This window comes from Balaenoptera ricei, chromosome 7 (genome assembly GCF_028023285.1).
Source record: "Balaenoptera ricei isolate mBalRic1 chromosome 7, mBalRic1.hap2, whole genome shotgun sequence".
Taxonomy (NCBI): domain Eukaryota; kingdom Metazoa; phylum Chordata; class Mammalia; order Artiodactyla; family Balaenopteridae; genus Balaenoptera; species Balaenoptera ricei.
Window position 1 is genome coordinate 107374306 of NC_082645.1, and position 72089 is coordinate 107446394.

Here is a 72089-nt window from a genome sequence, read left to right on the forward strand (position 1 = left end):
TTTTACTTAATGATTTCTAACGATGCTAGGTAAACCACAATACTGTTGAACTACTCAAGGAAATAGAGATAGTTTAAAACCTTAGGAAAAAAAAAAATCTTGGGAAAAGTAGCCCTTCATTCTCTCTCTTTGATCTCCTGGTAAAGCTATTTGATTCCTAATGAGTGGTAGACCATCACTTGTGGATTGACATGGAACTCATACAGGCTTAGACTGGAGTCCTGTGGCCAATTTGTCTAATCTATTTATGTCTCATAATGGGATTTTAGAGCAAGGTTAAGCGCTAGGTTGAAGAGACCTGAGTTAACAAATCTCATTTCTCAAGCACCACCTCAATGAAATCAGCTCATTTGCAGACATTTTGGTAGCTTTACATACATGATAACATTTTTTTAAATCTTGACAAAGATAAGCCACTCTGAGTTTCACCTGATTTGCTTTCCAGTAGTTCTGTGTGGCCAGTTGAACTAACCAGTATCAACACAGCCTCAGAAAATTCCACAAGTTTACTCTTAGAGGGTAGAGTTGGTTCAGTAGAGGTCTCAACAACCCTCAAGGAAGTCACTCTTTTTTTTTTTTTTTTTTTAAAGATGAATAGGTTCTGGGATGTAATGCACAGCATAATGACCATAATTAACAATATTGTATATTTGAAAGTGGCTAAGAGAGCAGATTTTTTTTTGAATTTTTGAATTTTATTTTATATTTTTTTTATACAGCAGGTTCTTATTAGTCCTCCATTTTATACACATCAGTGTATACATGTCAATCCCAATCGCCCAGTTCATCACACCCCCACCACCCAGCTTTCTCCCCTTGGTGTCCATACGTTTGTTCTCTACACCTGTGTCTCAATTTCTGCCCTGCAAACCGGTTCATCTGCACCATTTTTCTAGGTTCCACATATATGCGTTAATATACGATATTTGTTTTCTCTTTCTGACATACTTCACTCTGTATCATGGCCTCTAGATCCATCCACGTCTCTACAAATGACCCAGTTTCATTCCTTTTTATGGCTGAGTAATATTCCATTGTATATATGTACCACATCTTCTTTATCCATTCGTCTCTCGATGTGCATTTAGGTTGCTTCCATGACCTGGCTATTGTAAATAGTGCTACAATGAACATTGGGTGCATGTGTCTTTTTGAATTATGGTTTTCTCTGGGTATATGCCAAGTAGTGGGATTGTTGGATCATATGGTAATTCTATTTTTAGCTTTTTAAGGAACCTCCATAGTGGCTGTATCAATTTACATTGCCACCAACAGTACAAGAAGGTTCCCTTTTCTCCACACCCTCTCCAACATTTGTTGTTTGTAGATTTTCTGATGATGCCCATTCTACCTGGTGTGAGGTGATACTTCATTGCAGTTTTGATTTGCATTTCTCTAATAATTAGTGATTTTGAGCAGCTTTTCATGTGCTTCTTGGTCATCTGTATGTCTTCTTTGGAGAAATGTCTATTTAGGTCTTCTGCCCATTTTTGGATTGGGTTTTTTTTTTTAATATTGAGCTGCATGAGCTGTTTATATATTTTGGAGATTAATCTTTTATCCATTGATTCATTGGCAAATATTTTCTCCCATTCTGGGGGTTGTCTTTTCGTCTTATTTATGATTTCCTTTGCTGTGCAAAAGCTTTTAAGTTTCATTAGGTCCCATTTGTTTATTTTTGTTCTTATTTCTATTACTCTAAGAGGTGGATCAAAAAAGATCTTGCTGTGATTTATATCAAAGAGTGTTCTTCCTATGTTTTCCTCTAAGAGTTTTATAGTGTCCGGTCTTACATTTAGGTCTCGAATACATTTTGCATTTATTTTTGTGTATGGTTTTAGGGAGTGTTCTAATTTCATTCTTTAACATGTAGCTGTCCAGTTTTCCCAGCACCACTTATTGAAGAGACTGTCTTTTCTCCATTGTATATCCTTGCCTCCTTTGTTGTAGATTAGTTGACCATAGGTGCATGGGTTTCTCTCTGGGCTTTCTATATTGTTCCATTGATCTATATTTCTGTTTTTGTGCCAGTACCATATTGTCTTGATTACTGTAGCTTTGTAGTATAGTCTGAAGACAGGGAGTCTGATTCCTCCAGCTCCACTTTTTTCCCTCAAGACTGCTTTGGCTATTCAGGGTCCTTTGTGTCTCCATACAAATTTTAAGATTTTTTGTTCTAGTTCTGTAAAAAATGCCATTAGTAATTTGATAAGGATTGCATTGAATCTGTAGATTGCTTTGGGTAGTATAGTCATTTTCACAATATTGATTCTTCCAATCCAAGAACATGATATATCTCTCCATCTGTTGGTATCATCTTTAAGTTCTTTCATCTGTGTCTTATAGTTTTCTGCATACAGGTCTTTTGTCTCCCTAGGTAGGTCTATTCCTAGGTATTTTATTCTTTTTGTTGCAATGGTAAATGGGAGTGTTTCCTTAATTTCTCTTTCAGATTATTCATCATTAGTATTTATGAATGCAAGAGATTTCTGTGCATTAATTTTGTATCCTGCAACTTTACCAGATTCATTGATTAGCTCTAGTAGTTTTCTGGTGGCATCTTTAGGATTATCTATGTAGAGTATCATGTCATCTGCCAGCAGTGACAGTTTTACTTCTTCTTTTCCAATTTGTATTCCTTTTATTTCTTTTTCTTCTCTGATTGCCGTGGCTAGGACTTCCAAAACTATGTTGAATAATAGTGGTGAGAGTGGACGTCCTTGTCTGGTTCCTGATCTTAGAGGAAATGCTTTCAGTTTTTCACCATTGAGAATGATGTTTGCTGTGGGTTTGTCATATATGGCCTTTATTATGCTGAGGTTGGTTCCCTCTATGCCCACTCTCTGGAGAGTTTTTATGATAAATGGGTGTGAATTTTGTCAAAAGCTTTTTCTGCATCTACTGAGATGATCACATGGTTTTCATTCTTCAATTCATTAATATGGTGTATCATATTGATTGATTTCAGTATATTGAAGAATCCTTGCATCCCTGGGATAAATCCCACTTGATCATGATGTATGATCCTTTCAATGTGTTGTTAGATTCTGTTTGCTAGTATTTTGTTGAGAATTTTTGCATCTATATTCATCAGTGATATTGGTCTGTAATATTCCTTTTATTGTAGTATCTTTGTCTCATTTTGGTATCAGGGTGATGGTGGCCTCATAGAATGAGTTTGGTTGTGTTCCTTACTCTGCAATTTTTTGGACAAGTTTGAGAAGGATGGGTGTTAGCTCTTCTCTAAATGTTTGATAGAATTCACCTGTGAAGCCATCTGGTCCTGGACTTTTGTTTGTGGGAAGATTTTTAATCACAGTTTCAATTTCATTACTTGTGATTGTTCTGTTCATATCTTCTATTTCTTCTTGGTTCAGTCTTGGAAGGTTATACCTTTCTAAGAATTTGTCCATTTCTTCCAGGTTGTCCATTTTATTTGCATAGAGTTGCTTGTAGTAGTCTCTTAGGATGCTTTGTATTTCTGAGGTGTCTGTGGTAACTTCTTCTTTTTCATTTCTAATTTTATTGATTTGAGTCCTCTCCCTCTTTTTCTTGATGAGTCTGGCTAATGGTTTATCAATTTTGTTTATCTTCTCAAAGTACCAGCTTTTAGTTTTATTGACCTTTGCTATTGTTTTCTTTGTTTCCATTTCATTTATTTCTGCTCTGATCTTTATGATTTCTTTCCTTCTGCTAACTTTGGGTTTTGTTTCTTCTTCTTTCTCTAGTTGCTTTAGATGTAAGGTTAGATGGTTTATTTGAGATTTTTCTTGTTTCTTGAGGTAAGCTTGTATAGCTATAAACTTCCCTCATAGAACTGCTTTTGCTGCATCGCATAGGTTTTGGATCATCATGTTTTCATTGTCATTTTTCTCTATGTATTTTTTGATTTCCTCTTTGATTTCTTCAGTGATCTCTTGGTTATTTAGCAACGTATTGTTTAACCTCCATGTGTTTGTGTTGTTTACGTTTTTTTCCGTGTAATTCATTTCTAATCACATAGCATTGTGGTCAGAAAAGATGCTTGATAGGATTTCAATTTTTTAAAATTTACTGAGGCTTGATTTGTGACCCAAGATATGACCTCTCCTGGAGAATGTTCCATGTTCACTTGAGAAGAAAGTGTAATATGCTGTTTTTGGTTGGAAAGTCCTATAAATATCCGTTAAATCTATCTGGTCTACTGTGTCATTTAAAGCTTCTCTTTCCTTATTTATTTTCATTTTGGATGATCTGTCCATTGGTGTAATTGAGGTGTTAAAGTCCCCCACTATTATTGTGTTACTGTCAATTTCCTCTTTTATAGCTGTTTGCAGTTGCCTTATGTATTGAGGTGCTCCTATGTTGGGTGCTTATATATTTATAATTGTTATATCTTCTTCTTGGATTGACCCCTTGATCATTATGTAGTGTCCTTCCTTGTCTCTTGTAACATTCTTTATTTTAAAGTCTATTTTATCTGATATGAGCATTGATACTCCAGCTTTCTTTTGATTTCCATTTGCATGGAATATCTTTTTCCATCCCCTCACTTTCAGTCTGTATGTATCCCTAGGTCTGAAGTGGGTCTCTTGTAGACAGCGTATATATGGGTCTTGTTTTTGTACCCATTCAGCAAGCCTGTGTCTTTTGGTTGGAGCATTTAATCCAGTCACGTTTAAGGTAATTATCGATATGTATGTTCCTATGACCATTTTCTGAATTGTTTTGGGTTTGTTTTTGTAGGTCCTTTTCTTGTCTTGTGTTTCCCACTTAGAGAAGTTCCTTTAGCATTTGTTGTAGAGCTGGTTTGGTGGTGCTGAATTCTCTTAGCTTTTGCTTGTCTGTAAAGCTTTTGATTTCTCCATCGAATCTGAATGAGATCCTTGCCAGGTAGAGTAATCTTGGTTGTAGTAATCTTGGTTCTTCCCTTTCATCACTTTAAGTATATCATGCCACCCTTTCTGGCTTGTAGAGTTTCTGCTGAGAAATCAGCTGTTAACCTTATGGGAGTTCCCTTGTATGTTATTTGTCGTTTTTCTCTTGCTGCTTTCAAAAATTTTTCTTTATCTTTAATTTTTGCCACTTTGATTATTATATGTCTCGGCGTGTTTCTCCTTAGGTTTTTCCTGTATGGGACTCTCTGCACTTCCTGGACTTGGGTGGCTATTTCCTTTCCCATGCTAGGGAAGTTTTCAACTATAATGTCTTCAAATATTTTCTCTGGTCCTTTCTCTCTCTCTTCTCCTTCTGGGACCCTTATAATGCGAATGTTGTTGCGTTTAATGTTGTCCCAGAGGTCTCTTAGGCTGTGTTCATTTCTTTTCATTCTTTTTTCTTTATTCTGAATTGAATAAAGCAGTGAATTCCACCATTCTGTCTACCAGGTCACTTTTCCGTTCTTCTGCCTCAGTTATTCTGCTATTGATTCCTTCTAGTGTAGTTTTCACTTCAGTTATTGTATTGTTCATCTCTGTTTGTTTGTTCTTAAATTCTTCTAGGTCTTTGTTAAACGTTTCTTGCATCCTCTCGATCTTTGCCTCCATTCTTTTTCTGAGGTCCTGGATCATCTTCACTATCATTATTCTGAATTCTTTTTCTGGAAGGATGCCTATCTCCACTTCATTTAGTTGTTTTTGTTGGGTTCTATCTTGTTCCTTCACCTGGTACATAGCTCTCTGCTTTTTCATCTTGTCTATCTTTCTGTGAATGTGGTTTTTGTTCCACAGGCTGCAGGATTGTAGTTTTTCTTGCTTCTGTTGTCTGCCCTCTGGTGGATGAGGCTATCTAAGAGGCTTGTGTAAGTTTCCTAATGGGAGGGACTGGTGGTGGGTAGAGTTGGCTCTAGTGGGCAGAGCTCAGTAAAACTTTAATCCACTTGACTGCTGATGGGTGGGGCTGGGTTCCCTCCCTGTTGGTTGTTTGGCCTGAGGCAACCCAACACTGGAGCCTACCTGGGCTCTTTGGTGGGGTTAATGGCAGACTCTGGGAGGGCTCATGTCAAGGAGTACTTCCCAGAACTTCTGCTGCCAGTGTCCTTGTCCTCATGGTGAGACACAGCTAATCCCTGCCTCTGCAGGAGACCCTCCAACACTAGCAGGCAGGTCTGGTTCAGTCTCCTAGGGGGTCACTGCTCCTTCCCCTGGGTCCCAATGTGCACACTACTTTGTGTGTGCCCTCCAAGAGTGGAGTCTATGTTTCCCCCAGTCCTTTCAGAGTCCTGCATTGAAATCCTGCTAGCCTTCAAAGTCTGATTCTCTAGGAATTGCTCCTCCCTTTGCCGGACCCCCAGGTTCGGAAGCCTGATGTGCAGCTCAGAACCTTCACTCCAATGGGTGGACTTCTGTGGTATAAGTGTTCTCCAGTCTGTGAGTCACCCACCCAGCAGTTATGGGATTTGATTTTATTGTGATTGTGCCCCTTTTACCATCTCATTGTGGCTTCTCCTTTGTCTTTGGATGTGGGGTATCTTTTTTGGTGAGTTCCAGTGTCTTCCTGTCGATGATTGTTCAGCAGTTAGTTGTGATTCTGGTGTTCTCGCAAGAGGGAGTGAGAGCACCTCCTCCTACTCTTCCATCTTTGTTCTGTAAGGATGTCACTCTTGATCAGGCTAGTGCATATATGTGGAACTAAGCTTTTTGGCAAGGACCAGAAGCTATAGTTCTTCCAAGGCCCCATAGTCAACCTCTTTCCTGAGAATGTCTTTAATCATCCAAAATCCATATAAAACCTCATTCAAAATCTCCAAGTAGAAGTGAGATATCAGGAGGCAGCCACTGGGATGGACTGGCTCCATCAGCTAAAGGAGTTGGAGAGCTATGAGCCATATGTGAGTAACTGAATTCTTGCCTACTATAGACTATGATAAACACCTATAATTTACTGAGTTCTGTTATGTTCCAGGCACTGTACTTGGAGCTTCAGCAACCTAATTTAACCCTCATGTCAACTCTAATAGATAGTTATTTTTGTCTCCATTCTGCAGTTGAAGAAACTGAAACTCAGAAATAACTAAATTGGCTACTGTTTCCTCACTCATAATTGATAGATGTAAGATTTGAACCTAGTTCTTTCCAAAGGTGTTTCCATAATAAAGACTATGATTTAGGCACTCTGCTAGGTGATAGGAATACAGAAATGACCATGGCATGGATCCAATAATTAAAGATCCAAGTCTAGAATATAGTCACTTTGACAAAATTCCTCAGGGGTTGTCCCAATTGTTTCTCCTGGTCACTGCTCAGACTCCTATCTGGGGCAGCAAAAATGGAAAACAAGAGTCTACATCAGATCACTTCCTTGATGCTATGGGGCATATTATAATGTGTTCCAAATAAGAAAGTATTTCTTGAATTTGGAAAATTCTATTCAGTGGCCTGTGTTTTACAGATTTTTCAGTGAATTATATTTAGTATATCTCTAGAAGTCATTAATTTTTTGCCAGTACTTATTTGTTCTAAAGGGAACTATTTTCTTTAATAGAAATCTATTTGGAGAAGAAGTTAAGGTGCAATATGCATAGAGAAAGCAAACTTCATGTTGATGTGAAATCTTTTAGAGCATGTATATTAAAGATAACATAAATCTTTTTATCACTAAGCTTGAGGTAAGACCTTTTTAAACGTTCTTCACAAAATTTTAATTTTCTGGTAGGTCTAAACTGGCAATTATCTTTGCCTCCAAGAAGCAAAGCTCTATATCTTGGACATTTTCAAAGTAATTATGTCCTGTGTTATGATAATGGTTTTTACTAAATTAGCTTGCATCCTCACCGTGGTGCTGTTGAGATCAAGCTAATCATTCACAACTTAAATCTAAATAATTAGAATGGACTAATTTCATTTTATGATCAGATTTTCTTAAATCTTAATCATTTTGTCCTTTGTTATTCAATTTCATATTTCATTTAGACCGGATTCTGATGTTCCTATCATTTGTACATGCAATCTTCTGCCTTAGTAATCCTTCAGTTTGAAAATATCTCTTTTCCACTCCATTACACTTCTCATTTTGTTTCAATTTATATGAAAGCAATTAAGATCCAGAAGGCCAATACATCTGCCTTCTCCTCTTTCTCTCCCCTCTTCTGACTCTAACTTCCTCCCTCAACCTTCTCTCCCTTGGAAGACAAGACTTTCATGGAGGATCCGGTCTGCAGCATATGTGACCTAAGGTCCTCCAGCACTTGCCAGGGGATGGGGGTGGTCTGCTCTGGGATACTTTTCATTGCTCATTCCTCACCTGTTTTCCTCTCTTCCCTTATTTTTATTTTTCTTCTTTATACTCCTTGTTGACTCTTTACCACCCTGATGCGTTGTTTCCAAAATTTACTTAAACTCGTTTCTTTTAGAGTACAATTTTTTTATTAATAGATATTCTTTCCTAACGTAGATGACTTTTTAAAAAACTCACTATCAAAGAAGAGTAAAATGTTTTTCCACTTCCCTTGCAAAAGCAGAGCCTGTCAGAGAACATATAAATCAGAAACTGGTATACTTAATACTGTAACTACCTAGTTTTCCAGACAAAATCATTAGTTTCTAAGAGGCCTTGGACAATGGCTGACCAAAAATATATTGTGTTGAATTGAGTTAACATTTTATTATTTCTACTGTCAAAGCTTCACACACTCCATTTTGGAATTTTTTAATCCTTTCAAAGTGTCCTTATGCGAATGAACTGCCTTTATTTGTTTGAGCTTCAAGCACTGCTAGCAAATTATGTTTAAAATTCTTTTAAGAAAAATTTTCTTTCATTATAGGGCCACTCTATGTTTTTCTGCTCTTTCCCTTATTTTGTAAAACATTTTCTAGTACTTGAATTAAAATTTTAAATTACACATAAAGAAAAGTAAGCTACTTATAATTCTAGTATTTGTTTATTCTTTGTAATTTTTTTGCTCTTCTTATCAAGATACTACATTACTGGTGGCCCTTTATGGACTAGATAACATTTAAGGCCCTTCTAACCCTTGGACCCTGTGCCTCTTTTCTTTGTGAAATGAGGATCAGCTGTGAAATTATTTTTGCATTTGTCTGCTAGGTACTAAAATATGATCTTTCTCATAAACCCTCAGTGAGAACCACTTAAACCAAATAAATTTAGGCTTTCTTCTCCATTGCCTTTGGATTCTGGAACCATCTGGTGCTTGGAGGAAGAAAAAGTAACATTCTCTTAATCTAATACCATGCATGTTTGAGCATCTGATCCTTCAGTGGGCTTTGGGAGAACGAAGTTTGTGCACTAGAAGTTAATTACTTTGCCTAAAACAACATTGAATGTCTCAATCTTTCAAGTTCTTCTGGCATAATTGTTTTATGAATAAACACTTTCAGGATTTACATGCAAATGTTTTAATAGGGATATTTTCTGTTTGGAAACAACCCAACTACATACTCTTACCCCTCCTTTTAATAAGAAGTCCAGTAAGATGTAGGAGAGTCTTTAAGATCAAAGTTTAGCATTATTACAGTCAAGTTTAGCATTTTGTGTCCGGGGCTCCCACTGCCTTACCAGATGACTTTCACAGTTCACTTAGCCTTTGCATAGATTTTAGAGTGTTGTTTTGATAAACTGAATATATCAGTTCTAGAGATAGGGCACTTGCATATATAATATAAGGTAGAGAGCTGAAAACAGTCTCCTAAAACCTAAAGCCTTCTCCCCCAAATCCAGCCATTGTGTCTGTATTCCACATCACAGTCAATTTTTTTCTTGGATTTTTTGGTCCAGAATTTAGTGCACAAGTCAAATCATCTAACTACTTTGACACTGAAGCTGTTTGAACTATAAGTGGAGTGATGTAAAGTACATGTTAGAGCAGAGATCCTCAAAGTGTGGTCCCAGATCAGAATATCAGCATCACCTGGGAACCTCTTAGCAAAATATTCTCTCATGGACCACATATCTCTCCTGGTTAGTACTTATTACAGTTGTAATGCAACATTCGTTTGGGAAATTCTTAGATTACTCTTTTCCCAGTTGACAATAATCTCTTTGAGGACATGAAGCCAAGGATCCTTTCTTCTCTTACCCTATACCCAAAAGCCATCCAAACCAACCTTAAAAATAATAACATCTACAAATAAACATATCAAGCCAACCAAATTCTCTCCGATCTCTTATCTCCTTCTCAATGGCATCACATGATTAATTATCATCTCTGCCCCTTGGTTTCAACCATGGAATCATTATCTCCTCAGCTCATTCCTGCACTTTCTCCCTCTCCACTCCTTTGCCCCTCTCCTTTCCCCAACCATTGATAAGTCTTCCCAGTTGCTCCTTTCTTATTCATCCATCCATTTTCACATCCTCTTATATCTGGTTTTTCTAAGAATCTCTCCCCAGCAGGAGATTAGGTTTATCACTAATCTCCTTCCACACATGTCCTTTTCCTCCAGGAAATTAGGTGTTTGCATCTTAAGGAAAATAAGTTCTATTTCTAATCTGAGCCAGCACTCAAGAAATACTGTTGACTGAATGACTGGAGTGTTTGATTTAAAACAAAATCAACCAGCCAATTTATATTAATTGCCTACTAAGTACAAACCATGGGGCTTAATCCTTAAAAACACAGTAGCAAATTATCTTTCAACATTTTTCTATTATGAGTCTCCCCTGCTTAACTGATACCAAATAAGTTAACTTTCCATAGTCCAAGGTTTTTCACTGATTTTTTTTCTTAATGCTCTCCCAAACCTCTCCAGTCTCACATCCTTAGGTTTTCTGTTTCAGTTGTGTAAACCTTTCTACCAGAAGATATATTTAATCTCTTCAGACCCATTTTCATTCACATCACTCTCCTTGCTCGGAAAACAGTCTATCCCTCTTCCCTACTATTTTGACTCTTTAAAAAAAAATGTTTGCAGTTACTTCATTTATTAGAGCATAGATTTTTAACTTGAGGTCCACTGAATCTCATGAAAGGGAATACAAATGTTTATATGTATATTATAGTATGTTTTTTAATCAGGCAGCTCCAGAGCCGTATACAGACGCTCAAGTGAATATGCGACATTAATTTTTTTTTTATTGTAGCTCTTAGTACTCTTCACAAAATATTTCTGATTCTTCCTTCTTCTGAGCATATGATAGAATTAAACTTCTTGAACTCTAATGATGGGGTGGCACCCTATGAAAGTTCTAGCCTGTGAGCCAGAACGGACATATTACAGAGTTCACTTTCCTTCACCACAGCAACAGGCAAAGTTTGAGATGGTGGTTGCTCACATAGCCTGGTCCCTGAGTGACAGCCAGCAATGTTCAGAGTTGCCTTCCAGACCTTTCATGGCCATGCAGTGTGAGCAAGAAATAAAGTTGTTTTATTGGTTTGGGGAGTGTTGTTTGTTACCATCTATAACTTAGCCTGTCCTGACTGATACAAATATTGAAATCAACTGGTTTGGGACATTATTGTAACTTGAATGTCTATAACCTTGCAGTCATAGACTTACTCAGAGAAGAATGATGAGATGAATTTGCAATGAGGATCTTGTCCTGCTTTTTCCTGGACTCCTGTGCTCAAAGGAGCCAATCAGATGCATCTATGTTTCCCAACGTATGGAAAGCATATCCACAGCACTATTGGAAGTGATTTTATGCCAGGTGTAGGCATAGCATCAAGTAATACTGAATGTCATAGTCTGAAATGTATTCCTTGCACAAATTTCTTGGTTATATAAAGAAGAAAATGTCAGTTGAGGGCTAGTCTGTTTTTATCACTTTTCTAATACTTGGAAATCTTCCCTTTTTGGTCTTAGGCTCAGAGTTCTCTGTAGGTTGTAGGGTCTAACAAGACATTTATTAACTTTATATTTTTATTGACTTTATGGTTTGGGTTGCCTCCTATTTATGTAGGTGATAAATTTTTCAAATTGAAGCAGTGATACCTCCTTATATTTAAGCTTAACAAAAGAAGAAATTATAGAACAAAATTTTCTATATTTTTTCTTAAATATAGAAAATATATATTAAGAAAATAATAGTACTGATAATGCTTAGAGATAAAAATAATTCTTTGACTGACAATTTTTTTGGAAATTTTGTGTTACACTATAGTTTAACCTTCAGTGAGGTTTAGTCCTCATTTTTGGGTCCAGAACTTTTGGTGATATCATCACATTGCCCTCCTCCTCTTCCCATCTCTGAGAATGCTATACTCAGTGACCAAAAAATTTGTTTTTAATTTAAAAAATATTTCAGTTCCACAGTAAAACTTGACTCAGAACAGATTCAACAGGCAGCAGTTACATATGGCAGAAGATAGACTGCTGGGCTTCTGTCTGACTGTGTGGCTTCAGGCAAATCACTCAACCTCTCTGGGCCCCGGCTTCTTCATTTGTCAAATGAGGGTACTATGACCTAGGCTGAGGACCTCAGACAGTTGTTGCAAGAATCCAGTTACATAATAGTTGTAGAAATGCTCTGGAAAGTTTGAGGCATTCTGCAGTCAGGCTACCTAATTAGTATTCACCTCCCAATCCCTGGGAATTCACTGAAACCGAGCTTCCGATCCCTGAATTTTAAGGCGGTAACCAAGCAAAGAAATCATTTCCTTTATACCAATGTGATTAGAATTGATTTTTGGACGCTGCTTCAAGGCAAGTCATTTGCTACCTCGCCTCAATTAGAACGAAGAGAAGAAACGCAAGCGTTTTCGTAAATGCTGGCGGCAAGTTCCGCTCTCCAGCCGGCGGAGGTGGAGTTTCTTCTGGGAGGCTACTGCTGGCACAGGCAGCCTTGACTTCAGCCCGGCGTGGCGTCAGACGGATGAATCGAAAGTCAAAACACACACGGCTATAGGGAGTAAGACGTGAGTCATGCTTTGCTGGGGTTGAGAGGCAGATCTGAATGAAAGCGAACACTTCTTTTCAGGCCCCGGCCGCCGCCGCCTCAGCCCAAGGTCAAGTTCACGGTTTAATCATCAGCATCTCCGCACAGCCCAGCAGGAAAGGGCACAGTGGAAGCAATTTTCACATTATGCCTTCATAGAGGCGCGGCCGTTCATTACATTCATCCCCGGGCTCTGTCCTAATGAGACTCAGGAACGAGGCTGAAAGGTCATGACACTTTGGTGCCTTTTCCTGATGGGAGAACTACAGGATGCTGATGAGGCAGACAACGCAGCAGCTGCGTTTCAGAGGAACCAGGGACGGCGCTCCACCCGCAAACCCCGAAATGACTGCCGTCCCGAAGGCTCCCGGCCATCTTGGTGGCCGAGGCAATTAGAGTGTTCTGAGTGAACGAGAGGCTTCAGAGTCCCTTTTGGGCTTTTATTTCCTGACCTCAACTCTGAAATCTCTAAATTGCCTGTGTTTGTCTCGCTAGTATCCATCAACCGAAGTAGGACTGGGGGGGTCTTTTGACAGCAGCAATCAAAAGGCAAGTAGATAAAATCCTGCTTTTCTCCCACCACGGTGAATTCCTTCCTTCTGAACTATGCTTCATTACTCTTCATCTTAGCCAAAAGTCAAGAATCATTCATCTGTTAAAAGGAAGGAGAGGCAGTTAATGGGCAAGTTCTGGCGCCAGACTGCCTCGGTTTGAAGCCTGCCTCTGCCGCTTACCGGCTGTAGAGGCCTGATCAGGCTATTCTCTTGTGCCTCTGCTTCCTCCTTCATAAAACAGAAATCATGATATTAGGCACCTCAGAGGGTTTTATGCAAATTCAACCAGAACAATAAGCATTTAGTAAACATAGTACTATTAGTAGTAGTAGTTACTAGTATTATTAGCAAACATTTACTGTATATTTTCTTGCTGCCAAGCATTGCATTAGGTATCGAGTATAGAACATGAATAAGATTCAGGGGCTGCCCACATGGAGTCTAGTGGGGAAAATGGCTTTTGGGGAAACATCTATACATAGCTAAATGTAATGGGCTGGGGAAAATGTACACACAAGGAGCAGTGGGTGGAGAGAGACCACAGTTATTTCTGCATAGGAGGGCTGGAGAAGATTTCGGATAGCAGGGAAATATGAACTTGTCTAAGATGGTTTGAAGCTGCCAGGAGAATAGAAGCATTTGCTTCGCCTCAGCCTCCCAAGCAGTCTGGATCTTTACACAGAGCTTTCTTCAATTGTCTAAAGAGCAGGCTGGTCCCATACTCTGCACGTGACCCACAGGGTATGTGGCCATTCTGGAGCCTCGTCTCTGGGTCCAGGGTCTCTTTCCCCACACCTGTGCTTCTCCAGAAGACAATGCATGTTCCAGGGATTACCTGTGTCTCCCAAACCCAAAGACAATAAACCCAGTACAAGAATGAGTCTATTTTAAGAATAAGAAAGGCATTGCCAGAAGCCAAGATTTCCTCTATTTATCAGAATATCCTCCTCTTTGGGCCTTGGAATTGTGATCTCATAGTTTTTATCAAGTAGCCACAATAGAACACTGAGATAACCACTTTTCAGGTATTCTCGGATGAGAAAAGGTAAAGTACATACCACACACCAATATGGATGGCTCAGAATTTGATGGATACAGTTATTGGTTGCAAATGACATCTACTCTGGAATTCATAGAATACAGCACAAGTCTTGTTTTGTTTTTCTTCACAAATCCGATCAAATCCAATCCAATAAGTATTTATTGAATTCCTACTATATGCCAAATACTAGGGATACTGCTATAACTGTGATAAAGGGGGCAGAAAGCCATAGAAACATACACAAAAAGATAAAGCAGGAAAATGAAGGGTATGGTGTAGTGAGAATAGCTAATGTTTATTAAGTTTACTATGTGGCACACACTTGGCAATTACTGTATCTTTACAACTAACCTATAAGGTAGGGAATATTATATGTTGAACTCTCTGAAATTGTCATTTTTTCAATAAAAAATTGTTGAATATAGACAATACTATGCGATTCAAACTGATGTCGTCACTATTTTCTTGATGACGACAATGAGGCTCAGAGAGTGTCATGAAGAGACACAAGTGACCTGTGTTCAGCCTACCTGGGTTATATATCTGACTTTACCACTTAATCTTTCCTATCCTTACAAGGACGCTGGGAGGATTAAGTGGAAAACTGTAATAAATGCAAAGTGTCTGGCATATTGTGAGATCTTAATGCTTTTTTCTTCTATTACAACCAGCCCCTGCTTAAGGGAGAAAAAGATAAGAAATAGACTGACCCCATTTCCTAGGCAATCAGGGGACTGGGGTTGGAGACTGGGCTTCCTGGTACCATGGGCTGAACACCAGGTCTGACCCTGCTTGCGCCAGGTCCCAGAATCTGGAAATATAGAAGCACGTGAAGGTAGCATTTCAGCACAAGGCTAGATTGGAGCCAAGAAAAATCATCCTACATCAACCATGAACACCAGGGAACTGGACGAGAGGAAGGGTTTGAGTTAGAAGTTAAAGGAGCAGACTCTGAAAGAGGGGATTCAGTGGTGAGTAGAACCTGGAGAAATCAGTGAGTTCAAGGTCAGGAAACTGGAGAGGGAGGCCTTTTGTTGAGTTTCTGGAGACTTGGGATGAGCCTGCCAGGTCTGATTAAAGTGAATGCTGAGAAGTTGACAAAAACTACTGGAATGGAGCATGAAAAGAACATAGAGAGTAAAAGAGTTAACGTGTCAAGAGCAACCCATTGGTGGTGTCACTGATGGTGATTTCCCAGAAGCCATGGAAATGGAAAAGCTCTCTAAGGATTCTCAGAAAACTTCCTCTACGACTATCTTCTGTTTGCTGCCCTGGGGCTAGCTGTAGATGAGAGCTGGCACCTGGCAATTATGCCAGACCGTGATGAGAATTCTCAACCCCCTATCAGAACTGAGATTACAGTTTTCACCCTCACAGTCTCACTATTTTATCCCACCCCAAAATGTGATTATTTAAGCGAAATAAATTTGCTTGAGAATTTGGTGACCATCTTTTAAATTAAAGCGGAATTCCCACTGAACAAATTTAAATCTAATTGGGGATTGCTGGAACCCAGTTTTGTATAACTGGATCTTACATAGCCTACATAGCGAATGTGTTCTCCCTCATCCTCCCACTTCACCCCGTGAATCTCTGATAGAAGCAATTCCCTCCTTCAAGAGCCACCATTACTCAGGGGTGCCAAATCCAGCAAGATGGATCAGATTTTCATCATGCTGTGCTTGTCCTCATTTCTCTTGTGATTACTTGTCACCATCAACACAAACCAAGGCCACAGAGCATATTTTTTTTAAGTTAAAAAGAAATGAAGTAGTACTTGTTTGGGCGCCCTATACCTTCCTTGGCCTGACACAGGCCTGTCCCTCCATGGCTACATTGCAAACCTCAGACCCTAGCTTCCCATGAGCACCAATCACTTTGAAACTTGAGTTTCTTGAACCCCTGCTCCCTGATTAAACTAATCTGTGATAATGACAGAAAGTGTCATTTGAGTAACCTTCCACTCATGCATTCATTCAGTCATTTGCTCATTCATCAAATGTTTATTGAACTGATTGAATTATTCAGGAAGGAATGAGCTGTGTTCCCTGCCCTCTTATAGCTCACAGCCTAGTGGGTGGGAGAGAGGGTGGGTGCATGAAGGTGGATGACAAAGGCACATGCATAAATCATGGTTAGAAAAAACAGAATAAAAATACATTCTCAAGAGAGTCACAAGGAAAGGGCCAAGAAGGAGTAGGAGTTATTAATTCTCCCAAAATTCAAGAAAGCCTTCACGTATATGTTGGCATTTGAACAGGGCTTTGAAGAAAGAAAGAAATATGAGCAAGATCCAGAGTGGGGAGAAAACAGGTCTGTAGGAAAAGATAAATTTGGTTTGTCACCACGAAAACTAACATTTATTAAATGTTTTCCTGTTCCAACCACAGGAAGTTTTAAAAAATAAGTTATAATACTTCATCCTTATAATAATCTCGTGAGATAGGTATCCTTATTCTCACTTTACAGAGAAGAAACATAAAGGTGAATAAATCCGGCAAGGTTCCCAAGCTCAGGAACTTACTAAGGGGAGGAGCTGCCTGCCTCCTAACCACGCCCCTAAACTGCCTGGCCTGCTGTGCAAGTCTAGCATCTTGATAGACACCCCCCACCCCTTGGAATGCCGGGTGAAAGGGCTTGGGCTTCATTATTGTCACAATTTCTTTTTTTTTTTTTTTTAATAAAGTGAATGGTGTGGGGGTTTTTAATTAATTAATTAATTTTATTTTGGGCTGCACTGGGTCTTTGTTGCTGCACCCGGGCTTTTCTCTAGTTGAGGTGAGCGGGGACTACTCTTTGCTGCCGTGCATGGGCTTCTCGTTGCGGTGGCTTCTCTTGTTGCGGAGCACCCTCTCTAGGCACGCCAGCTTCAGTAGTTGTGGCACGTGGGCTCAGTAGTTGTGGCTCACGGGCTCTAGAGCGCAGGCTCAGTAGTTCTGGCGCACGGGCTTAGTTGCTCTGCAACATGTGGGATCTTCCCAGACTAGGACTCAAACCCGTGTCCCCTGCGTTGGCAGGCAGATTCTTAACCACTTCGCCACCAGGGAAGCCCTATTGTCACACTTTCTAAGGAGAGAAAGGAAATAAATGACAACACGGGAAAACAACTTGGGCAGCTGTGTAGAGAGTTAATTTACATTATAATGAGAATGTTTACTGCCTCCAGCTTTTAACTAAGGGAAGTTCAGACTCTGGGGTAGCCTAAGAGCTGAGAGACCTCCAGATGGAGCCAGGGCGGGGGCAAAGTCAGCAGAAAGAGACTCTCCACACATCCAGCGAAGGTAGCTCTCCACCGTAGAGGAACCCATCCCACACTTCTCATTCTATAAGGAGAGAGAAAATCTCTGTTGCTTTGCCCAAAGTCACAGAGGTGGAATGTGGCAGAACAGAGATCCAAACATGGGTCTTCTCTCTCCAAGTCCTGTGTTCTTTCCATTGTCTGACTCGCATTTAAGCTTCCCAATATTTTAACTAGGAAGAGCCCTCTAGTGGGAGCTGAGCTTCCAACCTCTGCCAGGTGCCTCCAGCCCAAGGGACACCACCAGCCCAGGTGACACTGCTGTTCCAGCACAGGTGAGACTGTGAACTGCCCCTCTTGCCCCCCTGGGCTACTTCAGGGTGCACTCCTCCACTGCCTGGGTGCCTCCCACTCTCACCCACTCATGTGTTTTCTTCAAAGTTTAGAGCAAAGCAAATAATCTAGAAGTACCCAGAGAAGAGTTAAAACAAATCAGGTTGGGATGGCAGGTGAACCAGATACAGAAGATCAAGTTCCTTCTGTATTTTAGGCACAGGACTCTTAAGAATGAGAAATGAATCTCAAGACCATTGTGGGACTTACCCTTCTGCAATTTTACGATTGGACACATGGAGCTATTGGCCTTACATCTAACTGGTCCAAATTAGGTTTCACATCTAATTGCGTTAAAGTCTTGCTGATTTATTATTTGTGCATTTTTAATGGGAAAAAGCCAGTCTGATTTCAGCTCTGTGCTCCTCTGCATACCAATCTCTCATTCATTAGCTGGGGTGTCTTAGGAGGAGAGAGCGCTTCCTGACAGAGGGGTCGCTTTTCATCAAGTCATTCAACATGTTGCAAATTTGACTAAAGTTACCCCACTAGAATGCCCCTCTGTTTGCTGGGATGGCAGCTACATGAACTAAGACAGGAAGACCAGAGCTGTGCAGAGGGGGCCGGGGCACTGGCTCAGGCTGTGCTGTAAAGCAGGGGGGAGCAGGCTGCACAACAGGAGGTGAGCAGCGAGCAGGCAAAGCTTCATCTGTATTTACAGCTGCTCCCCATTGCTGGCATTACCGCCTGAGCCCCACCTCCTGTCAGCATTATGGCGAGTTGTATAATTATTTCATTATGTATTACAATGTAATAGAAATAAAGTGCACAATCAATGTAATGTGCTTGAATCATCCCGAAATCATTCCTCCCTTCCATGGAAAAGTTGTCTTCTATGAAACCAGTCCCTGGTGCCGAAAAGGTTGGGGGCCGCTGCTGTAAATGTGGCCAGGAAGAGCAAACACAGGCATGGTTGGTCAGCTGTTTGTCTAAGGAATTTCCATCTGCTGGATGAGGTAGGGGTAAGTCAGTGATATTCCACATCAGGAATGTGCCAGAGCTGATGGTGATCCTAGTATCTAGAGGGAGAGCAACAGGATCAACTTACACAGGGGAGGGCTCTGCTCATATCCAGGTCAAGAATGAGAGACCAACCAAGTAGGTGGGGTATGAATTTTTGACCATCGCCTACTGAAAATCCTTCAGTGGCTAGCCACTGCTCTCAAATTAACATCCTAATTCCTAACACTGCTCACCAGTTCCTGTGGAGCCCGCCCCTGCTTGTCTCCCAAGCTCCACCTCTTTCCACTCCAGTCTTACCTTTCTGTTCCTCAATCATTCAGGGCTTTCTGCCACCCCAGGACCTTTGCACATGCCATTTCCTAAATATGGAGCATATGTCCTAAGCCCTCCTAATTAACTTCCATTCAGTGTGTAGCCTTCCCTTTACTCATCATTTCCTATCAGAAGCCATCCCTGACACCCCAGGTTAAAAGAGGTTCTTGTTTCACAGACTCTCAAAGAATCCAGTTTCCTATTGTATTGACTATATTTTCTTATTTTCTGTATTATTGATGCTCTGTCATTTTTGGTCCTGGAGAGACTGCCCCTTTCAGGGATAGCTAGCTCCTAGAGACAGTAAATGACTCCCCTTGGAAGCGTGCCTTTGATATAGAAACCAACCAATCCAGAGCCTACACCCTACTGTCTCCCTCATCAAACTTTCACATACCAAATCAGTATTCCCCCTGCACTGGGGTAATTTAATAATCACCCTATAACCAGGTACTGGGCAATTTGGGACCTCCCATCCAAAGCCCACCAAAATTATTCAAGTTGTTCAACCCTAAACTTGCTCAGAATATCTACCTTGCCTCTCCCCATTCCTTCCAATCAAAACCCCAGTAAAGTCTCTGGGCCATGCTCTGTCCTTTCCCCTTCTCTGCCTCCTGACTGACCCTAATCCTTCCCCATGTGGCCCTTCCTGGCATGTGGTGTCTCTGTTTTTAGGGATCTGTGAGTATAAACTTCTTATACTTATGAAAAGATTTTTTCTGTTGTTTTTTTTTTGTATATTTATATGAGATGATGGATGTTAATGAAACTTATTGTGATAATAATTTTGTGGTAGATGTAAATCAAATCGTTATGCTGTACGCCTTACACCTATTCACTGCTATATGCCAGAAATATCTCAATAAAACTGGGGGAGAAAAAAACCTTCCTTCAAGACAATCTTTTCCAAGTCTGCTGTCTTACCATACCTGATGAAAACATATCCTGGGTATACTTGAACACACTTACTGTCATAGGACTTTTCTTGGTCACTCCTGGGATTCCTCCACTAGATTGTAAGCTTCCTAAGAGAATGTTCCATATCTGTCTGCGCTTCCTTTTGTTTCCCAGTGCCTAGCTTTTGAGAGATGCTCTAAAAAAAAGAACCAACATCCCAGTCCCAGGAAAAGAACTTGCAAAACTACACAGGAAGAATGAGGCAGAAAGCTACGCAGAGCTCCTCCAAGACAGAGAGGCTTCCAGGTGAGTGGCAGTAGGACCAGCCCCAAAGCCCATCAACTGGTGAGATAAGCCTAATTCCAGTTAAGTTTGGCTCACCGGTCTGTAGGTTAAAGGCATCAATGACTTGTTGAGAGGGTCTGGGGGCTTGGAGAGGCATAGTCAAACTGACGGTTGAATCAACATTTTAGTATGCTCTACCCTGGGTGAGCCTCCATAGCCACTAACCTCACCTGAGGATTTCTACCACTGGGGCAACATGAGGATGGTAAAATTATGCATGAATGAGGGGGCAGGACATGGGGGCTCCACTTTGCCAAGGAGAAAGTCATAAGTAGTCAGGAACTTCCTTTATGTGTGTATGTACGTGTGTTTATTTTGTATTATTTATTTAATTTTTATTGCAATATAATTGAGATATAACATTGTATAAGTTTAAGGTATACAAAGTGTTGATTTCATACATTTATCTATCGCAACATGATTACCACCATAACATTAACAAACACCTCTGTCACATCACGTAATTATCATTTCTTTTCTGTGGTGAGAACATTTAAGATCGAGTCTCTTAGCAACTTTCAAGTATGTAATACAGCACTGTTGATTATAAAAGGAGTTTACTTTTAATATTTGTCTGAAAGAAAGCATCTGTGTTCTCAGCAAGCCCTTAGGACATTGCAGAGTGTTTTTGGAAATATGGCCGTTCCACTGATGCCCAAGGGCATTTAGGAACACAGTCTGAGTGATGGTTGACATAGCTGTAACTGTAAAATAACAGCGCTGATAGCCAACTCCCAGGGCTTAATCACAGGATGCAAGAGTGTCACTGTTGCTTCTTGCTTTCTCTTTAAAATGCGTCACAGAGGCTAAACATATATCCTGTGCATTTCTTTGGAAGCCCCTGCTCTGCTCTCTGACACAGCATGTCCAATTAGAAGCCCAACATCCAGCACCTCTGACCCCATCTGTGGGACGCAGGCTCCCAGGCTCCGGATTCTATTTCCAGCCTCAGAGATGATGAGCCCAGGGAGGTGACGCATCCAAACACATCGCTTGTTTTCTCTAATTGACAGCCTGAGAGCATAACATCCAATGATCCTCTCTCCAAACCCAATTAAGGAGCTTGCCTCTCCTGGAAGGCAAGTTTTTTGTTTTTGTTTTTTTTTAATTCCCTTTTATCCCCGTTCTCCATTCCCAAACTCCCGCCACCTTCCCATAGGCAAGCATACTAATATGTTTAATGTTTTTCTTTTTTGTTTGTATTCTTACAAAATGGGCTTTATTGTTTTATATGCATGTATTTTTAATTTATGTGCATTGTATTGTGTCAGATGCCTCCTTGCATTTCTTGCACTTTTTTTTTCGCTCATCACTGTAGCTCTATGGTTTAGTTGCTACGTGCGCAGCTAATCCACGCAGTATAAACGCCCGCACCTTACCTGGCCACTGACTCAGTGATGGGCCCTCTGATTGCTTCCAACTCTCCATCATTGCAAACAATGCTGCAGAAGACATCCCTGTGCATAGCCCTTTACATCTGTGCATATTCTTATTTTTCTGATGGCCAGATTGCTCCCCAGAGGCTAAGAACTCCTCTTTCTTCACATTCCCATCCTAGCCAAGCCTTTGGCATCTTCCAGCTTCCCACTTTTTGCCAAACTAATATGTGTAAAATGTTATCTCATTCATTTAATTTGCATTTATCTGATTACTAATGAATTTGAACAATCTTCCATATGTTTGATGGCCTTTTGGATTTCCTCTTCTGGTTAAATTTTCTGTTTATATCTTTTACCTATTTTTCTTTTGCGGTTGCTGTCTTGTAGAGTATGGATATTAATCCCTTGTCAGTGTTAAACACTGCAACTATCTTATCCCCTTCTGCCATCTATAAACTTTGTCTATAGTGTTCTTTGCTGAACATAAATCCTTAATTTGGATGTCATTGAATTTAACATTTTTTATCCTAAGGTAGTCATTCAAGGTTTTATTTTAAAAGATTTCCTTTACCCCTGTGTCACAAAGTTTTTTTTTGTTTTTTTTTTTTTTACTATTTTTATTTATTTATTTATTTTTGGCTGTGTTGGGTCTTCGTTTCTGTGCGAGGGCTTTCTCTAGTTGCGGCGAGTGGGGGCCACTCTTCATCGCGGTGCGCGGGCCTCTCATTATCGCGGCCTCTCTAGTTGCGGAGCACAGGCTCCAGACGCACAGGCTCAGCAGTCGTGGCTCACGGGCCTAGTTGCTCTGCGGCATGTGGGATCTTCCCAGTACCAGGGCTCGAACCCACGTCTCCTGCATTGGCAGACAGACTCTCAACCACTGCGCCACCAGGGAAGCCCCCTTTTCTTTACTCTTAAGTTTATAGTTTTCCCACTTATGTTTAGGTCTTTAATCCCTTTAAGGTTCACCTTTAGTTGTGGTATTAGTAAAAATCCAGTTTTATTTTTCTCCATATAATGAGCCACTTTTCCCAATCTCACCTACTAAACCATCTGTCAATTCCCCTTTGTTTTATGGTGCCACATTTATTGTAGTATATGAAGTTCTATATATTCATGGGACTCTTTCTCAGCTTTTCATTTTATTTCACTGCTCTATATATCTATTCTTAAATATATGCCATACATTTTAATTGTAACAGCACTGTAGGATATTCTGATTTCTGGAAAGGCTAGTATGCACTCAATGTTTTAAAGGTTAACTTAGGTATTCTTGGATCTTCCTTCTCCAAAATAAATTTTAGAGGTTTATCAAGTTCTTTTTAATGTCCAAATGGAAAGTTGAATGGTATTCATTAAATTTAAAGATTAATTTTGTGAGAATTTAAATCATTACATCCAAGTAAATGTCTCTTCATTTATTTATATAATTTTCAGTGTACTTAGTTTAAAAGTTTATGTCTTTTTGCAAAAGTTAATTCCTAAATACTTTATGGGTTTTGTTGCTATTATAAACGGTATTTAAATTTTCATTATATTATATTTGGTAGTAGTATAGAAGAAAACTGATTGCTATTTGGAGTTTAATTTTATATCCTTAAACTTACTGAATCCCTTTGTTAGTTCAAAAAGTTTGTTGATGTGATAGCATTATTTTAGATTAGTGTATATCACCTGCAAATAACAACAGTTTTATTTCTTTTCCTAAGACCTTATATCACTTTCACATGGGGCAGGACTTCCAGTGCTCTGAAAACACAAGTGCTAGTATAAGGATCTTTGTCTTTTTTCTGGTGTTATATGTAATGCATTATAGTTTCTCTATTATATATAATATTTGCCATAGGCTTTTTCCAAAGTTAATCAAGTTCAGGAAATTTCATTCTCTTCTACTCTTTTTTTCAATGCCATAATGCTTGGCTCACTTATTTTTAAATCTTTCATTTCTCATATTATTGCATTATTATTATTGGAGTGCACAATCTGCTAGATATCGCTCGTATAGAGTTTTCTCAAAGACACCATGGTAGCTACTTCAGTCATGCTTCTCCAGTCATGGTATTCGGGAGGAAAGGTCAGGTTTTAACCAAAAAATGACTTCCAACTAAGGACCCGTTGATGGTTGATTGTGTTCAATGCCAAGTTGAAATTGAGGGAAATTCAAGAGGTGGGTATAAAGCCATCTCCTTTCAGTTGAAGAGCTTATAAACTTTCTATGGTGTCACGACTGGAGCACTTGACAGATTTTAGTTCACAACACAGTTGAGATATTTGGAGGTTTAGAATGCCATTTGGATTTCAATGGAAAAGTCCACCAACAATAACACAATGGGAAGAAGAAAGGCTGCATATACTTGAATGGGGCCTTAAGAGTATGGAAAGATTCTAACAGGGAAAGGGAAAGAATAGAGGCTGAAGAATTCAGCCAATGATGAGTGTTTGGTATAAGGAAGGCATCTGACTAGAGCAGAAAATAGTTGACAAATATGAAATAAGGTTGAATAGCCTTGGTGAGGCCAGAAAGTGAAGTCTTGAAAGTCAGCAGAGCAACTTAGTATTAAAATGGTGAAAACTAAAGGTGTTCGACTGGAGATTAACATAATAGAAGGAGTGTTTTAAAAATTATAATTTCCTAATTCTATTAGAAATATATATATGCACCCTTTTTAGCACAGATCCACTCAATAGGTATTAGTGAAGTCAGGCACTGATAGAGTAGAAGATCTATAGCCTAAGATTCAGCTAAAGTGTTCTGTTTAGACCATAGACCCAGACCCTCCCAAGAGCTATTTAGGTTTATTCCTTCTATTCACTTGCTTGCTTGTTTGCTTGCTTGTTGGTTGTTTTGTTTCAAGTTTTAATTTAGCATGTCCATGTACAATAAATCTCTTAGCTCTTACTCAAGGATTTTTGATTTAGCCATACTTTACACACCATAGAACTTTCCATTCTTGCTGACCAGACAATAGGCTTACTCATTAACTACACTTTTGACTAAATCCTGGCTAAATTTTTCTAAACAGAGCAGCTTATTTATTTGACTGGTAGATTAGATGGCTGGAGTTATGGGTAGAATTGTGTCCCCCAAAATTCATATGTTGAAGTCCTAACTTCCCATACCTCAGAATGAGAACTTATTTGGAAATAGGGTTATTGCAGATGTAATTAGTTAAGATGAGGTCATACTGGAACAGAGTCCACCCATAATCCATTATGACGAGTGTGCTTTAGAAGGGGGGAATTTGGAGAAAGACATGCACAGGAAAAAGGCTACGTGAACATGAGGGCAGAGATAAGGGTGATGCATTTATAAGCCAAGGAACACCAAAGACTGCCATGAAACCACAGGAAACTAGAAGGGGTGCATGGAAGAAACTTCTCCTTCACAGTTCTCAGAAGGAACCAACCTTGCTGACACCCTGATCTTGGACTTCTAGCCTTCAGACCTGTGAGACAAATTTCTGTTGTATATGCCACTCAGGTTGCACTTTGTTACAGCAACCCCAGCAAACTAATACAGTTGGTTCACAATTTTGCACTACCTTGGGTCTGTCGGAAGGGCAAGAGTGAATCAGAGCAGTAAAACAGCAACACAAGGAAGGAGTGACAGTCTGGCTCCTTTGCTGGTCCTTGTAGAATTAGCTCAGGTTGGGAGATTCATGTTAGAATTTTAGCTGAGAAGTTCAAAATGTCTGCATATGACAATGTTTCATGGAGGACATGTTTCTTCTCAACTCCTGGAGATAATAGAAGCTTGTTCAGGAGAGAAACAAGGTATCTCCCAAGAAGTGGGGTGCATACAAGTGTCCTATTGTCTGTTCAGCCAGCCTTAATACTCCATAGCTGAAGGACCAGACACTGGGCTGGAAGAGGATGCTGGTGAAAACGTTGGCCACCCAGGAATCAAACATCCTTAGCATGTGAGAGAATTCCCAAATAGGTGGGAGGCAGGCTTGGAAAGGAGTCACACTAGTAAAACAAAGGGGATGAGACATTTTCAACTTTTCCCATGGCATCTGGGTTTGGGGCATTTGACTGAATTTAGCCAAGCAGCACTGAGCACTTTGAATCTTGGTGACAGTTTCAGTGAAGCAGGAACAGTTAAAGGTTTTCAAGGATGTGGAGTGGAGGTCAGTAGCATGGTGACAGTATCTTATTTGGGAAGAGACAGTGGTAGCTACCCACACTAACTAGTATGGTGAGGTGACTTTGCCTTGACCTTATCTCCCACAATCCCCTGGTTTTGCCAGTTTGCCAAGCTTATCGCTATAATTCCCATTGTTTAAAGGAGCTGCCTTCCATTAATTGCTGCTTAAGTGAACCAGCATTGGTATGTGTTGCTGGAAACCAAGAACACTGACTGGTGTAGTCACTTATCTATTCTGTCCATGTGGGCCCCCAACACTGGTAACCTTGAGTTTCTTCAGACTCTGGGCCCTCAGACAGCTGTATCCCTCTGCTGTGCTTTCTCAGCACCTTGTGCATGCCTCTACTGCCCCACCCATGACCCTCCATCTGCTTTTCTGCCTGTCCTGCATGACTGTGAGCTCTTTAAGAAACAAGAAATAGGTAATATTTGGCTTTGGAGCTTCAGACTCAATCTCAGTAGCACATGATAAATGTTTTTTTTTTTTTTTTTGATCATGCGTATTCATGGAGTTGTCTCCTATCTCCCCTAAACCTCTTCCTCACTTCGGAGGACTTGAGAATAGTATGGTTCCCAAAGCAAACGGAGAAACAGCATATGAAATACAGCAAGGGATCTTCAGGATTTCTCTAAGTGCTCAGATGCCACACTCTTGACCTGGCTTGAGCTCCGGTCCTGTCCACCCTTAGCCTGGTTCTCCTGCCTGCAGGTGGATGCTCTCTTTGTTACTTTTATTTTTGTATCAGCACCACCATTCCCGTCAGTCTTCCAGCAAGTAATCGAAAGTTGAATGAAGTCTGTTCTAACTTTTGTTTTGCTAATTAACTAGATTCTCCTAAGGCAGTAGTAGGCCTGCTAAGACTCTGGCTAATACCTCCTCAAGCATTCTAAACCATGAGATAACACAAAGGGCCCTTCCCCCAACTCTTTTTCACCCTCTTGGACTTCCATTTCTCCAATTTCTCTTTGGTTCCTGGAAACTCCATCTCCAGCAGGCAATATTACTTAATTAACGATATTTGCCTACAAGCTTTAAGTAAGCTTTTCTAATTGCAACAGTTTCACATCAGTTTTGTTCATGTTGATAAGTTATTTAAACGCCATGAATAATTCAAATTCAGGTTTTGAATTGTTCATCAGAATAATGATAGCAGCAGTCCAACACTCTAACAATTTCACTTGCAGTGACTTTGAAAAAGGCCCTGAAACCATTTCCTTCAAGAACCTGAGGCTCTGCTCTCCAAGCAAAACAAGAAATAGCTAAAATAGAAGCTTCTCTTCTCCTCAGACAGCCTTTCCCCAATAGTGACTATGTGTATGTTGACTTTAGACAGAGTAATACAGTGCAGATTGATATCACTCAATGGGTACTTTTCACAACTACAAATATCTTTGCATTCTCCCTCATTTTGATTTGCAGTCTCTCTATAAGTGACATGCCCTAAAAGACAATGGAAATGCCCCTTTCTGCTTAAGGACTGTCAAGTAGGCAGAATTTAGCAAGTGTTCCATCTGAGCACAATTAAGGATTGCTAACTATACAGAATATTCCTTGCTTCACCTATACCACTTGGCAGATGACTCACTTCCCAGTCTATTACTCCAGGTTTCTGTCTTCAAAACAAGCCCCAGCTTGCATGCCCAAATGGCACCTGATAGTCCACCTGGATGTCCCATCATCTCAACACACCCACAGTTTAACTGATTCCCCATAGCTCAGTTTTTTTCCCAAAACTGTGTCTTGGTTAATGCTGGGGAGGCAACAAGGTACAGTGGTTAAAAGCACATCAGTTGTAATTCCCAGCTGTAAATTCCACCTTGCCACTTACAGCTACGTAACCTGAACAGTCTTCTTAGCCTCTCTGTGCTTCAGATACTCTCATCTGTAAGATGAACATGATTATATTTCATAGGGTTATTATGAGGATTAAATGAGTTAGCATTTCTAGGGACTTCCCTGGTGGCGCAGTGGTTAAGAGTCCGCTTGCCAATGCAGGGGACTTGGGTTCGAACCCTGGTCCAGGAAGATCCCACATGCCATGGATTAACTAAGTCCCTGAGCCACAACTACTGAACCCGCACACCACAGCTACTGAAGCCCGTGCTCCCTAGAGCCTGTGCACCAGAACTGCTAAGCCCGCGTACTGCAACTACTGAAGCCCACACGCCTAGAGCCCGTGCTCCGCAACAAGAGAAGCCACCGCAATGAGAAGCCCGTGCACCGCAACAAGGAGTAGCCCCAACTTGCCACAACTAGAGAAAGACCCCATGCAGCAAGGAAGACCCAATGCAGCCAAAAATAAAATAAAAGTTTTTTTAAAAATAAGAAAATTTTTTTAAAAAATATGAGTTAGCATTTCTAAAGCACTTAGACCAGATCCTGGCACATAATAGGCATTCTAAAAGTGTTAGTTAAATAAAATGCTGTCCCCCTTCCCCCAAATGGCTCTGATAACTATCTTCTCTCCACCTTTCTTTGCCTGTTTCATGTCCTACCTCCCCCATGAATCTCTTCTTTATCGCATAAGCACACAGTGGTCCCTCTCTTTCTCAGCTGCAAATAGCACATGAAATTGATAGAGTTCTGCTCCTTCATTGGTACATATCTACTATATTCATTATGTCTTCTACTCATTTGTCCTTCCTCCTGGGGTAGGCACCCTTGGGTGTTGATGGACTTTGTTTCTATTTTATTAATCATCAAAGATCAGGGCATTCATAATTCCCAGCCGGTCCAGTGTTAAGTATGTAGTAGGCATTAGATAACTAGTGATTAATCTGTTTCAGTAGTTGAGTGAAAGAAAAGAGAAAAAAGAAAAAGATTATGACAGAACAATGTAAGAAGCACTGAGCCTGAGAGAATAGGTCATGTTCCCTAGCCCTCTGCACTCTCAGATCATAGCCTTCCTCACAATTTAATTACTTGTTTAATGATTATATCCTCTTCTGGAACCTAACCTCCGGAAAGGTGAAGATCATGTCTAAAATTACTTGGGAATCAATATTATAGGGAATGCATTTCCACTGTACCTATGATTCTTAACTGTAAGTATGTGGCTATCACTCTGATAATGCCTCCAGTCATGGGCAGTTATGATATATATGTGATGACACAGAATAGCCTGAGTGTGAGAAGATTTAGTAATTGATTATTAATCACCAAAAGTCACTTCAGTTAGATTTGTGCAAAGAAAAGAGAACTATTTACACAGGATTAATAAATTACCCACTGCCTATTGTTCAACTCCAAAGACTTTTAATAACTTAGACCTGAAATTCAGCATTAAGGAATTGACTGTTCTGCCTTAACTTCATGAGTTTGTTTCTTTTCTAACACATAGGAGAAATCTATAAATTCAGTTCGGTGTTGAAACAAGAATGAAAGAAAAAAAATAAAATCATCATAATTTACCATGTCACCAAGCACTATTTGTCTCTGCAATTTACCCTGACAGGCATCTCATAGTTTGAATGGGGTAGAATAAGCTACCTTAAGAGTGATTGACATTTGATTTGTTTCCATTAATTTGTGAAACTAGAGAAATAACAAATTTAACAACCCCAAATTACTCTGGTGACATTTTATCTGTTTTAAGCATTTTAGCAGATTGGCAGTGAATAGAATATCCTATTTCAGTACACTCAATTTAAAACACCTCATTTGCCCTGTAAAGAAAGATAACCATTAGTGAAAAGTTTATTTTTCAGAAGTCAAAAAGCAGCTGAAACACATCATGGTCTGTCAGAGAGCATGCCTTAATGCCCCAGATTTTCCTTGTGTGCTACTAAAAAGATAATCTCTAGAATGGCTACCAAGGTACATGAAAGACACTAAACTATGAAACAGAAGGTTAGAGACCATTCAGGAAGGAATCATGACTCTTACAAGTGCCCTTCTTATAATGCATATCAATGAGGCAACATATTTCAGCCAGAGATTTCTCTAAACACGAGCTCACTAATGTTCCTAATAAAGTATGATTTTCAAAAAAGTTAAAAACCTGATTCTCATATAAACACAAAATGAACACATGTCAAATTTTCCATTCACTCATTAATAAATGAGTGAGCCAGTAAGATATTGACTCATTAACACGGGAAGTAGAGGGACCTTCAAGATGGCGGAGGAGTAAGACATGGAGATCCCGTCTCCCCACAAATACATTAAAAATACATCTACATATGGAATAACTCCTACAGAACACTTACTGAACACTGGCAGAAGATCTCAGACTTCCCAAAACGCAAGAAACTCCCCACGTACGTGGGTAGGGCAAAAGAAAAAACAGAGACAAAAGAATAGGGACAGGATCTGCACCAGTGGGAGGGAGCTGTGAAGGAGGAAAGGTTTCCACACACTAGGAGCCCCTTCGCAGGCGGAGACAGTGGGTGGGCTGGGGGTAAGCTTCGGAGCCATGGAGGAGAGCGCAGCCACAGGGGTGCGGAGGGCAAAGCGGAGAGATTCCCACACAGAGGATCAGTGCCGACCAGCACTCACGAGCCCGAGAGGCCTGTCTGCTCACCCGCTGGGGCGGGCGGGGGCTGGGAGCTGAGGCTTGGGCTTCGGAGGTCGGATCCCAGGGAGAGGACTGGGGTTGGTGGCGTGAACACAGCCTGAAGGGGCTACTGTGCCACAGCTAGCTGGGAGGGAGTTTGGGAAAATGTCTGGAACTGCCTAAGAGGCAAGAGACCATTGTTTCGGGGTGTGCAAGGAGAGGGGATTTGGAGCACCGCCTAAACGAGCTCCAGAGATGGGCATGAACCGCAGCTATCAGCGTGGACCCCAGAGACGGGCATGGGACGCTAAGGCTGCTGCTCCAGCCACCAAGAAGCCTGTGAGCAAGCACAGGTCACTATCCACACTCCCCTGGGAGCCTGTACAGCCCGCCACTGCCAAAGTCCTGTGATCCAGGGACAACTTCCCTGGGAGAACACATGGTGCGCCTCAGACTGGTGCAACATCACCCCGGCCTCTGCTGCTGCAGGCTCGCCCAGCATTCCGTACGCCTCCCTCCTCCTGGCCTGAGTGAGCCAGAGCCCCCCAATCAGCTGCTCCTTTAACCTCATCGTGTCTGGGCTAAGAACAGACGCCCTCAGGCGACCTACACGCAGAGACGGGGCCAAATCCAAAGCTGAACCCCGGGAACTGTGCAAACAAAGAAGAGAAAGGGAAATCTCTCCCAGCAGCCTCAGGAGCAGCAGATTACATCTCCACAGTCAACTTCATGTACCCTGCATCTATGGAATACCTGAATAAACAAAGAATCATCCCAAAATTCAGTCAGTGGACTTTGGGAGCAACTGTAGACTTGGAGTTTGCTTTCTGCAACTGATTTGTTTCTGGTTTTAAGTTTATCTTAATTTAGTATTTAGAGCTTATTATCATTGGTAGATTTGTTTATTGATTAGGTTGCTCTCTTCCCTTTTTTTAAAAACATATATATATATATATATTTTTTTTTTTTCCTTTTTCTCCCTTTGTGAGTGTGTAGGTGTATGTCTGATTTGGTCTGTATAGCTTTGCTTTTACCATTTGCCCTAGGGATCTGTCTGTCGGTATTTTAATTATTTATTTATTTTGCATAGATTTTAGCGCTGTTATCATTGGAGGATTTGTTTTTTGGTTTGGTTGCTCTCTTCTTTCTTTCTCTCTTTTTTTAATTACTTTTTTATTTTTAATAATATTTTTTATTTTTAGTTTAATAATTTTTATTTTTATATATTTATTTATTTTATTTCTTTCTTTTTTTTTTTTTTCTCCCTTTTCTTCTGAGCTGTGTGGATGATAGGGTCTTCATGCTTGGCCAGGTACCTGGCCTGAGCCTCTGAGTTGGGAGATCCGAGTTCAGGACGTTGGTCCCCCAGAGACCTCCCGGCCCCATGTAATATCAAATGACAAAAGCTCTCCCAGAGATCTCCATCTCAACGTTAAGACCCAGCTCTACTCAACGACCAGCAAGCTACAGTGCTGAACAACCTATGCCAAACAACTAGCAAGACAGGAACACAAACCCACCCATCAGCAGAGAGGCTGCCTAAAACCATAAGTTCACACACTCCCCAAAACACACCACTGGATGTGGTCCTGCCCATCAGAAAGACAAGATCCAGCCTTATTCACCAGAACACAGGCACCAGTCCCCTCCATCAGGAAGCCTACACAACTCACTGAACCAACATTACCCACTGGCGGCAGACACCAAAAACAATGGAAACTACGAACCTGCAGCCTGAAAAAGGAGACCACAAATACAGTAAGTTAAGGAAAATGAGAAGACAGAGAAATAAGCAGCAGATGAAGCAGCAAGGTAAAACCCACCAGACCAAACAAATTAAGAAGAAATAGGCAGTCTACCTGAAAAAGAATTCAGAGTGATGATAGTAAAGATGACCCGAAATCTTAGAAATAGAATGAGGAAAATACAAGAAATGTTTAACAAGGGCCTAGAAGAACTAAAGAGCAAACAAACAATGATGAACAACACAATAAATGAAATAAAAAATACTCTAGAAGGAATCAATAGCAGAATTACTGAGGCAGAAGAACAGATACGTAACCTGGAAGATAAAATACTGGAAATAACTACCACAGAGCAGAACGAAGAAAAAAGAATGAAAAGAACTGAAGACAGTCTCAGAGACTTTTGGGACAACATTAAACTCACCAACATTCGAATTATAGGGGTCCCAGAAGAAGAAGAGAAAGAAAAAAGGGACTTAGAAGATATTTTAAGAGATTATAGTTGAAAACTTACATAATATGGTTAAGAAAATAGGCAACCAAGTGCAGGTAGTACAGAGAGTCCATACAGGATAAATCCAAGGAGAAACACAGCAAGACACATATTAATCAAACTATCAAAAATTAAACACAAACAAAAAATATTAAAAGCAGCAAGGGAAAAGCAACAAATAACATACAAGGGAATCCCCATAAGGTTAACGCTGATCTTTCAGCAGAAACTCTGCAAGCCAGAACGGGGTGGCAGGACATATTTAAAGTGATGAAAGGGAAAAACCTAAAACCAAATTTACTCTACACAGCAAGGATCTCATTCAGATTTGACAGAGAAGTCAAAAACTTTACAGACAAGCAAAAGCTAAAAGAATTCAGCACCACCAAACCAGCTTTACAACAAATGCTCAAAGAACTTCTCTAGGCAGGAAACACAAGAGAAGGAAAACACCTACAAAAACAAACCCAAAACAATTAAGAAAATGGGAATAGGAACATACATATCGATAATTACCTTAAATGTAAATGGATTAAATGCTCCAACCAAAAGACATAGACTGGCTGAATGGATACAAAAAAAAAAGACCTGTATATATGCCGTCTACAAGAGACACACTTCAGACCTAGGGACACATACAGACTGAAAGTGAGGGAATGGAAAAAGATATTCCATGCAAATGGAAATCAAAAGAACGCTGGAGTAGCAATTCTCATATCAGACAAAATAGACTTTAAAAAAAAGACTATTACAAGAGACAAAGAAAGACACTACATAATGATAAAGGGATCAATCCAAGAAGATATAACAATTGTAAATATTTATGCACCCAACATAGGAGCACCTCAATACATAAGGCAAATGCTAACAGCCATAAAAGGGGAAACTGACAGTAACACAATCATAGTAGGGGACTTTAACACCCCACTTTCATGAATGGGCAGATCATCCAAAATGAAAATAAATAAGAAAAAACAACCTTTAAATGATACATTAAACAAGATGGACTTAATTGATATTTATAGGACATTCCATCCAAAAGCAACAGAATGCACTTTCTTCTCAAGTGCTCATGGAACATTCTCCAGGATAGATCATATCTTGGGTCACAAATCAAGCCTTCATAAATTTAAGAAAATTGAAATCGTATCAAGTATCTTTTCTGAGCACAATGCTGTGAGACTAGATATCAATTACAGGAAAAAAATCTGTAAAAAATACAAACACATGGAGGCTAAAAAATACACTACTAAATAACCAAGAGATCACTGAAGAAATCAAAGAGGAAATCAAAAAATTCCTAGAAACAAATAACAATGAAAACACGACAACCCAAAAGCTATGGGATGCAGCAAAAGCAGTTCTAAGAGGGAAGTTTATAGCAATAAAATCCTACCTCAAGAAACAAGAAACATCTCAATTAAACAACCTAACTTTACACTTAAAGCAATTAGAGAAAGAAGAACAAAAAACCCCAAAGTTGGCAGAAGGAAAGAAATCATAAAGATAGGATCAGAAATAAATGAAAAAGAAATGAAGGAAACGATAGCAAAAAACAGGAAAACAAAAGCTGGTTCTTTGAGAAGTTAAACAAAATTGATAAACCATTAGCCAGACTCATCAAGAAAAAAAGGGAGAAGACTCAAATCAATAGAATTAGAAATGAAAAAGGAGAAGTAACAACTGACACTGCAGAAATACAAAGGATCATGAGAGATTACTACAAGAAACTATATGTCAATAAAATGGACAACCTGGAAGAAATGGACAAATACTTAGAAAAGCACAACCTTCTGAGACTGAACCAGGAAGAAATAGAATATATAAACAGACCAATCACAAGCACTGAAATTGAAACTGTGATTAAAACTCTTCCAACAAACAAAAATCCAGGACCAGATGGCTTCAAAGGAGAATTCTATCAAACATTTAGAGAAGAGCTAACACCTATACTTCTCAAACTCTTCCAAAATACAGCTGATGGAGGAACACTCCAAAACTCATTCTATGAGGCCACCATCACCCTGATACCAAAACCAGACAAAGATGTCACAAAAAAAGAAAACTACAGACCAATATCACTGATGAACATAGATGCAAATATCCTCAACAAAATACTAGCAAACAGAATCCAACAGTCCATTCAAAGGATCATACACCGTGATGAAGTGGGGTTTATCCCAGGAATGCAAGGATCCTTCAATATACACAAATGAATCAACGTGATAAATCATATTAACGAACTGAAAGACAAAAACCATATGATCATCTCAATAGATGTAGAAAAAAGCTTTCGACAAAATTCAACACCCATTTATAATAAAAACCCTCCAGAAAGTAGGCATAGATGGAACTTACCTCAACATAGTAAAGGTCATATATGACAAACCCACAGCAAACATCATTCTCAATGGTGAAAAACTGAAACCATTTTCACTAAGATCAGGAACAAGACAAGGTTGCCCACTCTCACCACTATTATTCAACATAGTGTTGGGAGTTGTAGTCACAGCAAACAGAGAAGAAAAAGAAATAAAAGGAATCCAAATCGGAAAAGAAGAAGTAAAGCTGTCACTGTTTGCAGATGACATGATGCTATACATAGAGAATCCTAAAGATGCTACGAGAAAACTACTAGAGCTAATCAATGAATTTGGTAAAGTAGCAGGATACAAAACTAATGCACAGAAATCTCTTGCATTCCTATACACTAATGATGAAAAATCTGAAAGCGAAATTAAGGAAACACTCTCATTTACCATTGCAACAAAAAGAACAAAATACCTAGGAATAAACTTACCTAAGGAGACAAAAGACCTGTATGCAGAAAATTATAAGGCACTGATGAAAGAAATTAAAGATGATACAAACAGATGGAGAGATATACCATGTTCTTGGATTGGAAGAATCAACATTGTGAAAATGACTATACCCCCAAAGCAATCTTCAGATTCAAAGCAATCCCTATCAAAATACCAATGGCATTTTTCACAGAACTACAACAAAAAATTTCACAATTTGTATGGAAACAAAATAACCCCAGATAGCCAATGCAATCTTGAGAAATAAAAATGGAGATGAGGAATCAGGCTCCCTGACTTCAGACTATACTACAAAGCTAAAGTAATCAAGACAGCATGGTACTGGCAGAAAAACAGAAATATAGATCAGTGGAAGAGGATAGAAAGCCCAGAGATAAACCGATGCACATATGGTCACTTTATCTTTGATAAAGGAAGCAAGATATACAATGAAGAAAAGACAGCCTCTTCAATAAGTGGTGCTGGGAAAACTGGAAAACTACATGTAAAAGAATGAAATTAGAACACTCCCTAACACCATACACAAAAATAAACTCAAAATGGATTAAAGACCTAAATGTAAGGCCAGAGAGTATAAAACTCATAGAGGAAAACTTAGGCAGAACACTTTATGACGTAAATCGCAGCAAGATCCTTTTTGACCCACCTCCTAGAGAAATGGTAATAAAAACAAAAATAAACAAATGGGACCTAATGAAACTTAAAACCTTTTGCACAACAAAGGAAACCATAAACAAGAGGAAAAGACAACCCTCACAATGGGAGAAAATATTTGCAAAGGAAGCCACTAACAACAGATTAATCTCCAAAATATACAAGGTGCTCATGCAGCTCAGTTTCAAAAAAACAAACAACCCAATCCAAAAATGGGCAGAAGACCTAAATAGACATTTCTCCAAAGAAGATATACAGACTGCCAACAAATACATGAAAGAATGCTCAACATCACTAATCATTAGAGAAATGCAAATCAAAACTACAATGAGGTATCACTTCACACTGATCAGAATGGCCATCATCAAACAATGTACAAACAATAAATGCTGGAGAGGGTGTGGAGAAAAGGGAACCCTCTTGCACTGTTAGTGGGAATGTAAGTTGTTACAGCCACTATGGAGAACAGTATGGAGGTTCCTTAAAAAACTAAAAATAAAACTACCATATGAACCAGCAATCCCACTACTGGGCATATACCCTGAGAAAACCATAATTCAAAAAGAGTCATGTACCACAATGTTCATTGCAGCTCTATTTACAATAACCAGGACATAGAAGCAACCTGAGTGCCCATCGACAGATGAATATGTATAGAAGATATGACACTTATATACAATGGAATATTACTCAGCCATAAAAAGAAACAAAGTTGAGTTATTTGTAGTGAGGTGGATGGAGCTAGAGACTGTCATACAGAGTGAAGTAAGTCAAAAGAGGAAAACAAATACTGTATGCTAACACATATACATGGAATCTAAAAAAAAAAAAAAAACTGGTTCAGAAGAACCTAGGGGCAGAACAGGAATAAAGATGCTGACATAGAGAATGGATTTGAGGGCACACAGAGCGGGAAGGGTAAGCTGGGGCAAAGTGAGAGTAGCATTGACATATACACACTACCAAATGTAAAATAGATAGCTAGTGGGAAGCAGCCACATAGCACAGGGAGATCAGCTCGGTGCTTTGTGACCACCTAGAGGGGTGGGATAGGGAGGGTGGGAGGGATGGAGACGCAAGAGGGAGGGGATATGGGGATATATGTATATGTATAGCTGATTCACTTTGTTATAAAGCAGAAACTAACACACCATTGTAAAGTAATTATACTCCAATAAGGATGTTAAATAAATAAATAAATAGGGAAGTAGAGTCAGACACTCCATAGAAAGCTAAAATAAATTTGCCAATAGTGTCAAAACTCTAAATGTCCTACTCGGCAATAAATGGTAACCCAATGTTTGATCTACTTTATGGGTAGGAATTACTTGCTTTGCCCCCAACACTAATCTTCAATGCCGTCAGTTAATATCTATTTTTACAAGGCTGTGAAAATCCCTAATTAATAGGAAATAGGAAGTTTAACAAAGATATACCCCCCTGGATAATTATTTAGTCCCCAGGAGAGGTAGGCCTGCTAGAAATATGCAATATTGCACTGAAAAAAACAGTAATGCTATCTTAGTTAGCTTCACAGCCATAACAAAATGCCATAGACTGAGTAGTTTAGACTACAGAAATTTATTCCTTAGAGTTCTAGAGGCTAGAAGTCCAAGGTCAAGGTGCCAGCAAAAGTCGGTTTCATTCTGAAGCCTCTTCTCTTAACTCGATTTGACTTGCAGGCAGCCATCACTGAGCCCTTTCTTTGCACTCAGTGAGAGAAAGAGGGAGCAAGCTCCGAGTACCTTTTCTTATAAGGGCATTAATCCCATCATGCGGGCCCCACCTTCATGACCTCCTCTAATCCTAATTACCTCACCAAGGCCCTATCTCCAAATACCATCATATTGGGAGTTAAGGCTTCAACATACAAACTGGGGGTGGGGGGTGAACATTCTGTTCATAACAAATGCCTTTTGTCTATTTCCAAGTTTTCACATAATTTTCTTAACTCTCTGAACGCTTCAGCATGATAAGTGGAAAATATGATCTGTTCTGCTTCAAAAGCAAGGAAATTAAGATACTGGAGACAGTTTTGAGGAAGGATGCTCTGAACAAATATGGGAGAATTAAGTACTATGTGAGAGATTCAAGGTCAGAGATGGTGAGTTTGTGAGGAGGAGAAAACAGAAGATTTCTCACTTCCTGGCCAGCTGACCTGTCCTGGAATTTCCAATGACTCAGGCAATCAATAGAGCATCAATAACAAATACGAGAACCACCATCTGTTGCATGCCTACTGTGTGTCAGTCAATTCATGGACATTGTCTTGACTGCACACAGTCATCCCACAGTGATATTATTCCCATTAGGCAGGAAGATTACTTGGTCATGAAGGGCTGGTGACTTGCTCAAGGGCCCGGCTAGCAAAAGACAAAGTTGAGCGTGAGTTTAGTTCTGTCTGGCTCCACTGAAGGTGATTCACTTAGCCACACAGCCCCCACCTCTAGGCTTCATCTCTGAGTGTTGTATTCATGGGGAAGCACCACACATCCATTTATTCCCTTACTGAGCCCCTCATATGTGGAGAAATAGTGACATCCGAGACATACCAGGTCCCTGGCACCATTAACTTGAGGTGGGAAAGACCAGGAGAGAAACAGAACCTTCTGCAGGGGAGATCAAGAACTCTGCTTTGGAAATGTTAAGTCTGACATGCCCGTAAGACATCCAGGCAGAGATGTCAGTAGGCAGTAGAGCAGAAGAAGGCTGGAGATGTAAATTTGTGAGGCATCAGCATAAAGTATTTATTTAATGTGATAAGCAAATTCATGCCTCCAGAATAACACTCTTTTGCAAGAATAATCATCAGAATAACAACCAAGCCTGATATTCAGGGGTATGGTCATGCAAATTATTGACATATTTAAATAATTCTATACCAATTGGTTAATTGTGGCTGCCTCAAGTCTCGCAAAGGCTCTTTATCTCCCCCCAATTCCCCGATACCCCTGGGCTTGCCCACCATCCAGTTACTAAAGGTATGACATCTCCAGGAAGTGACAATTCAGATTTGTCTCTATTCATGCCCTACCACTTAGAACATTTCAAATATCACCCTTAATTCATAGCTAATATTTCTTGAGATCTTAACATATGCCAGGGACTATGTTAAGCCCTTTATTTGATTGCCGCATGCGTTTCTCAAAACCACCCTTTGTAGTAAATATTAATATCATCCCCATTACACAGTTGAGGAGAGTGAGGCTCAGAGAGGTCAGTAACTTGTCCTAGGCCACATGGTGAGAGATGGAGCCCGGACCTGAGCCGAACAGTCTAACCTTGGAGCCTCTACACCATTCTACTTCCCCAGCCCTGGAGAGGCTCTGTCCTTGGCTGGGTGGCACAACAGACCTGACCAGGGCACAGGGATCTATTCAGCCTATAACCCTATCTTTCCATCCTGCTAGCACAGTGAGTAGACAAAGTTATTTCCTGGCATTGTTCTCAAAGCTGCTGAATGTTTATTCACTTCCTCCAAACTCTCTCCTATAAAGTATGACAAGAATGGGAAATTGTTGAATCTACTCTTTCATGGCAGTCTAGATTATTTGTGCTATTCATATGCATTCACTACATAGGCACTTTGTGTCACCTGTCACACTTGGTAGCACTTAACCAATATGATTGAGCATCCCTGTTCATACTTCAAGAATAATGTTCAAAGACACAAACAGCATGGTCTTGTGGATGATTTTCCTTTATTTCAAGTCTTAATAATTCAACAATGATGAGGATGATGAGGATGGAAACATAAAATTTTAAAGTAGAAAGTTAACAGATACACTACGATTTACAAAATAGATCAACAACAAGGTCCTACTGTAGAGCACAGGGAACTATATTCAACATCTTGTAATAACCTATAATGGAAAAGAATCTGAGAAAGATTATATATGTTTATATGTAGGTATACATATGTTATATGTATATATATATATATATGTATATATATTTAAAATTGAATCACTTTGCTGTACACCAGAACTAACACAACATTGTAAATCAACTATACTTCATTTTTTTAAAAAAGTATTCTCCTTAGAAGATGTTACCTGCTTTTTGTTGTCTGTTCGTGTTTGCCCAAAATTCATATTTGGAAACCTCAATGTGATGATATTTGGAGGTGGGACCTTTGGGAGATAATTAGGACATGAGGGTGAAGCCCCCATGAATGGGATTAATGACCTTCTAAAAGAGACCCAGAGAGCTCCCTTGCCCCTTCTGCGATGATGAAGACACAGCAAGAAGACAATCATCTATGAACCAAGAAGTGGGCCCTCCTCACCAGACACCGAATTTGCCAGCAACTTGATATTAAGACTTGCAGCCTCCAAAACTGTGGGAAATAAATTTCTGTTGTTTATAAGCCGCCAAGTCTATGGTAGTCAGTTATAACATCCTGCATAAGACACTAACTCACACACCCGCCTTCCTGCCCATATTAGAGTTCTGACACATGTTACATCATGGATGAACTTTAAAAATATTATGCTATGTGAAATCAGGCAGACACAAATGGACAAATATTATACGACTCCACTTACATGAAATATCTGGACTAGATAAATTCAAGGAGACAAAAAGTGGAATAGAGATTACCAGAGACAGGGAGGAGGGGAGAATGGGGAGTTATTGCTTAATAGATACAGAGTTTCTATTGAGGATAATGAAAAAGTTCTAGAAATAGTGATAATGATTGCACAACAATGTGAATATCCTTAATGCTGCTGAACTGTACACTTAAAATGGTTAAAACTGTAAATTTTATATTATGTATACTTTGTCACACTAATTTTTTTAATCCAACAGACTACTCATACTTGAGCAACTGACAAAACTTGGCCACTTTAAGAAAAAAAATAGCAAAAACAAGATAAAGATTTTTTTTTCACATGTACAAAAGCTGACATAATTTTTCATCAGCAAATCCTCACTATAAGAAATATTAAAGAAAGTCCTTCAGGCAGAAGAAAAATGATGCCAGATGGAAATGTATAAATATGAATCTACACAAAAGAATGAAGAGTTCAGATATGGTAACTACATGGGTAAATATATAAGATATATTTTATTATTGTCTCCTTAAAAGATAATTGACTATAAAAACAAAAATAATAACAATTTAGTGTGGAGTTTATAATACATGTGAAAGTAACATTTAATATAATAGCACAGAGGTTAGGAGGGGAAAAGAATTATACTATTTTGAGATCCTAATACTGTATGTAAAGTGGTATAATATCACTTGAAGGTAAACTTTAATAGCTTAAAATATATACTACAAATGCTAATGAAACCTGGATCATAAGTTCAGGCTCAGAATTTTGGGAGAAAATAAGGATTTCACTAAATAGAGGAAAATTGGTTAGCACATCCTGAGAAGGTACCAGTATAAATACAGAGCCTTAGTCCTATTTTACTTAACAAACATGTATTAAACACCAACTGCATGAAGGGCATTGTTCCAAGTACTAAAAAGGACAAAAAGACAGTCCTTGTTTTAGCTGAGTTACGGAAACTGTTTGCACTGACTGAAAACACACACACACACACAAGGCAGCATAAAATATGTGCTATAATATAGAGGGAAGAAAATGCTATTGAATAGGGTCAATACACCTAGAGGGGCCAGGTAGAAAACTTAAACCAGGGAAGCAGGTGAGCTTGGTGAAATACATTCACAAGTAGTGGGATTGTTGCAACCTGCAGAGCACATATCTTTCTCAAAGCAGATTGTGCTATTCAACTTTAGCCGATGGTTACTATGAAGCAGCAAACTCTGACTTGACATGATCCCACCCCATCTACATTTCCTACACCATCTCCCACTGTTGTTGCCTCCATTTCACACTGCTCCAGTGTGGAAGATTTTCTTTCTTTCTCCAATTATACTATCAAAGGTCTTGCTGTTCCCTCTTCCAAGAACGCTGTTCATCCTGACCTCTGACATCGATATGACTCACTCCCTCACTGCCTTCTTATCTCTGCTTAATGATGCCTGCTCTAATAACCCTATATAACATAGAACCCCTCACTCTTATCCAGTAATGTGCTGGTAAATGTTTAACTATTAGTTCTCTGGGAAAAAAATGTCCTGATTTCTAGCATTTGTTCATTTCCATGCTATAAATACCCCCATCATGGCCAATTTCTGTCTACCAACATGACATCACTGAGTGCTGACTTGGGAAGACATGAACACAATGGGCTCTTGAGAGCCCACGTGAGTGGCTCCAGCACATTTCTGTACTTGGCACTCCCTTCCCCTTTAACCTGCTTTATTTTACCCTCTAGCACTTATCTGACATATTAAATATTTGCTTGTTTATTTATTTCTGGTCTGTTTGCTCACATACAGACCAGAATGCAAGCTCTATGAGGACAGGAATTTTGTTTTCTTCACTCACATATCTTCAGAGCCTAAAATTACTCATAGTATAAAGTAGGCTTTTAATACATATTTATTAAATGAATAAATGTGAGGACAACCATGGTTCTTAGAGGTGAGAACTAAAATATTCTTTTTGTTTTTGTTTGTTTTACTTTTTATTTGTTTGTTTTTATTGAAGTATAGTTGATTTACAACGTTGTGTTAGTTTCAGGTGTATAGTACAGTGATTCAGCTATATATATATAATATATATAGATATACACATATATATATATATTCTTTTTCAGATTCTTTTCCCTTATAGGTTATTACAGTATTTTGAGTATAGTTCCCTGTGCTATATGGTAGATCTTTGTTGGTTATCTATTTTATATATAGTAGTGTGTATATGTTAATCCCATCCTCCTAATTTATCCCTCCCACCCCTTCCCCTTTGGTAACAATAAGTTTGTTTTCTATGTCTGTGGGTCTATCTCTGTTTTGTAAATAAGTTCATTTGCATCTTTTTTTTTTTTTTCAGATTCCACATATAAGTGGTATCATATGATATTTACCTTTCTCTGTCTGGCTCACTTCACTTAGTATGATAATCTCTAGGTCCATCCATGTTGCTGCAAATGGTGTTATTTCATTCTTTCTATGGTTGAGTAATATTCCATTGTACATATATACCACATTTTCTTTATCCAATAATGGAACATTCTGTGTGAATAAATGCCATAAATTTTTATATAAAAGGTAAAATAGTTGGCCAACAAAGATTGTCCTCTAAGCTGTAGGTTTCCAAACATGGGTGGACACATCAAGGATTGTGCATGAGACAATCAATTAGGAACTAGAGGAAAACAGTAGAACCTCTATTTATATGTTTTTATTTTAAAAATAGGAAATACATTAAGCTTTACTAATATTTAATATGAGAGTCAACTGTGAAATTCCATTTTGGTCAGACCAAATGTTGGTTGCTATTAGCAAATATGTTTTTTTTTCAAAAATAAAACATATATTATCTATCCTTCAAATTAAAGGTGCCAGTAAGTAGGAAAATGGCTGCTTAAAACCAGCAAAAACAACAACAAAAAACCAACAAAATTTGCACCATGGGGGCTGTGGGAAGAGAAATTTGAAAAACAGATGTTTGGAAATAATCATCAAAGAAATCCGTTATCTCCAACAAATATCCCAGCTGTATATTCTTTCTCAAACCCATAGCTCAGTATGGAGGATGCTATTTAGTGCCTTCTGGTTCCACATCCAAACTTACTTGCAGATTACTGATTATGTGGAACATATTAATTAAGTCCAAGTTCAGTGCTTTTTAAAGTTTGGTATGTGGATGACCTACAACAGAATATCCTAGGGGTAATTGTTAAAGATGTTAGCTATTATTATCACAGTGGTAATTACTTGCTCAAGGGGTCTTCCCATGGTCAAAGGCTGTTTTCTTGTTCAGCAATTCCTGTCTAACCCCTAGAATAATGTTAGACAAAGATTAAGAATTTAATAAGTGTTTGTGTAGTGAATGAAATCAAGGATAAAGAGTACAAGTATCATCAGTTACAAACAGATAGAAGGGTATTCTTAATGAATTACATACGTACCAGTTTTATGCATTCTCCATGGCATTTTGAATGGCTGGGCAGATGATATTCATATAAGGGTTCCAGGATAGGGATGACAAGTTAATTATATTCCATTGAATTGTACATAGGTTATAGACATGACTTGCTGTTTGTTATAGTCAAGATTCAATGCAAAAGACAGAAATTACTATAGGTAATAAGGAAGATTAAATGCTTAAAAAATCAGTTTAAAGGCTGGAGAAGTTTGGTTCCAAGTTCCCATCATTGTAAATGTGATGCAGAGGTCAGATATTGCTACAGCCATCTCAACTGCTGCTAATTTCAAAGGCACTTGCATCCACAAAGCTAGTGACCAGGGTGAGATGTAGAATCCAGCCATTGCTAATATTTATTTCTATTAGAGCCTAATTGTCCATCTATACTCTACTGCAAGATGACAAACCCCATCTTTCTGCCTTTTAGAACTCACAAAATTTTATCAAATAACTGAATCTATTCGGTGTTCAGGACCCTAGCTGCAAAAGAGTCAAGGTAATGTCACATTTTTAGCTTTTTTTTTAACATCTGTTAGACTATAATTGCTTTACAATGTTGTGTTAGTTTCTGCTGTATAACAAAGTGAATCAGCTGTACATATACATATATCCCTATATCCTCTCCCTCTAGCATATCCCAACCACCCTCCCTCTAGGTGGTCACAAAGCACTGAGCTGATCTCCCTGTGCTACGCGGCTGCTTCCTACTAGCTATCTATTTTACATTTGGCAGTGTATATATGTAAATGGAACTCTCTCACTTCGTCCCAGCTTACCCTTCCCCCTCCTCGTGTACTCAAGTCCACTCTCTATGTCTGCGTCTTTAATCCTGTCCTCTCCCTAGGTTCTTCAGAACCTTTTTTTTTTTTTTTTTAGATTCCATATATATGTGTTAGCATACAGTATTTGTTTTTCTCCTTTGTCTTACTTCACTCTGTATGACAGTCTCTAGGTCCATCCACCTCACTACAAATAACTCAATTTTGTTTCCTTTTCTGGCTAAATAATATTCTATTGTATAAATGTGCCACATCTCCTTTATCCAATCATCTGTCCATGGACACTTAGGTTGCTTCCATGTCCTGCCTATTGTAAATAGAGCTGCAATGAACACTGTGGTACATGACTCCTTTGAGTTATGGTTTTCTCAGGGTATATGCCCAGTAGTGGGATTGCTGGGTCATATGATAGTTCTGTTTTTAGTTTTTTAAGGAATCTCCATACAGCTCTCCATAGTGGCTGTATCAAATTACATTCCCACCAACAGTGCAACAGGGTTCCCTTTTCTCCACACCCACTGCAACATTTACTGTTTGTAGATTTTTTGATGATGGCCATTCTGACCGGTGTGAGGTGATACCTCATTGTAGTTTTGATTTGCATTTCTCTAATGATTAGTGATGTTGAGCATCCTTTCATTTGTTTGTTGGCAATCTTCTGCCCATTTTTGGATTGGTTGTTTGTTTTTTGATATTGAGCTGCATGAACTGCTTGTATATTTTGGAGATTAATCCTTTGTCAGTTGCATCATTTGCAAATATTTTCTCCCATTCTGAGGGTTGTCTTTTCATCTTCTTTATGGTTTCCTTTGCTGTGCAAAGCTTTTGGTTTCATTAGGTCCTATTTGTTTATTTTTGTTTTTATTACCATTTCTCTAGGAGGTGGGTCAAAAAGGATCTTGCTGTAATTTATGGCATAGAGTGTTCTGCCTATGTTTTCCTCAAGTGTTTTATAGTGTCTGGCCTTACATTTAGGTGTTTAATCCACTTTGAGTTTATTTTTGTGTATGGTGTTAGGGAGTGTTCTAATTTCATTCTTTTACATGGAGCTGTCCAGTTTTCCCAGCACCACTTATTGAAGAGGCTGTCTCTTCTCCACTGTATATTCTTGCTTCCTTTACCAAAAAATAAGGTGACCAAATGTGCCTGGGTTTATCTCTGGGCTTTCTATCCTGTTCCATTGATCTATATTTCTGTTTTTGTGCCAGTACCATACTGTCTTGTTTACTGTAGCTTTGTAGTATAGTCTGAAGTCAGGGAGCCTGATTCCTCCAGCTCCGTTTTTCTTTCTCAAGATTGCTTTGGCTATTCGGGGTCTTTTGTGTTTCCATACAAATTGTGAAAATTTTTGTTCTAGTTCTGTGAAAATTGCCACTGTTAGTTTGCTAGGGATTGCATTGAATCTGTAGATTGCTTTGGGTAGTGTAGTCATTTTCACAATGTTGATTTTTCCAGTCCAAGAACATGGTCTCTCCCTCCATCTGTTTGTATCATTTTTAATTTCTGCATACAGGTCTTTTGTCTACTTAGGTAGGTTTATTCCTAGGTATTTTATTTTTATTGTTGCAGTGGTAAATGGGAGTGTCTCCTTAATTTCTCTTTCAGATTTTTCATCATTAGTGTATAGGAATGCAAGAGATTTCTGTGTATTAATTTTGTATCCTGCTACTTTACCAAATTCGTTGATTACCTTTAGTAGTTTTCTGGTAGCATCTTTAGGATTCTCTATGTATAGTATCATGTCATCTGCAAACAGTGACAGTTTTACTTCTTCTTTTCCGATTTGGATTCCTTTTATTTCTTTTTCTTCTCTGCTTGCTGTAGCTAAAAGTTCCACAACTATGTTGAATAATAGTGGTGAAAGTGGGCAACCTTTTCTTTATCCTGATCTTAGTGGAAATGGTTTCAGTTTTTCACCACGGAAAACGATGTTGGCTGTGGCTGTGTCGTATATGGCCTTTATCATGGTGAAGTAAGTTCCCTCTATGCCTACTTTCTGAAGGGTTTTAACATAAATAGGTGTTGAAATTTGTCCAGAGCTTTTTCTGCATCTATTGAGATTATTGTATGGTTTTTATCCTTCAGTTTGTTAATATGGTGTATCACATTGATTGATTTGCATATATTGAAGAATCCTTGCATTCCTGGGTTAGACCCCACTTGATCATGGTGTATGAACCTTTTATAGTGTTGTTGGATTCTGTTTGCTAGTATTTTGTTCAGGATTTTTGGATCTATGTTCATCAGTGACACTGGCATGTAGTGTTCTTTTTTTGTGACATCTTTGTCTGGTTTTGGTATTAGGGTGATGGTGGCCTCATAGAATGAGTTTGGGAGTGTTCCTCCCTCTGCTATATTTTGGAAGAGTTTGAGAAGTATAGGTGTTAGCTCTTCTCTAAATGTTTGATAGAATTCCCCTTTGAAGCCATCTAGTCCTGGGCTTTTGTTTGTTGGAAGAGTTTTAATCACAGTTTCAATTGCAGTGCTTGTGATTGGTTAGTTTATATTTTCTATTTCTTCCTGGTTCAGTCTCGGAAGGTTGTGCTTTTCTAAGAATTTGTCCATTTCTTCCTGGTTGTCTATTTTATTGGCATATAGTTGCTTGTAATAATCTCTCATGAGCCTTTTTTATTTCTGCAGTGTCAGTTGTTTCTTCTTTTTCATTTCGAATTCTGTTGATTTGAGTCTTCTCCCTTTTTTTCTTGATTAGTCTGGCTAATGGTTTATCAATTTTGTTTATCTTCTCAAAGAACCAGCTTTTAGTTTTATTGATCTTTGCTATTGTTTCCTTCATTTGCTTTTCATTTATTTCTGATCTGATGTTTATGATTTCTTTCCTTCTGCTAATTTTGGGGTTTTTTGTTCTTTCTTTAATTGCTTCAGGTGTAAGGTTGGGTTGTTTATTTGAGATGTTTCTTGTTTCTTGAGGTAGGATTGTATTGCAATTAACTTCCCTCTTAGAACTGCTTTTACTACATCCAATAGGTTTTGGGTCGTTGTGTTTTCATTGTCATTTGATTTTAGGTATTTTTTTATTTCCACTTTGATTTCTTCAGTGATCTCTTCGTTATTTAGTAGTATATTGTTTAGCCTCCTTGTGTTTGTATTTTTTACAGTTTTTTTTTTTTCCTGTACTTGATATCTAGTCTCATAGTGTTGTAGTCAGAAAAGGTACTTGATACGATTTCAATTTTCTTAAATTTACGAAGGCTTGATTTGTGACCCAAGCTATTATATATCCTAGAGAATGTTCCATGAGCACTTGAGAAGAAAGTGTATTCTGCTGTTTTGGGATGGAATGTCCTAAAAATATCAATTCAGTCCATCTTGTTTAATGTATCATTTAAAGCTTGTGTTTCTTTATTTATTTTCATTTTGGATGATCTGTCCATTGGTGAAAGTGGGGTGTTAAAGTCCCCTGCTATGATTGTGTTACTGTCAATTTCCCCTTTTATGGCTGTTAGCATTTGCCTTATGTATTGAGGTTGCTCCTATGTTGGGTGCATAAATATTTACAATTGTTATATCTTCTTCTTGGATTGATCCCTTGATCATTATATAGTGTCCTTCTTGGTCTCTTGTAATAGTCTTTATTTTAAAGTCTATTTTATCTGATATGAGAATTGATACTCCAGCTTTCTTTTGATTTCCATTTGCATGGAATATCTTTTTCCATCCCCTCACTTTTAGTCTGTATGTGTCCCTAGATCTGAAGTGCATCTCTTGTAGACAGCATATATACGGGTCTTGTTTTTGTATCCATTTAGCCAATCTATGTCTTTTGATTGGAGCATTTAATCCATTTACATTTAAAGTAATTATCAATATGTATGTGCCTATTACTAGTTTCTTAATGGTTTTGGGTTTGTTTTTGTAGGTGTTTTCCTTCTCTTGTGTTTCCTGCCTAGAGAAGTTCTTCAGCATTTGTTGTAAGGCTGGTTTGGTGATGCTGAATTCTCTTAGCTTTTGCTTGTCTGTAAAGGTTTTGATTTCTCCATTGAATCTGAATGAGATCTTTGCTGGGTAGAGTAATCTTGGTTGTAGGTTTTTCTCCTTCATCACTTTAAATATGTCCTGCCACTCCCTTCTGGCTTGCAGAGTTTCTGCTGAATTATCAGCTGTTAACCTTATGGGGATTCCCTTGTATGTTATTTGTTGTTTTTCCCTTGCAGCTTTTAATATTTTTGCTTTGTATTTAATTTTTGATAGTTTGATTGATATGTGTTGTGGCATGTTTCTCCTTGGATTTATTCTGTATGGGACTCTCTGTGCTTCCTGGACTTGACTATTTCCTTTCCCATATTAGAGAAGTTTTCAACTATAATCTCTTCAAATATTTTCTCAGTCCCTTTCTTTTTCTTTTCTTCTTGGACTCCTATAATTTGAATGTTGGTGTGTTTAATGTTGTCCCAGAGGTCTCTGAGACTGTCCTCAATTCTTTTCATTCTTTTTTCTTTATTCTGCTCTGCAGTAGTTATTTCCACTATTTTTTCTTCCAGGTCTCTTATCTGTTTTTCTGTCTCTGTTATTCTGCTATTGATTCCTTCTAGAAAATTTTTAATTTCATTTATTGTGTTGTTCATCATTGTTTGCTCTTAATTCTTCTAGGTCCCTGTTAAACATTTCTTGAATTTCCTTCATTCTATTTCCAAGATTTTGGGTCATCTTTACTATCATTACTCTGAATTCTTTTTCAGGTAGACTGCCTATTTCCTCTTCATTTGTTTGATCTGGTGGGCTTTTACTTTGCTCCTTCATCTGCTGTGTAGTTTTCTGTCTTCTCATTTTGCTTAACCTACTGTGTTTGGGGTCTCCTTTTCACAGGCTGCAGGTTTTTAGTTTCCATTATTTTTGGTGTCTGCCCCCAGTGGGTAATGTTGGTTCAGTGGGTTGTGTAGGCTTCCTGGTGGAGAGGACTGGTGCCTGTGTTCTGGTTGATGAGGCTGGATCTTGTCTCTCTGGTGGGCAGAACCATGTCCAGTGCTGTGTTTTGGGGGTCTGTGAACTTATTATGATTTTAGGCAGCCTCTCTGCTAATGGGTGGGGTTGTGTTTCTGTCTGGCTAGTTGTTTGGCATGGGGTGTCCAGCACTGGAGCTTCCTAGTTGTTGAGTGGAGCTGGGTCTTAGCGTTGAGTTGGAGATCTCTGGGAGACCTCTCACTGATTGATATTACTTGGGGCTGGGAGGTGTCTGGTGGTCCGGTGTCCTGAACTCGGCTCTCCCACCTCAAAGGCTCAGGCCTGACACCCTGCTGGAGCATCAAAACCCTGTCAGCCACACAGCTCAGAAGAAAAGGGAGAAAAAAAGAAAGAACGAAAAAAATAATAAATAAAGTTAAATAAATAACGTTATTAAAATAAAAAATTATTAAAATAAAAAAATTAAAAAGTAATAAAAAAAAGAAGAGAGCAACCAAACCAATATACAAATCTACCAATGATATCAAGCGCTAAAAACTATACTAAGATAAACATAAAAATCAGAAACTAGTCTGTCGCATAGAGCAAATCCCAAGTGTACAGTTGCTCCCAAAGTCCACCGCCTCAATTTTGGGATGATTCGTTGTCTATTCAGGTATTCCTCAGATGCCAGGTACATCAGGTTGAGTGTAGTGATTTAATCCACTGCTCCTGAGGCTGCACAGAGAAATTTCCCTTTCTCTTCTTTGTTCACACGGCTCCTGGGGTTCAGCTTTGGGTTTGGCCCTGCCTCTGCATGTAAGTAGCCCTCTGGAGTCTGTTCTTCACCCAGACAGGAGGGGGCTCAAGGAGCGGCTGATTAGGGGACTCTGGCCCACTCAGGCCGGGGGGAGGGAGGGGTACAGAATGCAGGGCGAGCCTGCGGTGGCAGAGGCTGGCATGACTTTGCACCAGCCTGAGGTGTGCCATGAGTCCTCCTGGGGAAGTTGTCCCTGGATCATGGGACCTTGACAGTGGCAGGCTGCACAGTCTCCCGGGAGTGGAGGTGTGGATTATGACCTGTGCTTGCACACAGGATTCTTAGTTGCTGCAGCAGCAGCCTTAGCGTTTCATGCCCGTCTCTGGTGTCCATGGTGATAGCTCTGGCTCGTGCCCATCTCTGAAGCTCGTTTAGGCGGTGTTCTGAATCTCCTCTCCTCACACATCCTAAAACAATGGTGTCTTGATTCTTAGGCAGTTCCAGACCTTTTCCCAGACTCCCTCCCTGTTAGCTGTGATGCACTAGCCCCCTTCAGGCTGTGTTCACGCAGCCAACCACAGTCCTCTCCCTGGGATCTGACCTCCGAAGCCCAAGCCTCAGCTCCCAGCCCCCACCTGCCCCGGTGGGTGAGCAGACAAGCCCCTCAGGCTGGTGAGTGCTGGTCGGCACTGATCCTCTGTGCAGGAATCTCTCCACTTTGCCCTCTGCACCCCTGTTGCTGCGCTCTCCTCCATGGCTCCGAAGCTTACGCCCCCACCCACCCCACGTTTCCACCAGTGAAGGGGCTTCCTAGTGTGCAGAAACTTTTCCTCCTTCACAGCTCCCTCCCAGAGGTGCAGGTCCCATCCCTATTCTTTTGTCTCTGTTTTTCCTTTTTTCTTTTGCCCTACTTAGGCACATGGGGAGTTTCTTGCCTTTGGGGAAGTCTGAGGTCTTCTGCCAGCTTTCAGTAGGTGTTCTGTAGGAGTTGTTCCTCATGTAGATGTATTTTTGATGTATTTGTGGGGAGGAAAGTGATGTCCACGTCTTACTCCTCTGCCATATTGAAGCGTAATCCTAGCTTTCTGACTTCTCTAAATAGAAGGAGGGTAAAATGAAGACAGAGAAAGGCTATCTAAGTAACCAAAAAAGCTAAAACTAGTCAAATTAGCAAAGAGAATAATTGACTCAACATATGAAGTCATTTATTAGCAATAAAACATTTTATCTATTTCCATTTTATTTGACAGTTTCTCAGTTTATAAACTGATAGCTCTTTTAAATATAAGTATGGATTGTAGAAGTCTAATACAAAAACCCAATTAAAAACACATTTGCTTATTTCTGTGAACTTTATTTAAAAGGATGCACATCAGTATGTTGCACAAAAAGAAGTTGACCTTATTAGATACTTTTTAATACTATTGTACCTGTTGAATCTTGTTTACCTTACCTATAATATAGTAACGAAGCAACACTATTGAAAATAGTTTTAGGGACTTCCCTGGTGGTGCAATGATTAAGAATCTGCCTGCCAATGCAGGGAACATGTGTTCAAGCCCTGGTCTGGGAAGATCCCACATGCCACGGAGTAACTAAGCCCATGTGCCACACTACTGAACCTGCACTCTAGAGCCCACAGGCCACAACTACTGAGCCCATGTGCCACAACTACTGAAGCCCGTGCGCCTAGAGCCTGTGCTCCACAGCAAGAGAAGCCACCACAATGAGAAGCCCGCGCACCGCAACAAAGAGTAGCCCCGGCTTGCCACAACTACAGAAAGCTGGCGCACAGCAACCAAGACCCAATGCAGCCACAAACAAATAAATAAAAATAAATTTAAAAAAAAAAGAAAATAGTTTTAGGCTGTTTTTCTGGGTTATCAGAGCTTTGTTCCCTTTCAAAGGCTAAAACAAAGTGGGATTTGACATCCACAGGGGGAAATGACGCAGGTAAAGATAAAGATAAGTGAACCTAACTATAAATGTCAAATGGCTTCAGGGATCTTGGAATGAATTGAAATGTCTCAAAACATGTTGAAAAGGTGCATATGGTAATGAAAACATCTACTTATTCCATGGTCACATGAGGCAGAATTAGCCAAAAAAATTTCTTTAGTACTTATTAAAATATTCTTGTCAAACCTTTTTTGAGCAATGACTATTACTGTTGAGCCAAGTCAGGTCACCAAGACTGGCCCAGGTGAAAATGACCACTGGCCTCAAGTGAATTTTTTTCATCATGTCTTAGTCATGAACTAGCAAGCAGACCTTGCAAAAGATGGGCCTAAGCTTCCAGAAATGTAGTAGTGTGAGTTGATTGGGCTCTTGAATCCGTCATTGTTCATCATAGCAACCCAAAGTTCGGTGTCTCAATAGCCCAGGTGGTCTGAAGGAAGAGTCAGAGTTGCATTGAACTTTGGGGTCACTGCTTTGTATTCTATTTCAGGCCAAATAGTGTCATGTTGGGGAGAAGATGTGTCAGTATTCATAGGCCTAGTTTATTACCTTGTATATCTGTAATTTAAAAAAATGATATGGCATCTATAATATATTTTGCAAATGTGGTTTGTAAAACCTCCTTTAAATAGGTGCTATTATTATCCCTTTTTACAGATGAGGAAACGGAGGCACAGAAAAATGGAATAATCTGTCCATGATCTCACTACTAATAAGTGGCCAAACAGGATTCACGCCCAGGAGGTCTGTCTCCAGAGTCAATTATGCCAGTCCAAAATTGCCACAGCAAGCTGCTTCCATAAAAGAATGTCTTATAATGCCACATTGTATACTTTCAAGTTTAATTTCTTGCTGTACCTTCAGGACTTCTCAAGTTTTTGGTGCAGTCGGCCTTAACATGGAAACAGTGTTCTTTATTCTCCTTATCTCAAGTCAAAGCCGATGGTTCAAATTACTCTCTGGATAGGGTAGAATCCATCCAGCTGTAGGCAAATAAGTCTGACTATTTACAAATGGACAGGTTTCTATTGATACATTCAGGCCGCTATATGTTTACTTTTAAAACATTTATTTAAAACTATTAAGTTCAGGGAGTCCGCCAAAGTTGCTTACAAAAACATCAAACCCAAGCCTAATAGGTTTACAGAGAGGGACTATATTGACTCAAATAACAGAACAGTCCTGTGGTTTCAAGTGTGGCTTAATTCAGGACTCAGAGCATGTTAGTAGGATCCATCTGTTAGCTTTACAGTCCCAAGGCTCTCCTGATAATACAAACCAATTTCCAGGACTGAATCCCATTAGCCCTGATTGGCCTTCCTGGAGTCATGTGACCTGCTTGAACCAAACAGGATGCTGGGTTTGAGAGCACGCTGTCTGCTGTATGAAGTAACAGGGACCTCAGGCTCTAAGGTCTTGATAATCACTTCCCTTGCTCCACCCCACATTTCCTAACTTAATAAGACAACCTGGAATTAAGACGATTTCAGTTTGCATTAAAGAAGGGATATATCTTAAAAAAAAAAATACTGGGCACTCACTATCCTTCACATTTCCAATGTGAAATAGGCCATATCTGTAGAAATAGGAGCTTTATCAAGTCAGTATGTGCACTGAGTTTTCAGGTGATTTTCTCAAAAGACTTCAATTTCAACTGCCTTATCAGACACACAGAAAAATGCATTTCATTACTAAAACATGTTTGCCAATTTTACTGTTTTCTTTACAGTAGTTTTTTTTAAAGAAATGACATCTGATATGAAGAGATGAGGCTCCCATCTAATGTTGAAAGCTAGCCTTTGCATTAAGCTTTGGTAGCGTCAGAGCACCCACACTACTAGATTGTTAGCTCCTTGAAGAATGGCACTGTCTAGTCCACAGTTGAATATTCAGGACCTACTACAGTGCCTTGAACATAGAAAATGTTCTTTCAGTGCTTAATAAATGAATGAATGATAATAATCAGCACTTAGTACATACTGAGTGCCAGAAACTATTCTAAGAGTTTTATATTTATTAACGCAGTCAGTATTTGCAAAAAGCTTATGAGGCAGATACAGCTATTATTCCCATTTGTCAGATCAGGAAGCTCCCGCACTTAGTAGGTAATGGGATGATGCTTTAATCTGGCACAAAAATCCGTGTTCTTAACCACCTTAATGTACTGCCTGTGCACCATGACACTGACACTTGTGTCCATGGAGTAATGACCATATGTATAGTCTTAGGAATGGAAGATACATGGAGGGGGGGGGGGGGGGGGTAATGAGTCTCTTCCTTGTGAAACCCAAGTTTCCAAACAGCTCTGGGATTAATTTGCTTAATCCCTCTGGGTCTCGTTTCCCTTTTCACCAAATACCCCAACATATCCCATATCTCTGACAAGATCTCTTCCACTTCTAATATTCCACATGTTCTATATTTTAAGATGTGCCAGAAAATAGCTTATCCCTTACTGGGAAGCAGAGGTCTCAGACTCAAGTGTCTCTGGGTTCTCACAGATACAGGAGTTTTGACAAATGTGGTCAAATGTCACTGGCCTTTCCTGCCTAAGGACATTCAAATGTAAAATATTTACTTTTCAGTGGTGGCCAAACAAAATTGTTGAGAGGGCTGCACTAGGGGCCAGCAGTTTTCAGCTTTCACACTGAGCCTGGAGGCTTGTTCTAAGAAAACCTCACAGAGAAAGCCCAAATGGTCTCAGAGGACTTCCCTAAAATAAAATGAGAAGACTACTGAAGATAAATCAAGTGAGGTTGTTCCAAGTTACTTGTGGTAGAAATCGAGGGTGCTCAGAGTTGACCTTTTTTATTTAATTTTACTTTTGTTTTCCAAACAAATTATACCTTAACTATCTCTTCTTATATATCTTTCGTCGGTTATTTTACCTTTTATATGAGTTGTGTATTTAATTTAAAATGTTGGTTTCTTTGTTTTAAGAAATGCAGAGGATTTGAAGTTAAAAGAATAAAAGTTCCATTTTCATCACTTTGGAATCTATTCAATATTAATAGAGTCAGAGTTTCTCCTTGACAATGATAACATCTGTCATTTTCTTAGGTCTTGTTCTTTCTTTGTGAGAGCTCCACAGGCAACCCCCAAAGGAAAATTTCCTGAATATAAAACAATGGGAGCTCACCAGGGAGGGACAGAACACTTTCTGCGTTGAAACTGAAGAGCCCTGCATGTGTCCAGAGGAAATCAATAAATGCCAATAAAAAAGAAAAGCAAGCCAATAATTAACCAGAGAAATGTACCAAAAGTTGTAGTTCTGTGGAAACAGGCTTATCAAACATCTTCAATTAAGAAGTTTAATTTAAAAAGTGTACATTAAAAAAAAAAAGGTGGAGGGGTACCCAGACCTTCAGTCAGCTCCATTTTAGGAGTGTTTTGGTTTATTTTTTCATTTTTATATCCCAACTCATCTAAAAACATGTAATGTATAATGCTTTTAATCTGTTCAGTAAAACATCAATTGACTAGACTGTAACTAATTAGAACTTTTCATTAAGCAAATTTTGTTTTGTTTCTCAAATACTATCTTTAAAGAAAAGTAATGGGACTTCCCTGATGGCGCAGTGGTTAAGAATCTGCCTGCCAGTGCAGGGGACACGGGTTCGAGCTCTGGTCCGGGAAGATCTCACATGCTGCAGAGCAATTAAGCCCATGCACCACAACTACTGAGCCTGCGCTCTAGAGCCAGCGAGCCACAACTACTGAAGCCTGTGTGCCTAGAGCCCGTGCTCCACAACAAGAGAAGCCACTGCAGTGAGAAGGTCGCACACCACAAAGAAGAGTAGCCCCTGCTCGCCACAACTAGAGAAAGCCCGCGTGCAGCAATGAAGACCCAACGCAGCCAAAAATAAATAAAATAAATAAATTTATAATAAAAAAAAGAGAAAAGAAAAGTAACAATGATATTACAGATTTCTTTACAATAGATTGCAGGGACTATCTAGCAGTTAGCACATATTCATTTCAATTTTCTATACCTTCTACATTTATAGGATTGTTCCATAAAAAAAGATTACTTTGAAATAAAGCTCTGAATCATCAAAGAAAGATTTACTTTGAATCATTATGCTATATTAAAACTAAAGCAGAGGCGTGGGCTCATACTTTTATCCACATGTACTTGAGAAAGATTTTAGTAGCAAATTAAAGTTGAGTAAACAGGATACTACATGCTCTGGGTATTCTAGTTAACAAAAGTTTAAAAAAAAACACTGTATTTTGGAACCAGGGAATCACCGCTTCTAGGACCATGTTGATGAGAGTTTTGAATCCAACATATTTTCTTCTGCAAAAACTCCTCAAATCAGAGAAAAGAAAAATAAGGTCAGTCCTGCTGGAGGGAGGATTCATTACTCTTAGCCATGCTTTCTGAATCACCTTTATGAGAAAAAAAAAAAAAAACAACCCACAGTTAGAGGTGGGCAGGGGATACAAGACAGCAAAGAAGAGAGAAAGGCCAGTTTGCTGAGAGGGCAAAGCGCAGATAAAACCAGTTCCCTCAAAATGAATAGCTAGCAGGTGCCAGACACAGCCCGGTTCAACATGTTACCTGCATCAACTGCGCTCCACGGAGAAACAGCCTCAGCTGAATGTTGAACATCACCCAGAGAGATCTGTGCTCTGCCTAGCACTCAGGTAGTATTTCCACACCTGTTTAGATTTCTTGACTGAGGTTCTTCTACCCAACTCTGGCTTTTGTCATAAAGCCATAGTGGGAAAAGTCTCAGCTTTGTGATTAGGCAGCTCGGGAATGACTTTGGAACATTCACTTCACCTCCTTAAGCTCGATTTCCATACTAGGGTGTGAGAATCACATTAAAAAGAATAATCTTGCTCAGAACAAGGCACATGTTGGGCATTCATCATTTATGTTCATTACCTTTTCTAAATTCTAAATAGGGAATCTCTGGTATTGAAAGCCAATGTATAATCTCCCCTTCAACTTTTTCACAGGGGAATTGCCTTACATTGGGTTCCTTAGGACCAGACATTAAGATGGAGAAATGTATGCAGAAGGTTTATTGAGAAGCGTTCTCAGAAGATAGACCTGTAAGAACATGGGGAAGGCAGGTTTGGGCAGAGGGGGAAGCATGTCTGTAACCCGACTGCACCTCAGCCTATGGGGAGTACATGTGTCCATGTGTCATACGGTAAGTTTGACCCATTTGGGAACAGCTTCTCAAAGATCGTGGGTGGTCTTGTTTCTTGGGGAACTTAAAAGAGTTAGGCAATTTATATTGCCAGGTGACTATAATGGACAATACTATACTGTACACATGAAAGTTGCTATGTGATTAAATCTTTAATATTCTCAACATAACAGCAACAACAACAAAATGGTAATTATGTACAGTAAAGGATATATTAACTACCCTTACTGTGGTAAACCTTTCTCTACATATACATGTATTAAATCATCACATTGTACACCTTAAACTTTTACAATGTTCTACGTAAATTACATCTCAATAAACATGGACGGGGAAATTATAGCTCTTGAGGTTCACTTTGAGATCATAACTGAAACTCTCATTCCCTCCTCCACCTCTCACTCTAGATTGCCCTCATCCTCAGCCAACACCTGTGTCAAGTGGCTCATGGTGGGTGGCGGCGGGGGGAGTGATCCAAACCCTCATATGTAAGGAATGAAGCGGCACAGTTTTCACTACAGGATTTCTGCTTTGCTTCCCAATGGAAACAACATTATTTTAATACTTTCCTGCCCTTCTCTGTCACCTGCCCACTTTCCCTTGCCCACTGTGAGGAGTAAATAATAGAACCGGAGTCTGGGGAGAACCTGACATTCACTGGACCATGGTAACCAGTGGGTTATCTGTGACTGCTGCATTGAACATCACTCAGTGCTGAGACATCTCTTATCTCTTTGACTCTCCCACCATCTTGGACTTGTCCACAGTCCGAGAAAGGTAAGTGTTAGCATGTCTAGTCTTATATCCATTTCAATTATGATCAGCTTTGTTGCGCTAGGGGAAAAGACAGCACCAAAATTTCAGTGGCTCAATGAAAGTTGATTGCTCGCTCACCCAAGTCTGCTGTGGGTCTGGGACACTCTCCAAGGGCACTGTTTTCCAAGCGGTGGCTCTGAATTCCAGGCTGCTTCAGTCTTGTGGCATCTCCACCCTGCACAAACTTCACGGTTTATCACAACAGGGGCAGACAGTGCTAGAGAGCTGCCAGGCGTCAAGGTGGTCAGTGAAGACAATGAGTCAAACTGAAAGTATCAAGCCTTTATTCACTTGCTGTGATACTATAAGCAAGAGGACTAACAGGAAAGGGGGAAAGGGCGTCAGGTTCCATGCCTATGATGGTCCATTTTTCCCCAGGGCACAGCACCAGGTTAAGGACAAATGACATGCGTCACAGATTGGAGGGAAGGAGAAGATCCCAGAACAAAAGTCTCCTGCTATTTTTTGGACCCAGGGTCTGGGAGGAGGAAGAGAAGGAAGGGCTAGAAGAGGAAAAGTATTGAGTCAGAGTGGCTAAGATGTCCTGAAGCCCCGACTCTTTTTGGAGGCCTCCAAATGGAGGTGCCTAGGCTTGGAATGCAGATCTGCATAAAGAGCAGCCCAGCTGGGGGTTGAGAACCTTAGTTCCTTCAGACAGTGCCGTGAACCAAGTCTGATGTGAGGAGGGCAGCTTCCCCGCATCCACCAGGCCTGCTGGGTAAAGCCTTTGCAGTTGTCTATATTTGTCCACCCTGCCCAGGGAAGTGCATTGTGACTAAGGAATAGCAGTTCAGATTTCTGAAAAGAAACTGAAACTACTTAATAGCAAACTATCATCTGTGTCCACTCATTGTGTCCCCATTATGCCTCCTGCACAGGAAGAACAGAAGTGTTGACACAGAACTCATCCAAACAGCCTCCAGATGTATAATCTTTTTACAAATTTTCTGGAGAAATAATCCATCTTCCAGTCTAATTAGACATGAAGCAAGAAATCATGAAACACAGATACAGAGGGTATTGAGTTGATGAGAAGGCCACTTTGCTTAAAAAAATATCTGCATAAATCAATCGAATGGAAATGATCTTACACTTGTTACACTACATTGGGATCAACAGCATCTTCTGAGGTTCTTATTTTCTCTCTCTACCCTTCTCTAAATTCTTTTGCTTTTAATTCTTCATTTCCCCCCCTTTTTACAGCAGAAAATAGCCATATTTCTAAGGTTTAGGGGAGAAACAAAACATTTCCCATGTCAGAAGAAAGTGCTGCAGGTGGGGAAAAAAATGTTTACTGCAGTAACTCAGTTGTGTTGTTCAGCAACTTATGTTCCTTTTGCAGAAAATCTTAGCTTTCCATGACACAAAATATTAGGGGTGTAACTATGTTAAAAAAAGAACTACATGTAGAAAATCCCTAGAGGCTATTTTAGCAACATATTAACCAGCTTTGTCTTTGGATGATGAGATTTCAAGTGATTTCCTATGCTAATTGTGCCAGGTTCCTTAGAATGATTTACACTTTATTCTGTTGGGACCCATCTGGTAAGATGTCTGAGAAATGAGTTTCTCTTCAAGCTTTCCCTTTGACCTTGAATTCTCTCTACCTCTCTTTTTTTCTTTCAGCTTTATTGAGGTATAATGGACAAATAAAATTGTAATATATTTAAAGTGCACAATATAATGATTTGATATACATATAACTTGTGAAAGGATTCCCACTTTTGAGCTAATTAACACATCTGTCACTACACATATATACTCTTTTTTATTTAATTTATTTAAAGTAATAAAAAGCAGTTTACCCATTTCTCCCACCTCTGGCAACCACCAATCTATTCTCTGTATCTATGAACTTAGTTTCATTTTTTGTTAGATTCCACATATTGGAGAGATCATGCGGTATTTGTCTTACTCTGTCTGCCTTAATTCACTTAGCATAGTGCCCCCGAGATCTGGCCATGTGCTGCACACAAATGGCAAGATTTCATTCTTTTTTGTGGCTGGGTAATATTCCATTATTATCCATTACTATTTCTTTATCTATTTGTCCATTGATGGACACTTAGGTTGTTTCCATATCTTAGCTATTTTCAATAATGCAGCAATGAACATGCACATGCAGATATCTTATCAAGTTAGTGTTTTCATTTTCTTCAGACAAATACCCAGAAGTGGAATTGCTGGATCATACGGTACTTCTGTTTTTTATTTTTTGAGGACTCTCAATACTGTCTTTCATACTGGCTGAACCCATTTACATTCCCACCTAGAGTGCACAGGTGTTCCCTTTTCTTCATGTCCTTGCCAACACTTGTCATTCTCAGAGGGAATTGCTCCATACATAGCTGTACATTCGGTACATCCACAGGAGGAAGAAAATTCACGAGCCTCCTATGTCACATCTTGGTCTGAGGTCAACCAAATTCTCTCTTAATAGCTGAGGAGTCCTCATTTTTCAAACCAAAATAAATGTGTTTATTATAGTCGGGCCAGAATTTCAGTTATTGGTGGAAAGAAGAGTTTCTCCAACTATTTAGCCCTCCTTGTTACTAAAATTGCAACTACAATATTTTTGTTATGAACTGAATGTGTCCCCCAAAAACTGCATATGTTAAAGCACTAACTTCCATGTGACTCTCTTTGGAGATAGGGTCTTTAGGAGGTAATCCATTTTAAATGAGGTCATAAATGCAGGGCCCTAATTTGATAGGACTAATACCCTTATCAGAAGAAACCCAAGAGAACTGCCCCCCCCCTTCTTCGCCTCACAGACACACTAAAGAAAGACCATGCGAGAGCACATCAAGAAGGTGGCTATCTGCAAGCCGTGAATAGAGCTCTAGAGCCAGATCAGGCCATATCTTGATCTCGGACTTCTCAGACTCCAGAATTGTGAGAAAATTAATTTCTGATATTTGAGCCACCCAGTCTATGGTATTTTGTTATTGCAGCCTGAGCAGACTAAAACAATTTGTTTTTACTTTTTTTTTTTTTTTTTTTTGTCTTTTTAAATTTTTCTTCAAGGAGTATGCATTTCTTCTGTGGAGGTTATTAGTTCTGTTCATTGAATACTTCTGGCTGTCTGCTTTCTGAGCCATAGAGCATTGCACTCTTTTATCTCCTTTGACATTAAGCACAGCCATGAGAGTTTATCTGACCAACAAAAAGAGCCTGACCATGATATACTTCTTCATTCTCTTCCCCTAGCTGGGGTGATCCTGGAACCTGGAAGCACATGATGTTGACATAGTGTTTCTATCATCCAGGGTCTTTGAGTGACTATGATTAGCAGAGACTTTCTATACAATGGTCATTGATTGAGAAATAAATCTGTGATTTCTGGTTATTTGTTTCTGCTGCATAGCATAGCCTATCCTGACTGATATAGCTTCTAAATGACAAAAAAAAAAAATTAAACCTCTTATAATGTAAATAATATCTACTTTTGCATGGAATTAGACTTTACTTAGAACAAATTAAGCCATGTCAGTTGTCATCTACCTTGTGGGGTCAATGAACACTAACCTATCTCCCCAGCCCAAATACTTGATACATTGCTCTGTTGTCAATTATTAGTAATTTTATTCTTTTGAAGCCAGATATTTCTATCTCTTTATATCCCCTTGCTAAATGATCTTACCCATAAGAATGATAACTCATTAAGAAAATTTTTATCAGGAGTAGCTTAACATGAATACAATCTGGGATTATTTATTGTAGATAACTAAATTCTTCAAGGACAGGAGACAGGTGAGGACATTAGGTAAGTTGCACAGTGGACAGTTTTGGACAGTAAGGGCATGAATCTTCTGGAAATAAAAAGTGAAAGGTGATTTAAAAAGACAGCTAGAATGTCTTCACAATATTACTCAGAGAAGACTCCAAGACACTCCGAGTGTAGTGAGTGCTTTTATCTGTGGGAAATTATTTTCTTATAAATCAGAAAAGGCTGGAGGAAGAAATGGAGTGTGAAATGCACCAATTAAAAGAAGAAAGCTGGACAGCAGTGGGAAAATGGAAGTGCTTCTATATGTCACAAGGTATAGTTACAGGGCCCTCGTCAGAAACACAACTTCCCTCTGAATTCAGCATTCCTTGCTATACATACAGTATGAATAAAATATCGGGCACTATTTCCAGAAGAATAATCTGTTATAAAAATGGTAGCAGTGAAAGAACTGGGGACAGCAGGAGCAGTCAGGCAATTATACTATGAATGCCGTAACACATATTTTTCCATTAAAAGTAAATGCCCCACACAAATGCACTGCTTCAAGGTAACTATTCTGTTTTGTAGCTTCTGTGAATCAAGCTTGGGCTATTAAGTGTGTAAGAGTGAACAATAGTGTGTCTTGCTAATTACCATCTTGTCCAATTGGCTTGGAGTCTGAGTGGAAAAATACAGTTTGTAGCTCCCTATTAAAAGCTCATCTCCCCACAAATGTTTTCTAAAATATACCATTTTCTTCTTTATTTCTAAAACATATGAAAGGTGACAAGATACTCTTGCTTCTCCCACTTCTGCTGACAGGATTCTATACTAATTCTTTTGTAGGGATACTCACAGTTACTAAAATAAAGAACCAAATGGATCTTCAAATATGACAATGTTAGGAAAATCCCAAAGTATTTGAATAAGTTCAGTTCTTCTCCTCTCTCCAGTTTCTCCATTTTTCTCACTCCACTACTCCTAAGGCATTATTTCTTTGACTTCTTTGTGACTTCCAGGCTAAGAGCCCTTACATTCTCTCAGCCCTCTCCTCTCATCATTTCCTTCCCTCTCCATCTTAGACTGCAGGGTCCATCACCTCAAGCAGGATCTAGCCAATATCCTCAATTTCTTTTGTGCCACTACCTTTCCAGTGTGCTCATCTAGTGTATCAGATTCAAATAGCAAAACTCCTATTCAGAACGACATAAGCAATAAGATAATTATCTCACATAACAAGAAGGCCACTAGTTCAATTACGTTAACAAGGACCCAGTTCTATCTTTGAACCCTGCATCCTTATATGTCACCTTGCCTTCAGGCCACTTCACCAAGCAGCACCTGCAGGCAAGACAGCATTCCAAGGTAGAAAAGTGACCATCTCTTCCTTCTCTCTCTTTTTAGAAGTAAGAAAACATTTTCTTGTCTGTGGAATCCACCTCATTGCTTAGAATTCATCACATGCTCATGCCTTTGCCCAAATCAGTCATTGATAAGGACCACCATGGTTGGTTGAGACTAATCAGGACCAGCCTCCCTTGAAGAATATGTCTAAAGTGAGGAGAGTGGTCACCTAAACAAAAACAGGGCTCTGTTAGGAAAGAGGAAGGGAGAATAGTGAGTATGATATAAGCAGTTAATCATGTTTGAATTTTAGTGCAGTCTCACCATTCGCCTCTCCTACAGCCTGACCACTAGGCTCTGCTGACAGAATCATGCAGCACATATGAGGAATGCTCATTCATGGCATTTTGACAGGTTGGGCACTAATACCTCCTGACAGTTCATTCAGTCATGTCTTCCCAGAGGGGACAGTCTAATCTTCCATGTCATTCCATACCCTAACACTCACACCTCCCTCTCACTCTCTGAAAATTACAGGGAAAATTGGTACCATCAGACAAGAGCTCCATGAATTTTCTAAACCGATTCTGCAAACGTATTTACATCTGTCCCGAGCTGTTCTTCCTTCCTGTGACGATGGAAAAGTTGTTCCTGATCCTAAATACCGTAAACCCTTTTACCTCTATTACCGATCCTGTCCTTTCTCTCTTTATCCTTCTGCCAGTACGCCCCCTCGCTACCCTATTTTCAATCTCTCCTTCACTCCCAACTTAATCCTAATAATATGTGATTCCATCAGCATGCTCACCTCTAGCCATTTTTTTAAAAAGAAAAATTCCCCCTTTACCCTGCATCCCTACCGGCTTCCATGCTATCTGTGTTCTCTCCGTCACAGGCAAACTTCCTGAAAGAGTAGTCTCCACTTCCTGTCTCTTCTTCCTTGTCTCCAATCGCACCCCAAACCATTAAACCTGGCGTCTACTCTCATCATGCCTCTAAAGCAGCCTCACCGTGCTTACTAACAACCCCCTCATCACTTAACCCAAGTCACTCTGCAGGCCATTTCCCACTTGACCTCTTGGCAGCATTGGCCACACTATTGTTCACTCCACTGTCGCTTCCTTTCTGCTTCACAGGTGGTTCCTACATCCTCTGTCCATCCCTGTGGTACTGGGGGATCTCAGGCTTCTTGCAGAGCTCTCTTGTTATATTATAGATAAACTTCCTGGGAGATACCACTTATTCTAATGCTCTCAGTGATCATCTGGGTGGTATGTAGCTGAGTGTATTATGGAATAGACTATTTGGGCTTAATTCTAGATTTTACCACTAACCATTATTTATGTAACTTAGGCAAGTTACTTAACCTCTGTAAGCCTCAACTTCCATATTCGTTTGAAAGGGATAATAGTATTTACCTTGTAGAGCTGTTATGAAAAAAGAGATAATGAATATAAAGCACTTAACAATGCCTGTATGTAGTAAGCCCTCCAATGGTGATTTTTATTATTAATTTAATTATGCTGATGACTTTCAAACTGCTTGTTTGATCCAAATGTCTTCTAAAATTCAGGACCATTTGTTCAATCGCATATTCAGTAACTTGACGGTGTCTCATGGGCCACTCTAACTCAAGATATCAGAAACTAAAACGATCGTAATTTTCTTTAATAGATTTTTATTGGACTATAATTGCTTCACAACACTGTGTTAGTTTCTGTTGTACACCAAAGTGAATCAGCCATATGCATACATATGTCCCCATATCCCCTCCCTCTTGAGCCTCCCTCCCATCCTCCCTATCCCATCTCTCTAGGTCATTGCAAAGCACCGAGTTGATCTCCCTGTGCTATGCTTCTGCTTCCCACTAGCTAACTAGTTTACATTTGGTAGTGTATATATGTCGATGCTACTCTCATTTCGCCGCAGCTTCCCCCTTCCACCCCGTCTCCTCAAGTCCATTTTCTATGTCTATCTCTTTATTCCTGCCCTGCAACTAGGTTCATCGGTACCTTTTTTTTTTTTTTTTTTTAGATTCCATATATATGCATTAACATACGGTATTTGTTTTTCTCTTTCTGACTTACTTCACTCTGTATGACAACTCTAGGTCCATCCACCTCACTACAAATAACTCAATTTTATTTCTTTTTATGGCTGAGTAATATTCCATTGTATATATGTGCCACATCTTCTTTATCCATTCATCTGTCAATCGACACTTAGGTTGGTTCCATGCCCAGGCTACTGCAAATAGTGCTGCAATGAACATTGGAGTACATGTCTCTTTTTGAATTATGGTTTTCTCAGGGTATATGCCCAGTAGTGGGATTGCAATCATAAGTTTTTTTATTTAAAAAATAAAAAATATATAAATAAAATAAAAATAATTTTCAAAAAACCTAAAAAAAAATCATGTGGTTTAAAATAATCATCTTCCTTCCCATTGCCAAATATGTACCTCTTCACGTTCCTTGAGATTGGCAACCTCATCCTTGGGATTGTCCAAGTCAGAGGTGTGAGATGCATCCCTGAGTCCTCCTACTCTTTGACCTATTCCAAATCCTCTGCAGTCCACCTCCTGAGTCCCTCTCCACCTTTCCCATCATCACTGCCACCACCCTGGCTCAAACCATTATCTCTCACTTGGGTGACTGCTGCAGAGCCTTGTAAAAATCCATTCTTCACTTTGAAGTCAGAATGTTCATCTTATAACATCACTCTGATGTGAGTGTCTCACATCGCCTTCCTCCTTAGCCCTTCCCTGCTCTGCCCTCACCTTCCAGTCTTTATGAGTTTTTTTTTGTTTCTCAAGTGTACTGTGTTTTTTATGGCCTCCTCAACTCACATGACACTCTTTGTCTTCCTCAGCCCCTATCTTATGCCTACTCTTACTTCACTTCTCCACTTAAGTCCCATTTCCTCTGGGTGTCCTCCCTCACCCCTACCCCCTGACTATACACACCCTGAGTCAGATGGTCTTGCCATTTGCCACAAAATTACCAAGTATTCTTCCTTTTCAAGGCATGGATCATTTAACTTCCTTACTAGGAAACATCAGTGAGAGCAAAGTCCTTGTTCACCATGACATTCCCGGCATCTACCACTGGGTTGGGCAATTCAGATAACTTGTTCAATGAGTGAGTGTATTTTCCTTCACCTTTTCTTTAATTTTCATCCTGCCTCCTTTTCATTCCTCAAACCCAGAATACTCAGTTCTTTTATGTTATTCCTACCCACATACTTCCTAGAAATGTTTCTTTCATCAAATTCTCTATCCTTTTAGTTCCCAAACCAGTCTAACAGTAGAATCATCACAGAGCTGTTCACAAACAATCTTTCCTGGTCCTGCTCATAGACCTACCCAATCAGAACCTTCAGGATGTTAGAGTTTTAAAATATCCCAGGTGATTTTGATGACTACCCGGTACTGAGAACCCCTTCTGTATATAATTTCAATAAGGCCTGGCTTACAGATGAGTGTTTCTGGACATAGAATTGCTCAGTCAGACTAACTAATCCAAAGCGAGATACTAATGAATTAGTGTGATACCTTTCCCAGGGGATCTAAAACAACGTAGTGCTTTATTCTAATTAAAGCCACTGTTTCCAAAAGCCCCTCAAAATCTAAATTTAATAGAGATGTTTTGGGGCAGGTTGGTGGGTATTATTACACTCAACAATATTTATCTGAACAACTCTTGTGTCTTCATTTCTGGGCCAGTCAGTCAGAAATAGAAATATACAAGGTGTGGAGTTTACATTGTAGGGGGAGGACAGTGACATGTACATGGGCAGGCATGCTATATGGTGAAAAGACCAGAAGAAGTATGAAGCCGCCTTGGAACATAGAAGTGCTATTTGGGCTGAGCCTTGAAAGGTAGGTAGTACTTAATATGTGGATTTGGGATAAAGAGTATTCAAGGCAATAATAAGGACATGAACAAAGGTCAGGGCAGTAGAAGAGCATGTTCAGGAAATAGGGAACTTCTAGATCCAATTGGAACATGGAGGAAGGAGTGAGAGTGAGGTGGAATGGAGTCTATGACAGATGGGAAATGAGACGAGATAGTTAGATTGGAGTTAGATTAGGGTGGGCCTTGAATGCTGAACCAAGGACTTAATTCTGTAAATGCAATGGGGAAACATTAAAATTTGGTGTTTTGAGAGGTAGGGGTAAATACGGGGCTATTGTAATCAGATATTTTTTTACTCAGCAAAACATGTTGAGTGCCAACTATGTACAGCATTATTCTAGGTGTTGGGCCAGTGGTGATGAACAAGACAAAATGCCTGTTACATTACAGAGTATATCAGGAACTCTAGCTTGGAGGAGGTAAACACTAGGATTACTGAGCAGATCATTGCAATGGTTTACCTGCTAGACAGTCAAGATCTGAACTAGGGATGAGAAAACAGATAAGAAAATGAAATAATGGATTGGTGTTTTAAGAATTCTTAGAGAAGTTTGCAATCAGTCAAAACCAGACCATTCAGTGTTTCCCTAAAGAGGACATTGGAATTGATTACTATAGACCTTAACTGTTGACGCTCCGAGCCAGAGACTATTATTCCAGTGGTAACAGATATAATTACCGAAGTTATGAGTCAAACATAACTTTTGTTTTCTCTGAACAAAGACAAAAATTAATAACACTTCAGCTTTCTTTTTGGAAGTTATGGAACTTATCCCTCTTTTAGGCTGCTCTAATGGATGTGCACTAAGACACCTAAGAATAAAAATGCTCACTATAGCCTAGTTTTTTACACTAGGTAGGTGATTTTTTGCAATTAACAATGAAAGAATGTCTTTCATTACCATATACTCTAATCCTTAGAGTGAAAGTTCACACATGCTCACACACAAAATATGGAGTATGGGTCATTTTTAAAGATCTAACTTTAGGTAGAGATGCTGATTACTTCAAACTGAATCATCTCAGTAGATCTGATCACAACTCTGCTACTAGTGTCTATTTAATCTCAGTAGAAAATTCGTAATGAAGCTGAATAACTTGACCTGAGCATACTTTAAATTTCCACTTTATTATTTATTTATTTATTTATTTATTTATTTTTTACTGGCCGCGCCGTGTGGCTTGAGGGATCTTAGTTCCCCAACCAGGGATCAAACCCACGCCCCCTGCAGTGGACATGAGGAGCTCTACCCACAGGACCACCAGGGAATTCCCTTAAATTTCCACTTTAAAATATTTAAGCCAACTCATCAAAAAGACAAGAGATAACAAATGCTGGCAAATATGTGGAGAAAAGGGAATCCTTGTGCACCGTTGGTGGGATTGTAAATTGGTGCATACTATGGAAAATCGTATGGAGGATCCTCAAAAAATTAAAAACAGAACTATCGTATGATCCAGCAATTCCATTTCCAGGAACATAGCCAAAGGAAACAAAAACACTATGTTGAAGAGATATCCACACCTCCATGTTCATAGCAGCATTATTTACAATAGCCAACACATGGAAATAAACTAAGAGTCCATGGATGAATAAATAGGTAAAGAAGTTGTGGTATTTATACAATGGAATATTATTCAACCATTAAAAAAGGACGCCCTGCCATTTGCCACTTGGGACAACATGGTTGGATCTTGAGGACATTATGCTAAATGAAACAAGTCAGACAGAGAAAGACAAATACTGTATGATCTTAGTTACACATGAACTCTAAAAAAGAAATAAGCAAACTCATAGAAAAAGAGAGCAGATTTGTGCTTACTGGAGGCAGAGGTGGGGTGGGGAAATTAAATGAAGGTGGTCAAAAGGTACAAACTTCCAATTATAGCATAAATAATTGCTAGGGGTGTAATGTACAATGTGATAACTATAGTTAACATCATTGGATGGTATATTTGAAAGTTGTTAAGAGGCTCAATCCTAAGAGTTCTCATCACAAGGAAAAAAATCTTTTTTTCTGTTTTTTGGCACCTAAATGAGATGATGGATGTTCACTAAACATATTGTGATCATCATTTCATAATAAATGTTAGTCAAATCATTATACTGTACATCTTAAGCTTATACAGTGCTGTATGTCAATTATATCTCAATAAAACCAGAAAACTTAGATTGAGAAAAATAAAATAAAACGTTTGGGCCAAAATATAAAAGGCATAAGTGTATACAATTTGCTATATATGAATGATAAAGGTGAGAGCTGTCTCAGAAACCCTACGTATGCTGATTTAATAACCAAATATATCAATATTCTGTAATAACTTAAAAGGGAAAAGAATTTGAAAAAGAATAGATACATGTATATGTATAACTGAATCACTTTGCTATACACCTGAAACACAACATTGTTAATCAACTATATTCCAATATAAAATAAAATTTTAAATATAAACAAATAACCAAATACAAATCCATCATATAATCAACCCTTGCTGAGTGGTTAGTAGGTACACAGCCCTGGGCTAGACTCTCATTCAGCAATGTCTCTGCAATGGGCAGAGAAGCCAATGACTCCATGAAGTCTCCACTTCAGCTCAGCATTCATCTGTTGAGTGTCTCCTCTGCTCAAGTGCAAAAGCACACCTTCCTTTCCAACCATTTTAATAACAAAATCCATTCTGGCATTGACTAAAAGTTCTAGTCACTCTCTAGAAGAAGATTAGCATGACTCAACATTATTCCAAACATTTATCTAATTAACCTTTTTCCCAAGCAAGCTAGTTGAGAATATGGGGCATATTTGTTTGAACACAGGATTATCCAACATGTTCCAACAGCTCTTTGCAAAGCACTATAGCTTAATAAGATGATCTTACAAGACAAATTTCCTAATAGTTTCAGAACAGTGTGAGCAAATCTCAGAGAACAATCTGTATTTTTCAGATAAATATGGCCATTTTAAGCTGAATGAACATCTGAGTTAGGTACCACAATGCTATGAGATTAGAAATGAATTACAAGGAAAAAAACATAAAAAACACAAACACATGGAGGCTAAACAATACATTACTAAATAACCAGGAGATCACTGAAGAAATCAAAGAGGAAATCAAAAAATACCTAGAGACAAATGACAATGAAAACACGATGATCAAAAACCTATGGGATGCAGCAAAAGCAGTTCTAAGAGGGAAGTTTATAGCTATATAAGCCTACCTCAAGAAACAAGAAAAATCTCAAATAAACAATCTAACCTTACACCTAAAGGAACTAGACAAAGAAGAACAAACAAAACCCAAAGTTAGCAGAAGGAAAGAAATCATAAAGATCAGAGCAGAAATAAATGAAATAGAAACAAAGAAAACAATAGCAAAGATCAATAAAACTAAAAGCTGGTACTTTGAGAAGATAAACAAAATTGATAAACCATTAGCCAGACTCATCAAGAAAAAGAGGGAGAAGACTCAAATCAATAAAATTAGAAATGAAAAAGGAGAAGTTAAAACAGACACCACAGAAATACAAACCATCTTAAGAGACTACTACAAGCAACTCTATGCCAGTAAAATGGACAATCTGGAAGAAATGGACAAATCCTTAGAAAGGTATAAGCTTCCAAGACTGAACCAGGAAGAAATAGAAAATATGAACAGACCAATCACAAGTAATGAAATTGAAACTGTGATTAAAAATCTTCCCACAAACAAAAGTCCAGACCAGATGGCTTCACAGGTGAATTCTATCAAACATTTAGAGATGAGCTAACACCCATCCTTCTCAAACTCTTCCAAAAAATTGCAGAGGAAGGAAGACTCCCAAACTCCTTCTATGGGGTCACTATCACCCTGATACCAAAACCAGACAAAGATACTACAAAAAAAGAAAATTACAGACCAATATCACTGATGAATATAGATGCAAAAATCCTCAACAAAATACTAGCAAACAGAATCCAACAACACATTAAAAGGATCATACACCATGATCAAGTGGGATTTATCCCAGGGACACAAAGATTCTTCAATATACGCAAATCAATCAATGTGATACACCATATTAACAAATTGAAGAAGAAAAACCATATGATCATCTCAATAGACGAAGAAAAAGCTTTTGACAAAATTCAACACCCATTTATGATAAAAACTCTCCAGAAAGTGGGCGGAGAGGGAACCTGCCTCAATATAATAAAGGCCATATATGACAAACCCACAGCAAACATCATTCACAATGATGAAAAACTGAAAGCATTTACACTACAATCAGGAAAAGGCAAGGATGTCCACTCTCAACACTCTTATTCAACATAGTTTTGGAAGTCCTAGACACAGCAATCAGAGAAGAAAAAGAAATAAAAGGAATACAAATTGCAAAAGAAGAAGTAAAACTGTCACTATTTGGCAATGACATGATACTATATATAGAAAATCCTAAA